The 70,000-nt window shown below is 38.5% G+C and overlaps 3 protein-coding genes across 8 annotated transcripts in view; 1 reads left to right on the top strand and 2 right to left on the bottom strand.

Moving 5' to 3' along the window:
• LOC123509391 (glycerol-3-phosphate acyltransferase 3-like) overlaps positions 1–6,812 on the top strand; it is an 8,449-nt gene extending 1,637 nt beyond the window's left edge. Inside the window, exons 2-10 of one of the 4 annotated variants that reach the window (XM_045263679.1) lie at positions 2,206–2,495; positions 2,588–2,758; positions 2,935–3,183; positions 3,408–3,510; positions 4,072–4,187; positions 5,014–5,122; positions 5,614–5,801; positions 6,290–6,511; positions 6,550–6,812. In XM_045263679.1, the coding sequence (XP_045119614.1) occupies positions 2,212–2,495; positions 2,588–2,758; positions 2,935–3,183; positions 3,408–3,510; positions 4,072–4,187; positions 5,014–5,122; positions 5,614–5,801; positions 6,290–6,473 (1,404 nt within the window). In that variant the 5' untranslated portion in view covers positions 2,206–2,211 and the 3' untranslated portion in view covers positions 6,474–6,511; positions 6,550–6,812. Of the gene's footprint in view, positions 116–2,205; positions 2,496–2,587; positions 2,759–2,934; positions 3,184–3,407; positions 3,511–4,071; positions 4,188–5,013; positions 5,123–5,613; positions 5,802–6,289 lie in introns of all 4 variants that reach the window. The other 3 variants (XM_045263678.1, XM_045263680.1, XM_045263681.1) reach the window with 3 other exon arrangements.
• Positions 6,753–19,934, bottom strand: LOC123509390. 3 transcript variants are annotated; one of them, XR_006676188.1, is made up of 10 exons: positions 19,756–19,920; positions 15,834–16,034; positions 12,499–12,737; positions 11,953–12,030; positions 11,076–11,208; positions 9,906–10,056; positions 8,665–8,813; positions 8,139–8,243; positions 7,358–7,509; positions 6,753–6,888 (listed from the first exon to the last, which is right to left on the bottom strand). XR_006676188.1 is itself a non-coding variant. In XM_045263677.1 (9 exons), the coding sequence occupies exons 2-9, from the start codon at positions 15,898–15,900 to the stop codon at positions 7,412–7,414; spliced, it is 1,020 nt and encodes a 339-aa protein (XP_045119612.1). In that variant the 5' UTR covers positions 15,901–16,034; positions 19,756–19,920; the 3' UTR covers positions 6,949–7,411. The 3 variants fall into 3 exon arrangements, 2 of the variants coding, with proteins under 2 accessions (XP_045119612.1, XP_045119610.1); XM_045263677.1 differs by lacking the exon at positions 6,753–6,888 and having other exon boundaries at positions 6,949–7,509; XM_045263675.1 differs by lacking the exons at positions 6,753–6,888; positions 7,358–7,509; positions 8,139–8,243; ... (4 more) ...; positions 12,499–12,737; positions 15,834–16,034 and adding an exon at positions 16,719–19,547 and having other exon boundaries at positions 19,756–19,934.
• Positions 19,935–29,690: 9,756 nt separating this feature from the next.
• On the bottom strand, positions 29,691–53,864 carry LOC123509392 (calmodulin-lysine N-methyltransferase-like). The gene is made up of 8 exons (XM_045263683.1): positions 53,716–53,864; positions 51,157–51,305; positions 50,297–50,358; positions 44,473–44,588; positions 43,677–43,792; positions 41,702–41,776; positions 36,087–36,279; positions 29,691–33,684 (listed from the first exon to the last, which is right to left on the bottom strand). Exons 1-8 carry the CDS (start codon positions 53,800–53,802, stop codon positions 33,607–33,609), a joined length of 876 nt encoding a protein of 291 aa, XP_045119618.1. The 5' UTR covers positions 53,803–53,864; the 3' UTR covers positions 29,691–33,606.
• Positions 53,865–70,000: the final 16,136 nt, after the last annotated feature.

The following is a 70,000-nucleotide window of genomic DNA, read 5'->3' as shown; positions in this document are numbered from 1 at the left end:
TGAGTGTGGGCGTAACACACTACTGAGCTCACCTGTAAGCCTCCAAGGGCGACGGCACGGGGCTTAGTATAGGACCCACCTGACGCCGACACTCTCCCTCCAAAACCTTGCGCACGTGAGTGACAAGCAGGAGAATCAAATTTGCGTATAAGTAACTCAACGGTTCCTTTCACGCTGGCTCATGAAATTCCACGTTACTTTTCAATGCAGCTCTCACACGGGCATTGCTTACCCCTAGGTAGCTGCCAATCCCTTCAGCAGCAGGCTTTCAGGTGGACATCTGTCACGCACGTCCCGCCACAGAGCGCGCAACACCTGCATCTGCTCCAATAGCCAAACAGTAATTCAATCCAGCAGATCTTGAGCTGAGTCACGTTTTCATGAGCCATGACTTATTTGATATTGACAGATTTATTATTGAGAAGAAAAAACACATCCAGCTATATGGCACACAAAATCCAGTGTCTGATATCCTTTTTTCTGCTTCTTTCCCACTTAGTGAAGCTGACATATACAGGGAAGAAAGTTAAGAAAGTACGGGCACACATTGCAGCCACTCACTTGAGGAAACACACAACTAACAGGAAAGAGAATCTACGTCCTTGCTGCCTTTCTTTTTGTACATCATTATCTACGTTCCTTTCTTCCTTCTTCCTGTACTTTTAATTGTACCTTAATATTTATCTCTCCTATTGTTGTGGTCTTTCTATTATTCTGTGGTGCAGCTCACAAAACACCCTACAATATGGACACACACACCCTCGGACTCTGCGCCTCGTCGTTGCCAGGCACTCGCAGCACGTGATCTGTAACACAATAACATCGTCCCTCCCACCACCTGTGATATGAACACACCTAATCTCTCTCACTGACACTTCTTGACCCTCGCGCGACGTTCCGCCCTAGCCACACTGGCGTTTTCTTATCGTGCACACGCTTCAGGCTCTTGGAGAAACAGGGGCGGGCAAGATTAGTAAAAGAGAGCGTAATGTCACGTATATTAATCAGCCTTTCCTCCACATCTTCCCCCCCCCCCACCTTCCTCGCTCTGCCCGGTCTCCTTTATCATCTGTTGATCAAGATAGGAGTGACATGACTAACAAGAGGCAAAGTTGTCCTAACGAGTGTTTCTTTTCTGTCTGAATAAAAAATGTAGGTCAGAAAGTAAGCGATTTTCACCACGGGTCTTTTTATCCTCTTCCCTACCTACGTGCTCTTTTCCTCTCATTTCATTCACTCAAACGGCTGAGTAAGGACTAAAAGACCACCGGGTGTTCCCATTAAGAACTCGTAAACCTGAGAGAGACCCCACTACACTTTTACATTCAGTGGAAGGATCAAGCTGACGGTAAAGGAAAGTTGCGATCTCGTGCTGACTTTTAACCTGCGCCGCCTCGCCTGAATCACTCTGCATAGGATGTCTGAATTCCTCAAATATTTTTCGCTACAGAGTTTGAATGCTTTACGAAGAGAAGGAAAAAAAAAAGTGGAGAAGAATATTAAAAGGTTAATAGACATCACGAAATGAGTGATTAAAGGAAAGGATTGAAAAAAAATGAAGTGATAGATAAAAGGAAAAAAAAAAGAAAAGAGCACGTATTAAAAATATATATCATGAAATAAGTGATAAAAATAAAAGGACACTTATCTTGTTCATGATAAATGCTAAGCGTAAACATAGTGGGGAAAATAAATGAATAAATATCAACAATACCCTTTCATACAACAATCTGTCTCAGGCTGCAACAGTCACACCTGCATACAAACATTATTATTCGAACTGTCCAAACGTCATGACAACAAGACCCATGATATCTAATGGCCAGACTGCAGCGCCCCATCGCTTCATCATTTCCTTACTTCTGGAGTTACCTTGCGTTATCTCTTATCTCTTGCCACTCTCAACATGTAAACACGGAGTGGATTCCTACTCAAGCATGTGTCGCTTCATGCTCCCCCCATACGGCTGTGTCATCCCCCACCCGGCCATGGTAACACACCACGCCTGTCCACCGCACCTCTGAGAGACGCTATATATATATATATATATATATATATATATATATATATATATATATATATATATATATATATATATATATATATATATATATATATATATATATATATATATAGACAGGAAAGTATTGGTGTGCTTTGCATCACTTCTCCGCAGGCAAGCTGTCACGTTCATGCTCTCCACAGGTGAGGATGGAGTCAAATTTGCTGAACATATTGTGGAGACCGGTGGAGGAGGTGGCGGCCTTCCTCAACACACTGGAGGTGTGGGAGGCGGTGCGTCCCTTCGTGTTGTGGGGACAGTTGCTGGTGTTTGTGTACTTCCTGCTGGTGGCCACTATCGGGCGGCGCCTCAAGCTCCGCAGGAAGTACGTGGAGCTGCTCGATGGCGTGTTTAACTTTGCCGCGTTCAAGCTGTCAGACGACACCAACGAAGAGGAAGAGGACGACGAGGTGACGACGAGCAGTGACGAGGAGTAAGTGGCATACTTATAGCCTGTCCGTATTGTCAATAAGGTACTCATTTGCAGTGCAACCTTCTTAAAATACTTCTTTGTTGTTTTATCAGGGTGGTAATTTGTCCCGAGTCACCGCGGGCGGTGCCGGGGTCAGCCGAGGGTTCATTCAGGTTCCAGGATCCGCTGCCGTACCTGTCGGCGGGCATGCGGGCCGTGGTGTCAGACTGCGTCACCAAGAGCTTCACCTCAGCTGAGTTGCGCACCTGGAACATGCTCTCCAGGTCTTTAATAGCAAAAGTCGCTACATTTGGTACTCTACATTTTAATCAATATTTAGCGCATACAACTCAGTGCAACACATAGTCATGGTGTCAATTAGTAGGCGAAGGATCGCGCCTCAACCCCTTCTCCCCCACTAACGATCCATCCTGCGCATGCACCACCTCCGCCCCTACAGGACAAAGCGGCAGCAGTACCTGCGCAAGAGTCCTTCCCTGACGGTGTTCTGGGCGGTGGGATTCGTGCTACGGTGGGTTTTTCTGATGCCTGTGCGGGTGTTGCTACTGGTGATCAGCCTCACCACGCTCATCGTGTTGTGTGCCGCCGTGGGCCTCCTGCCTCCCTCGGCCTTCAAGCGGCGCCTCAACAAACGGGTGGTCATGTGGTGCTTCGATTTCGTGGCTGGCTCTCTTTCCATCGTGGCCAGGTGAGTATGCCGCACCTGTGTCATGTCCTTGCTCACACACACCTACACCGCGCCACAGTACCATGGTACCATGGTACCATGATGTGGCGTGTGCAATGTCACATTCTTATCCCAAGATCTGTAATAATAAGCTATGAGCTAGCACTGAGAGGCTCCGCTCATGATCAGGCCTTGATAAACACACACACACACACACTACCTACTACTTCTCTCTTCGCCGCCAGGTTCCATAATCCTGAGAACAGACCCAGTCATGGGATCGCTGTCGCCAACCACACGTCTCCCATTGACTCCATGGTGCTGGCGACGGACCAGTGCTACGACATGGTGAGTGTGGCATGGTCAGGGAGGGAGAAGGTAATGGACTAACACGACAGCAAGATTGGGTATGGAACTGTGGTATGGGGGAGGAGTGAACTCATCTGAGAATAAGAACCATATTCTAAAACACTTCCGCTCCGCACTCCCACTTCTTTCAGAACTCTGCAGAAATTGAAGTGACACGAATCTTAAAGGTGTTTTTTTTTATGTTCTAGTGATAGAGTAACAATATTTCAATGTTATTAACACACATCATACCTTGCCACCCCCACCCCCCCACACACACATAAACCAAAGCAAAATCAAATTTTCAGCTACAAGTACATGAATAACAAAATAGTAGTAGTAGTAGTAGTAGTAGTAGTAGTAGTAGTAGTAGTAGTAGTAGCAGTAGTAGTACTCGTACTTATTGTTGTTTCGTTACCAACTTCGCATTTTCAATATTTCAGTGGCACTTTTTTATTATTTGTTACATCCGAATGAATTCATAATTAAAATTTAAGAATGAGAGTCAAGATAAGCAGAGGGAGGTCACGTGACACTCCCACGCCTCTTCTTTACCTGCAGGTAGGGCAGAGGACACGGGGACTGCTTGGCTTGTTTATGGGCGCGCTGTCCCGGTCATCCTACCACATCTGGTTTGAACGCAGCGAGAGCAAAGAAAGGTCAAAAGTCATTCAAGTGTAAGTTCATTGTCTTGCATGTGTGCTTTTCAATATGATGCGTGTGAATTAATGGATCGCGCCTGTCCGCAATTTTTCCTGGATTTTGCTCGTGTCCTTTTTTTTCATTTCTCTTTTATGTTTGAGAGGAAGAGTACTTTTTCTTCTTTATTCGTGTTGTTTGTCAATCATCTTATTTGTACCGTATTCATTTAACGCTTAGCTCTCTCATCTCTTATCAGTGTCTCATATCAACCTTGAGTGTCTTCAGATAGCAGCTAAGACGCATCACTAAAACCCTGCCGTCAGTACTCAACATGCTTGTTTTCACCGGTTTTTTCCAGTATTCTTTGTTTCCTTACTTGATAGGAGGCAAAAGTAAGAACCCTTCTTAATCCTCCAAGCACAATTTAAGGAAACGGTGTTCTGACAAAAATTACATGTCGTTGTCGTATCAACATTGCGTGTATCTATATTATGTCTTAGTCACTTGATACGACAGCCACACGCACTCGGCTGCAGCGTCTCACTTGGGACTTCAAACATACTGACTAATTCATCTGAAGGCGAGATAAATCCTCCGCCATGAGAGGTCTTGGCCGACAGGGGAATCGAATCTCGGACACGGAGAGCAGGACAGCGTCTCGTACATTATGGTCACTGGTATAATTTCTATAGCGTTGATGAATATTGAAATAAACTTGCCGACTTTAATTGGCGGAGAGGACGGAAGAGGCGGAGTAGTCGAGCTTTGGCCATGGCACTATGCAAGTCATCTCCATCTCCGTCAATACTTAAGTGTCCCTGTTTTCTTTCCTCACTGCCTTGTTTTCTTTTGTTGTGGCAGGATCCAGCAGCACGCTCAGGATCCTGAGAAGCCACCCATCCTCATTTTCCCTGAAGGCATCTGTCTCAACAACACCGCCGTCGTGCAGTTTAAGAAGGGAGCCTTTGAGGTACTACGCGGAACACTCACCCTCCTATACGAGTATATCAGTAGTACCTTAGCCTTGTCCCATGTGACAGAACAGTCCCAGATAAATAAGTATACTGGAAAACTTGCCTTCGTTTACGAGAGTACGTTGAAATTTAGGCCATAAGTACCAACATCTGATCGCCAGCATCACGAAATTTCCTGCACGACGCCATTCACCTACCCAACACCACCACCACCACCACTAACCACCACCACATCAACATATTACCACACTACCATCATGCAGCCATTGCCATTACCACCACAATCTAACCTCCACCACTTTTCATAACACCACCACTCACCACCACGTGTATCATCACCATTACCCTACCAACACTCTATTATCATTCCTACACTGCTATTACTTTCACAACAGACGTTAACCATCATTCCCTGCACCGCCACCCTCACCACCACCACCGCCACCAGTGTTCCTACTACTATTACTTACTACTATGCCTTCAACAGGTGGACAGCGCTATCTATCCTATCGCCATTCGCTTTGACTTGCGATATGGTGACCCGTATTGGTACCAGAACACCTTCACTGGTTACGTCTTCTCCATGATGACCTCCTGGGCCATCGTGTGTGATGTGTGGTACCTGCCGCCTACACGTAGGGCTCCTAATGAATCCGCAGCAGCATTCGCAAACAGGTGAGAATGATTGGTTGGTGCAATAACAACAACGAGGCTATAACAGGGTCTTGTAGATAGGTGAAATGATCTGCAAGGTGCGTTACGTAGCTTATGTTGCGTAACTATGTACCTTTTTTGAAGTACTCCCCCTCATTCCTGTTAAAACTTTTATTTCCTCTGTGTTTAAACTTTAGGTCACATGATTATCAGTTAAAGTAAGGTATTCATTAGTCAGAAATTGTGATTCATTAACAATCATGGTTCCCCTCTCGCTATCTGACCTTCCGTATCCCATGACCAGTCTCCTTCATAAAAAAATAAATAAATGAATGAATAGATAAATTAGAACAGACAAATACATGGAATAAAAATAGGGAAAAAAATAAGTGACGCAGTACAAACCTATGTAGTAGATGAATGAAGTAGACTGTAATCGGATTGATGGTGCTGAATCAGAATCATCTAATTTTTTGCTCTAATGACTTGCCTTTCCCGCCGTGCCACAGGGTGAAGGCCCAGATTGCCCACCGGGGAGGCTTCGTGCAGCTGGCCTGGGACGGCTTCGTGAAATTCGGCCAGCAACAGAGCGAGGCGTGGCAACGAAAGCGAGGCGAGTGGCGGCAGCGACAACAGGATGCCTTCGCGCGGCGCCTCAGCTTAAACGAGGCAGAGGAGCGGAAGCGAGAATAGCAGCGTTAAACGGGAACTCTGTGTGCGCGCGCGCGCGCGCGCGCGCGTGTGTGTGTGTGTGTGTGTGTGTGTGTGTGTGTGTGTGTGTGTGTGTGTGTGTGTGAACTATTAACTATTCAAAGCGGCATTTCTATAATGGGAATATGAAAGTGGGAAGGGAAAGAGAAGCGGACTGTAGAGAGCCACATGTAACGGTGGCGGGCACGCAAACTTCACTCCACATAGGAACAATCAAAGCCAGTCATGATTTATTCTCTATTTTTTTTTTTTTTATATGGGAAAGGAAAGAAGACTTTTCAAACCTTATGCAATAAATGGACAGTTTCGTGATTCTCATCATCTTTTATGTGTCTTGTTTGCCTCTTGCTTGGCTTGCGTCCCTTTACCAACACTGGAACAGCAACACTGGGTAACACTGTAATGAAGTATATATGACAGTCTCTCTTCACCATTGAGCCTTAGGTGATAAAGAAAATGGGCAAATTTTAAATTAAACCTATCGCTGAGACACAAGAACCTCTCACTGCAAACTGTACAAGAGGAAGAAAACTAATACCCCACGTGATGAAACCTGTCCGACTCTTGGTGACCTTGACAGCTGGAACGCTGCCTAACATCTTGCAGTACAGGACTGACTGACTCATTGCTTCAAGGCACAGCACGAGTGTAATATAACGCCATACAGCACTGAAGGAGGAAGACAAGCCTGCCCTGCTCTGAAGAATTCGAGGCATCATCTTCACATCACCAAATACAAATTCAAATATCAAGTACACTTCTCCAGCAGACACACAAAAGTTTCAGCTTCCGAAAATAAAAACAATGAATATGAAAAAAAACACCAGTCCGTTACTAGCTACTCGACGGCCAAATTGGGTTCTTACCTGATGATTGGCAATGAAAAATAAAGTCCAGCGCCAAGTCACAAGTCACGTCGATTACACTGCAATGATGAAATAATAGAGTACTGATAATGAGAGCGATGACAGAGGGCTCCACTCCAAAAGCCATCTGCCGGGGCCATCTCCGCGTCTGCCTGGAGATGAGAGCAAAAGAGGAAATAGGCCATTATTGAAAATAGAAAAAAAAAATCTAGAAAAAAATAACTCCGAGTTGAGGGAGAAAAGTGATTCCATAGCACTTGTGAATGTTAAGGAAGAAAAGAAAGCCTGAGAATAATGCTTCATTGGATTGGGATTAACCAAAGCATGTACTGTGAAACTGTGTTTTAAGTACTTATTCGCATGCTCAACATTTCATCACACGAGGGAGGAGGAAGAGGAGGTGGAGGAGGAGGAGGTGGAGGAGGAGGAGGTGGAGGAGGAGGAGGAGGAGGAGGAGGAGGAGGAGGAGGAGGAGGAGGAGGAAGAGCAGGAGGAGGAGGAGAAAACAAAATAAAGGAGGTGCATAAAGACGAAAAGAGAGAAGACAGAAAAGCAGTAAGAGAAAGAACTAAATAATAATCCAATAATAACAAAGACAATGACAATTATAAGAAGAAGAAGAAGAAGAAGAAGAAGAAGAAGAAGAAGAAGAAGAAGAAGAAGAAGAAGAAGAAGAAGAAGAAGAAGAAGAAGAAGGAAGCAAAGTAAACTCTCAATACGAACGAAGAGGAAGAAAACCAAGCTGTAGGAGTGGCAGCAGCAGTCTACGGTAATAACTCACCAGGTATTGTGGCGCGGCTCACCAACATCCCAGGGACGCCAGCACCTAGGGAACCGTTGTGCATCGTGGAGGACCCTGACGTGTGCACCGCCGCCGGCTCATCCCCTGTGTGGGTCAAATTAAGGTACAAATGAAGAACTCATACATGTACAAAAAGACTCCTATGGCATTCTCAAAGTTATCTCCCTACTGTCTATTTAACTTTTTAGGACCGGCACCTCAGTGGACCTTTTTTTAATCAATTTATTTTCTACTGCCCTTGGCCGGATTTCCCTCTTACGTAAAACACACACACACACACACACACACACACACACACACACACACACACACACACACACACACACACACATACACAAAGAACATTAAAATGATGCAAACTAAATAAATATCTGTCACACAGCTAAGAAATCACTCATGGGGACACACACACACACACACACACACACACACACACACACACACACACACACACACACACACACACACACACACACACACACACACACACACAGTACCGACCCACCGTTGACCACGAGGACCTGAACGGAGGTGGAATCAGCGAAATGCGGCATACAAGTATAATTTCCCACGTCCTTCTTGGTGGCTCGAGTGATGAACAGTTTGGAGGTGGTGTAGAATGGGGTCTTCTCGATCTCCACGCTCACGCCGCCCCTGCAGGAGGAACACCGCCGTAAAGAATGAGAGGATCAAGGATTTGTAGAAGGGCAGTGCGTTGAGGATAGGAAGGAATAGACGATAGGAAAGGCAGAGAGATGGATGGATGGATGGATAAAGAACTCGGCGAATACTGTGCTGAGCAGGGAATGGAGAGAGAGAGAGAGAGAGAGAGAGAGAGAGAGAGAGAGAGAGAGAGAGAGAGAGAGAGAGAGAGAGAGAGAGAGAGAGAGAGAGAGAGAGAGAGAGAGAGAGAGAGAGAGAGAGAGAGTGGGGGGGGGGAGGAATTAGGAGAAGCAAAGACGAATAGGAAGCAAGGAAGTAAGGTACGAAGCATATCTACGAAAAAAAAGGAAGGGGAGGAGAGAGGCGAGAGACGTAAGGAGAGCAGATGGAGGAGGGAAGTGATGAGGAGAGTGAAAGAGTCGATGAGGTATAGACTCAGAAACACACGATATTGTTTCTGTGCGCCGCTTATACACTGGTTCCCGGGCCTTCACTATTACGCCGCCTGAGTGCACCAATTCGCAAGGGAGATAATAATAATAATCCGCCGAGCCAAGGGAGTGGAATCCGGAGAGAGAGAGAGAGAGAGAGAGAGAGAGAGAGAGAGAGAGAGAGAGAGAGAGAGAGAGAGAGAGAGAGAGAGAGAGAGAGATGAGAGACAGCAAGGAGAAGCTTTGCACGCTGAAGTGAAGCCAAGACGACGCCACACAAATTGGAAAGCAGAGAAAAGGAAAAGTGATAATAATAATCATGAAGAAGATGATGATGATGATGATGATGATGATGATGATGATGATGATGATGATAAAAATAATAATAATGATAATAATAGTATCAATAATAATAATAATAATAATAATAATAATAATAATAATAATAATAATAATAACAACAACAACAAAAATAATAACAATAATACCATTAACGAAAAAAAGAAAAAAGATAGAGCAAAACGAAACTGGTTGAAAATACATCTTAAGCACGGACGCACGCACGTGCACGCGCGCGCACACACACACACACACACACACACACACACACACACACACACACACACACACACACACACACACACACACACACCTGGGCGAGTCGTAATCAAGGGGTTGGGCGTCGTGGAACCAGGTGACGCCGCCGACATGGTCCGAATGCGTATTAAGAGTACAGGTGAGGCGAATGGTGGAACCTCTCTGCACGTACACCTCCGTCGGGCCGTTAATCCTCGCCTGCTGGACTTATGGGACGAAAAAAAAAAAAAAATTATCCTTGAGAACATAATATCTTTTAGCTACTTGAGAACATGGCAAGGATTCAAACGCATTATAGTGTATACATACCTTACAGCTTATCAGTGGACACCGAGAGGACAAACAGTAAATGTGAGCCATCCTAGCAGGAGATAGAATCTGATAGGCAATGATCAGAACACTGTGTTACATCTCAAGATATGTCGAGAAGTGAAGCAAGAGAGATTTCAACCCCTTCAGTACTGAGACACATCTTTACCTTGAGATTTGGATATGATTAGACGATTTTATTGACATTAGGAAGGGTCCATGGAGGTCAGAAGATTAATAGCCACAGTCTTCATTATTCTAATCCCCCACATTAGTTTCTGAAGCTGTGTAAAATCATAAAATAGTAAGCAGAATGAATATGAAAACGCGTCATAGTACTCAAGGGGTCAAACGTAGAAGAGCAAGTGCGCCATAACAGAATAGTAAGATATCAGATCAAGTTTGCTGATATTAACAGATATCGGAAGAAATGGAAGTAAGGAAATGAAGTGAAAGGCATGAATGGTTAACTTTGATTGTAAGACTTCACATCATTGTCCTGTTTAAGTTCAGAAGGCGACTTTGAAGATTACTCTCTCTCCAAAAGATATTATCAAGTATTTAGTAGTTTTTTTCTGGTGTTACTATGATTGAAACTACAAGGCACCAGAAATTCACGTCCTGCAGTGCAATTAAAGCCACTGATGACGATAACTGATTGCGTAACAAGCTCACCAGTCTACATTACGTACAACACAGCACGGAAAACCGGAAAACATCATACAACGCCTACAGGCCAACTACACCTCGTTAACCACCAACACGGGACACACATCCAGCCACATGACGGTTTTTTTTTTTTTTTAAATAGGGCACATTGTTGACTAGCTAAGAGGTGATCAACATTAAATTCATTCCTCTCTCTCTCTCTCTCTCTCTCTCTCTCTCTCTCTCTCTCTCTCTCTCTCTCTCTCACCTTCCACTATTAAGTTATACAGGAGGTACTTCTTGTCCTTGCCTGAAGCTTGACACTCATAAACGCCAGAATCTCTCAAGGTCACAGGATTAATTACCAGCGACCACTGATCGCTCTCCTCGGCGTGCAGAGCCTGCGGGAGGACGGTTGGAGAAGGATTGGCAAGATGAGTGAAGTAAAGGCAGAAGAAGGTCGGGGATACAGAGAAAAGAAGCGGAGGGAGTGAAAGAAGAGAGGGTGAATATATGTTAAAGAGAGAGAGAGAGAGAGAGAGAGAGAGAGAGAGAGAGAGAGAGAGAGAGAGAGAGAGAGAGAGAGAGAGAGAGAGAGAGAGAGAGAGAGAGAGAGAGAGAGAGAGAGAGAGAGAATAAAGAAGGAGATAAACATGTAGACAAGCAAGAAAAACACAACAAAAGAAAAGAGGAAAAGAAGGAGAAAGGAGGAGCAAAGGAAGGATGGAAGATTAAGTGATGGAGAGGGTGACAGAAGGAAGGAAAGAAGGAATGAATGAAGGAAGGAAAGAAGAGAGGGAGGAAGGAAGGAAGGAAGGAAGGAGAGGAGCCGATGATGTGAGCGGCGAGGTTCAGCGCAAGTAGAAAAGCGAGAGGTGAAAAGAAGACAAATGAGAGGGAATCTGAATCATTTCCAAAATACTCACGAAAAATCTCCCTCTATAAAATTAAAGTTAAAGACAATTTCAACTTTATTTAACCATTCTCTCTCTCTCTCTCTCTCTCTCTCTCTCTCTCTCTCTCTCTCTCTCTGTGTGTGTGTGTGTGTGTGTGTGTGTGTGTGTGTGTGTGTGTGTGTGTGTGTGTGTGTGTGTGTGTGTGTGTGTGTGTGTGTGTGTGTGTGTGTGTGTGTGTGTGTGTCTTACCTGGAAGCGGTCATCGTTGGTAAATGTATACACGCCCACAGTCAACACGTGGAGGTCCCTTCTTCGAATCCAAGACACCTGCAGCATAACAGTACTGTAAAGACATCTAAACCACTTCCTCCTTCATTACACAATGCACCAAGACCTTGGATTCCTCTACGAGCTTAACCTGTATCGTGTTTTTTTTTTTTTTTTCACACTGCACCACGTCTAATTCATACGTGTTTCTCAGCCAGACAGGGTATTTAAAGTGACCTGTGTTTATGTGCATTTCACCATCATGTATTGTAAAATATAGTTATGTATGCAAGTTGTGCATCTCTCCATCCCTATGTAAGGTTTGTTTCCTAGATTCATCTCATCTTTATATGAGTTATATTTTTGTCCCTATAAAATGTACATTTCTATCTATCTCTCTCTATATATTTTTTACATCTCAACACACACCAATAAAAGTTAAATTTGTAGTTACACATCTAGTGTCACATCTCTGTACGATTAATAATCACAACAATGACAGCAGCACCTCTCGCGCTGATCACCTACCACATGCTTGCCAAGGTGCTTCACCACGCACGTAAGCACAACTTTCTGTCCCACCACGGCCGTCAAGTTCCTGCCTTCCAGAGCCTCCTCGAAGTGTGCTTCGTCCTCAGTGTTGGCGCGACCCCACGTAATACGAGGCACTGATGCAGTCTCTCCTCTTCTATCTCCTCCTCCTCCTCCTCTCTTGTTTCCCTTTTGTGGCTGCTGTTGTATTTTTTGGTCTCTACTGCCGTCACCACCTGTAGGTAGAAAACGTAGTGTAATAGTAGTAGTAGTAGTAGTAGTAGTAGTAGTAGTAGTAGTAGTAGTAGTAGTAGTAGTTGCTGTAGTGGTGGTGGTGGTAGTAGTAGTTGTTGTTGTTGTTGTTGTTGTTGTTGTTGTTGTTGTTTTGTTGTTGTTGTTGTTGTTGTTGTTGTTGTTGTTGTTGTTGTTGTTGTTGTTGTTGTTGTTGTTGTTGTTGTTGTCGTTGTTGTTGTTGTTGTCGTAGTTGTTGTTGTTTCCTTGAAATCACTCTCTCTCTCTCTCTCTCTCTCTCTCTCTCTCTCTCTCTCTCTCTCTCTCTCTCTCTCTCTCTCTGGCGCATGGGGATGGTTAATATGCACAGGGCGAGGAAGGAAGACCAAGATGAAAGGCGTGATTGTTCATGAATTAAGGAATAGAGGATACGAAATATACATTGAAGAGACCAAGATATAATAACCACAAATAAAAGAAAAAAAGTTATTTCCTGAGTGAAATTAGTAAAAGTAAATCCTCAGGGAGAGAGAGAGAGAGAGAGAGAGAGAGAGAGAGAGAGAGAGAGAGAGAGAGAGAGAGAGAGCAATCAAGTCGCGCCAATCATATCACCAAAGCCATGCCCTGCCAATAAGTGCATCAAGCTTTCACCAATCACACACGAGCTATGAAAATTCACCAGGACATGTATCAGCTCACGCCACTCACTCGCTCTTTCCACAAGCAATCCTCTCGCTCCTCTCACTCATCCCAATAAGCATCTCCTCTCCCGCAGATTACATTTCCCCAATCACGATTGGTTCGATCTCTCATTTCTAAACTTGAGGTTAAGCTTTAATCCCTTCAGTACAAGGAAGCATTTTTACCTTGAGTTTTGGGTATGATTTAGACAATTTTGTTTACTTTAAGATGGTCTATGGAAGTCAAAAGATCAATGGCCACAGTTTTCACTATTTTAATCTCCGCATAAATTTCTGAAGCTGTAAAGAATCGCCAAATAGTAAGCAGAATGAGTAAGAAAACGCGTCACGATACTGAAGGGGTTAAACCCAAGTTGTGGAAGAACCAAGGAATACTTCATGATTTCCTCTCTTTGTAGTATGAATCGCCAATCAAGAAGAGGAGACGAGTATTGATTGGGATTTGCAAGATTAGACTTATTAGCATGTTTATCCAAAGGGGAGTTCATACTTCAGTAAGTTGAATGAGGTATTGTATTGTGGTGATGGTGTGGTGGGTTATAGGTATCACAGACACACACACACACACACACACACACACACACACACACACACACACACACACACACACACACACACACACACACACACACACACACACACACGAGACCGTAACGCTACCATGCCTAAACAAGTTAACGGGACAATGACAACACTAACAGAATTTCCCCTCCACCTGCACCCTCTTCCTCTTCAGTCCTCTTTTACCTCTTCCTCCTCCTCTCCCTTTTCTATCTTTGCCCTCTCGCCATGCACATTCCTCTCTCCCCTCTTGCCTTTCATTCATGACTAGCCGTCGACCCACCATCTTCCCTTTCTTTCCTCTTCCTTTTATTACCCATTTTTACTTTATTCTCCCTTCCTCCCCAATCTATCAGACCAACACGTGGCAGTCCTTGTATGACGCTTATTGATCTATTTTCACTCATTATCCACTCATTAATGTGCTTACGGTGGCTTCTTTTAGAACTCCCTAAGGACGCAGCACCGACAATCTCCGGAAGACGAGGAGGATATGTGGAGGAGGAGGAGGAAGGGGAGAGGAGGAAGATGAGGAAGGAAATGTATGGGACTTTTAGGTCTTTTATTATATTAGTACATTAAAATCTTCCTCCATCTTTCTTTCTTTTTCTGAAAAACACACACACACACACACACACACACACACACACGCCCGGTAGCTCAGTGGTTAGAGCGCTGGCTTCACAAGCCAGAAGACCGGGGTTCGATTCCCCGGCCGGGTGGAGATATTTGGGTGTGTCTCCTTTCACGTGTAGCCCCTGTTCACCTAGCAGTGAGTAGGTACGGGATGTAAATCGAGGAGTTGTGACCTTGTTGTCCCGGTGTGTGGTGTGTGCCTGGTCTCAGGCCTATCCGAAGATCGGAAATAATGAGCTCTGAGCTCGTTCCGTAGGGTAACGTCTGGCTGTCTCGTCAGAGACTGCAGCAGATCAAACAGTGAAACACAGAAAGGGATGGTGTCTGAGACATGTTAAAAAATATAGTTTCCCGCAGTGATGTATTGAAACGTGGAACAGTTTAAATGAAGAAGTAGTGTCTGCAACGAGTGAGCATACTTTTAAAGTAAGATTAGATAAGTGTAGATATGGAGACGGGGCCACACGAGAATAAAAATGGCCCTGTAAAACTACAACTAGGTAAATATATATATATATATATATATATATATATATATATATATATATATATATATATATATATATATATATATATATATATATATATATATATATATATATATATATATATATATATATATATATATATATATATATATATATATATATATATATATATATATATATATATATATATATATATATATATATATATATATATATATATATATATATATATATATATATATATATATATATATATATATATATATATATATATATATATATATATATATATATATATATATATATATATATATATAACCTATTCAGTGTTTCTTCTTCCATTTTCGTCTTTATTTTATTGCACTTTATCTATTTCCTCCCTTTTCCCTACCCATTCATTTATATTCCCTGCCTCTTCCCTCTCCTTTTTTTTGTCTACATTCTCCATAGAGAGGCTTTCAGCCTGAGAAAGATGGAGGGAAAAAAAAGAGAGGAAAAAAGGAAGGAAGGGTGAATGGGAAGGGACAAAGAGATAATTATGAGTAGTAAAAGTTAGGATAATGCATATTAAAAAAATATTGAGGAGAGAGAGAGAGAGAGAGAGAGAGAGAGAGAGAGAGAGAGAGAGAGAGAGAGAGAGAGAGAGAGAGAGAGAGAGAGAGAGAGAGAGAGAGAGTTATAGGTACATAAGGAGAAAATAATACAAGTCACTCACCTGGCATGGCACTCGCACAGGTAAGCAGAAGGTAAAACAGAGCCAGGCAAGTTGAGATGCTCGTCATGTTAAAGTACACACACACACACACACACACAAGTTCTCCAGGTATAAGTAATTCAACCAGCAATCTTGCCGCCACTCGTCCCAACAGGAATGAATCAGTGTCTCCTCTCAATCACAAACACGCGCATAACGAAGCTAAAAAAAAAAAAAAAAACGTGAACGTTTCGTAAACAACACACTGACGCGCGTATTAACACAATATATTGATAGAAAACAAATAATAAAACACACACACACACACACACACACACACACACACACACACACACACAAATAAAGCTGGCGAACAATTAATACACACACAAATCAGTACACACCACGTCAGTTTTCTAGATCAGCGAGCTATTTGTCATTGCAAAAATGCATAACTGAGAGAGGCAGTCAACGCTTAGAACACAAAAAAAATACGAGATGAGCGCAAGAACAACCGGCAATGCATCCTTTCCACCCGGCGTATCTCTCACCCAGCAGACCAGCCGATGCGCGCGACCTCCACCCTTGGCGTCTAAAGGGAAACTGAAACGGTCCAGTGCTGCCAGTCACAGGGTTGCCTGACATTACACATGAAAAAAGGACAGACCTGCTTTAAAAAAAGAACATTTGCCTCCAAAAAAGGACAGCACAACATAAAGTGTGTGTATTATATATATATATATATATATATATATATATATATATATATATATATATATATATATATATATATATATGTGTGTGTGTGTGTGTGTGTGTGTGTGTGTGTGTGTGTGTGTGTGTGTGTGTTTAAGGTATGTGTTTAAAAGTGTATAACAGCAGAGAGAGAGAGAGAGAGAGAGAGAGAGAGAGAGAGAGAGAGAGAGAGAGAGAGAGAGAGAGAGAGAGAGAGAGAACTTGCAGGGTTATATGAAATTTAACAACATTTAGGCTAGACTGGGAGGCTGGGAGTGGGAGCGCTTTTTTAAGGGAGTTGCCGGTTGCTTATTATAGTTACCAGTCTGCGATCCCACAGAAAAATCATAAGTTTATAATATGCTCGATTTATTTTCATATAACACAAGAACAAATATGATAAAACAATAAAAGATAGGAAGTTGCAGAAACAAATTTATTGACTGCGTGTTTGAAGGTTTGACCGGATCCGTGGTTCACAATGAATAAACAAATAAATAAATAAATTTTGCTGAAAAAAGGACAGAAAAGGACAGATTTTGACTGTCCTTTTTTACAAGAAAACTTAAGGACAAACAGGCTAAAAAAAGGACAGACTGTCCTTAAAAGGACAAACATGGCAACCCTGCTGCCAGATGCAATGACTCACATTTCCCCAAATCCGAGTACCAAAATTCCCCATTTTGGAGAAAATTTTCCCATTTCAAAAAGTTTGGTTTTAATTGAGTTTTATTTGAGTTATAGCTAAAAAAAAAATACCAATTTCTTTCTACTTTTAGTATGGACAATAGGATACTGGCATAGTTAACTAAAAGATCCAATTATATTTATGCTGAACACACTTTTAATCTGAAAACTTAAGTACAATAATGAAAAACATAGGTAGTACACTTCTCAAAACTTTAAACTAAAATGTTGCATTGATTAGTTAACCTTAATCCTATATCATATACATGAATCACTCTGAATCATACATATCAGAGGTCATGCGTTGAAGAAGGGTGCTGCTTACAGGAAACTAAAACAAAAATCCTCTTTCAAGATATCGCCTAGTATGGAGCAATCCAACCAATGTTTTAGTGGAAAGTGCATTTCTCTGCTTGGTCTTCATGTTGTTAACTAGTGAAAATATTCTCTCAGCAGCTGCACTTGAATGTGGAAGGCAAAATACAGAAGAAACGAAATAAGACAACTGAGGGAACATTTGTGATCCATCTCCTTTTTTCATCTCCGCAATGGTTTGCCAGAGTCTTTCTGTGTCAATACTTGCATCTACTTCAAGATCTGTATTCCTAAGTAGTCTCCATTCATTATCTATCTCATTCAACTTATTTTCTTCAATGATTCCTGGAAGTAAGCTGACTAGTGGGGCAATGGATGGTTCACTTTTTTTCAGCACTACTTTGGAATCAATGAGCCTCAGGTGTTTAAACACTGCATTTCTGAAGGGAAACCTTTTAAAAATTTGACTCACACTCTCAACCAGAAAGTTTAAACAATGTTTTTGAAACTCCTCTAGATTTGGGCGAGACAAGCCATGAGTGTTTTGTGCAATAGCTGCTGTTACTTTACCTCCCAAGTAAATCTCATTTAGAGGTAGAAAGTGTGAGGGATTTCTGTACTGAACATTTTGAACTGCAGTGTTCTGTAGATGATCCCTTTTTATGTAACAATCCATAATGGTCCTACACACAACAGACACTGAGTCATACATCAAGTGAATCTTTGGCCTCTCAGACTGCATCATCTTGTTTAGGTCAGTAAAAAAAGGCAAAATGAATTCTAGAAACTGAAGATACAACTTATTTGTAGGGTCTTTCAAGTAATGCAAGATCTTTTCTGCTGCCATAATTCTCTCTGAGAATGCAGCATCAGTGAAATAAAGTATTAATGCATCATACTGTTCTAGAACCCGACACACTACAGCCTGAAGGGACAGCCAGCGAGTCTGACTGGGATGCAACAATTTGTGCGGCTTAACCTTCACAAAATCTTGGAATTCCTTCAGCTCTGATAACCTCTTAGGGCTTGACATAAAATAATTATATACATCTCTTGTCAGCTGCTCAACTGCCCTTGGAAGACTCATGCAAGCATATGAGGCACACAAATGGAATGAGTGACAGATGCATTTCATAATGAACAGATTAGGGACATCAGTCACAAGGCGAGAAGACAGGGAATTATGAGCACCCATCATAGCGTTAGCACCATCTGATGCAAAACCTATCATATTCTCTTTGTAGGGAATCCCATTATCTACAAATACTTTAACAATGCTGTCATACAAGCTTTGAGCACTTCCTTCCTGTACAGGGACTAAATCAAGAAAAACATCATTAGCTTCACCGCCATGTATCAGACGTGCAAGTAGGCACAGGTGTTTAGTGCAACCTTTGTCGGTTGACTCATCAACTATAATTGAAAACTTTTGAGTCTTTACATTGTTGATCAGCTCTTCCTTGCTAGTTGCACCAATTACATTCTTGAGTATTGCAGTAGTCTTCGTCCTACTGCATGCAATATGTTTAGCAATCTGAGAGTCACTACATACACATTTTATTAGTTGGGGTAAATGTGTCATGATACTCATAGGTAGGTTATGTTCTGCAACAAAAGCTGCTAGTCTTATTTCACCTTCTTTTACCTCCTTATCCAGTGATGAATGTCCTCTAGCAAATGACATTGACAATAGGGTAGGTTGTTTGGCAGCACTACTGGCATTAGTTTTGTGTTTTTGTCCACCTGCATGTTTCTCTAGCTCGGATTTCTTTGCATTAAGTTCACAATCACAGGCTTTGCAATAAGCTCTATTTTTACTCTTTACACTCGGTTGCAGCCATCCCTTGAACAACGGAAGTGATTCCCAGTTAGGTGAATATTTCTGAGAATATTTCACTTTCTTTACTGCCCTTGGGGGAGTGCCTGGATCATCGCATCCATCATCGCCCTCATCCGCCATGACTCGACTCGGGTATACCTCGACTCACTCTCACACAACTGTACCAAATGAAAAAGAAATAAGAAAAATGTTAGGCTGATTTTACCGGAGCTCTTTCGTAAGTTAATAATTTGTCTCAAGGAATATTTCTTCCAAATAACACTGATTTACGACACATTTCGTTAGTACTCTCTCTCTTCTACTCCATAGGACAATATAACCTAACTCTATCGCAAATATCAGACTATTAGAAAGAAATAAACATACCACTGTAAGAAGTTAAAGTCGGTGTGTCGTGTGGCCCGTGGCGTAGGTGGCAGGGAGTAACTCAGTCACAGGCACAGCTGTCAGCCTATTACTACGTAATACGTATGTGTCGCAGACGCAAACTGGATATGTCCACCCACTTCCACTCTGTTATCACTTGTCCGTTTCCTACTAGTGACTACCTCTTCATCTTGAAATTATTATATTTCCATAGATACATCCGTTAAAGTTATTATGTATCATATTATTTATATTGATGTGTTGAAGAATTACCAAATTAAGAGAAAATGCTGCTCCACAATGAAAAATTCCATATGTTCTAGTAAATCCGAAGTCGCATATGAAAATTCCCCAAAAATGGGCATGAATTCCCCATTTCCCCATCAACATCATGATTTCCCCAAAATTAGGGAAAATTCCCTGAATCTGGCAGCACTGCTGAAACCGGAAGGTAAAGACCGTAGCGTAGACTAGAGCAAGTGAGTCAGCGCGTGAGCCTAGTCGAAGAGAACTAATAGGCTTGAAAGAGAAAGGGAAAGAGCAGAATAGGATGAAAGAGGTTGATAAAGAATTGAGTTGTCATAACACCAGAGAGTAATAGTTTTGGTACTAATGTGGTGATAGTGATGAGGAAAAAGGGTGGTGCAAGATGTGTGAGAACATGAGAGAGAGAGAGAGAGAGAGAGAGAGAGAGAGAGAGAGAGAGAGAGAACGATAATGGTATTTTCATAAGCAATTTATAATATCTAAGATAAAATAACACCCAGTAAAGAAATATATATTCTGGCCAATGCCATTGAGCTGAAGCTCTTTTATGAAACTTATTGCAGCAGCAGCAGCAGTAGTAGTAGTAGTAGTAGTAGTAGTAGTAGTAGTAGTAGTTGTTGTGGTGGTGGTGGTGGTAGTGGCAAGTCATTTACAGATGAAAAAATTGAGGAAAACTATCAAGATAAAAATAACAGTCAGCACAGAGGAGAGAGAAAAAAATCTGAGCAAAATAAAGCTGATAAGATTGAAAAGATGACACTCATCAAGAACATAAATTGGAAAAAAAAATGGAAATATAATAAAAAAAGGAGAACAGAAGCATTACATGTCCATATTAGTAATTCTAAAGACAACACTCACCCATGAAGACACTCCTCCCTCAGTCACCATGCAAGAACAAGGCCCATGGCTCCTCTCCCTTAACACCAATGTTGACCCCAGAACACAGGAGTGGGTGTAGGTAAGAAGTGGTGCCAGATTTATGGGAGCCAACTATTGTATGACAGGGGACTCCTGCTTCTGTCCCTCTCCCTCCCTCCCTCCCTTTGGTCCCTTGGCTTCATTGTCATGACTTCTGAGTGATGCTGAATTTTTAAGATAAAAAAAAAAAATATTAATGCTTTCCTCATCCTTCCCCATACTAATCTTTCCTTTCTCCCCTAGATCAAGACCACTTAATGCCCATACAGCTCTAACACAAAAATCCTTCTTTCAGTAAAAGCATTGACAGAAGACACTGTCCAGCCTTCCATTACCTTAATGCTTTTCATGCCATGCTACTGCCAGATACACACTTTGACATTATCTCATGAAAAGAAAATCTTGTGTAACTTGTTCTTTGAATTTGCCCATTACCATCTAAGTCATTGTAGTTACATAAACCACCATACTGTTCTCGTTTTTAAGAAGCTGCCGTTTTGTAACTTATCAACACATATAGCAGCTGGTAACTGTGTACATAAATCAATGTATTTCTTAATGGTGATTTGTCTTAATCAAATTGGAAAAGAGCATGACTGATGAAAACCACAAGTCATTCAACAGCAGTTCAAAAGATATAGATGAACAAGTACACCAAACTCCAAAATCATTTCATCCTGACAGCCCACAATGTGGAATGAAACAAATTAGGTACTCCTTTGCAAATATTTATTAAGATTAGGTCATATTGTCATTTTTGTTTAAATCTCCATTTCATTAGTCTAAATACATGGCAGGCAGCACCGCTATTGTCGTAGCAGGTGGCCAAGTAAACAACAATAATGGAGTCAATCAACAATGAATGAACTTTCCTCACCAAATATAATAAGAACGTCCTCTTAACTCAAATCTAAATTATCCTGATATTAGTGTCTTATAATTATTTGAGTTATTGGATTCAATCAGTGACATTACTAATATTATATTAATGAAAAGCTTTTGCATAATGCAATTCATATCCTTCAAAGCGATTCCCAAATGCTTTGAATAAACAGCCAAAAACATTAAGTTTATTTTGGAGATGTTCATGACAACAGCTCTCAAATTCAGTCACATAAATTTAGACCCACATGCAAAAACTACTAATGCAGATTTCAAAATACTCCATGAGAATAGCACATTTGACTAGATTTTTTTTTTTTTTTTTTTTTTTTACATTAAGGCCTATAGCGCCTGTAGGCACACTTGAAGAGTGTATGGGAAGCGCTGTTCAGCTTCCGCCCATTAGTGGCGCAGGCAATTTTATTTATAGTGGTACCCATATTAGGGCCCATATCACCCCCGAAGTTCATCTTGGGTGTAACCACCTAGAACCTGGGCATCATGGTGACATGTAGGTAACTTTAAACCACTCGACAAATGGCAAAGTATTTAAGGCTGTATGTGGTGGGATTCGAACCTATGCGTGGACGTCTGCCCGATCCCACGCTCATCACCTTATCCACTACGCCACCGCCTCCCTGAGACAAGACTAGAAACCCAAACAACCTTGTATGTCTCTATGAACACAAACCAACTATTCTACCTTTATACACTATACCCTAGGGCCTAGTACTAGAAGGTTCTACCCTCAGTTCACTCCAGCACAGAGAGACTGGGAAGGCCACGGCTGGCATAGAAAGGAGTGTAAAGCTTCCACCCTCTGCCAGCACACACCCTCAACCCTCAAGCAGCCACTCCCAAACTAAAAATACTAGATAAAACAAGTCCTCTTACAATACATACATATAATAATATACAGACATACTCTTTAACCATACAATGTTCATTTGTATTAGGAAAACTCATGCCCCAATCCCCATTGTTTTCTTTATGGTGTGGACGGATCCAATTTGTCATATGTCATGCAGGAATGGGAGAGTTATGGGAAGGGTACTGAAGAATGGATTAGGTTCCCTGAGAGAGAGAGAGAGAGAGAGAGAGAGAGAGAGAGAGAGAGAGAGAGAGAGAGAGAGAGAGAGAGAGAGAGAGGAGAGTGAGAGAGAGAGAGAGAGAGAGAGAGAGAGAGAGAGAGAGAGAGAGAGAGAGAGAGAGAGAGAGAGAGAGAGAGAGAGAGAGAGAGAGAGAGAGAGAAAAGAAAGTTAAATAAAGAAATGGGCTTGACCACTGGTTACCCAAATAACTGGAAAAAGAATGGGTTACTTATAGAATAAATCAACAAATAAGAGGCAGTTTTAACAACGTATAAGCAAATTATGAAATAAACAACTCACAATTCTACAGAGATTCAACTCATAAACTTTTTAAAAATAACACAATTTTGCTTTTTACTTTGATTTTTGCATGCAAAATTTATACAAATAAATAAATATCTACACTGATTGATAAAGAAATATCGATAAAAAAAAACAATTAGAAGCTAAGTTTTGGATATTTGATCGATGAATGTTTTTATTTTAGGGTCAGAAAATGTCATTTCTGTTAATAATGACTGATCTGTAGAGAGATTGGCAAAGAAGGGGATCCAAACCCAAATTGTATAATAAACCTGCAGTAGAGAATGGGTATAGTGATGGTTGACAAAACACAACACAAGGCATGACTATTCAGAAACAGATGAGTAGCAAGAGGTGAGAATATCAAGCTGATGCACACACACAAATGGAAAAAAAAAAAAAAAAAAAAAAAAAATGAATAAATAAAAAAATAATATCTATATCTATATCTATCTATCTATCTATCTATCTATCTATCTATATATATATATATATATATATATATATATATATATATATATATATATATATATATATATAATGAGCTAATTACTACAGGGAAAAGGTGTACATCACCATAAATAAGACAGTATTCATATTTCTTCAGAATGCAGTAACATCCTTTTCCAAAACTCCATGAGACAACAACAACAAATATAACAACCACACAGATGGCTAATGGAGACCCTCTACTGTCCCCAAGCCTTTACTCCATTACTAACAATGAGGCAACAACAAGGCAAATACTGATACAAAGGAAGCTTGCAGTGTTCCTAGGGGCACAGCACAACAAGAATGTGAAGTATGTATATAGTATTGTCAAATCCTATGGACTGTCAATCATTACCTTCGGTACATATGCAGGAGGAATGATGATAACAAATATCTGTTAACAAAGGAGGAAATAAAAGCTAATAAAAAGAGGAAAAAGTTTCAGTTTACATGACAACACTTGTATGAAAATTAATGTTAAAACATGGAGAGAATTTAAGTAATCATGAATTTTTCAAAAATAAATAAATAAAATAAATAAATAAATAAATAAACCACAAAATTTCAAAGAATAATTCAGTTTGTATTTTGGTAAACTGCTGGCATTCCTTGCTACTAACACTTCACTTGTGAAGGTTCCACCTATCATAATTAACCTCAACATGAGTACTAATTGCTTATGTCTATCTCAAAACAATATTTAATAAACTAGATGAAGATAACATGTAAAAAATAAATAAAAGGAGAGGTTATCAATCTTCTCTGAGGAGTTAAGCCACCTGAAATATCTCAATACCTTATTAACCACAGCAAAATCTCCTAAATGATGTAGTATCTTCTGAACCATCTTCAAAAAGACTATGACCAACATCACAAACTGCATCTTTGTCATGTAGTCTAACTCCTGTTGCAGAATATGCATGAATATTTTTATAGCGTCATAAATTACATGATCACGCCTGAAAGCAATAAAAAAAATACCACTACCATCACTCACCATGGTCTGTATTCCCAAATGCTTCAACAGCTTACCTTGGAAAAGCTGTCAGGCTTTAGAAGTTATTTTGCAGGAAGCTCTAGGGATGCTTTCATGATTCTAGTGATATTTCAACTAGGTCTTTGTAGCATCAGTGATTGAAAACACCAATGAAAACCTTTGAAAACAGCAAGTGAGAGAACAATGTTTCAGAATATAGACCCATGCGAGAAAATGTATCACTGTAGTGGCAAACATGATATTTCAGAAGCACAAAACCCTCAGGTTTGCTGAATAATGATATGAAAACCATGTTATTATCCCAGAGCTAATTGCCTATAAAGATAGTTTAAAGTGCATGAATATAGAATTTCCAGGCAATTTTTCATGTTTCTTAAAAGTTCTAAAAGAGCTTATTTCCTCAAAGAAAAATCAATTATGTACTTACATATTGTGAACACAGAATTTTGCAATATTTAGAAAACAGGTAATTGTATTATTATCAGTATGCAGCAATGAATCTCAGAAGCTTATCAAAGCAAACATTTCACTAACACATTCCAAATATCAGTTACATCACAATCAATCCCATGTAATGTGACCATAAACAACTTTGGAAAGGAAATTATTCAGGATTAACAAAGTAAGGACAAAGTCTCTACATAATTGCAACCATATATATATATATATATATATATATATATATATATATATATATATATATATATATATATATATATATATATATATATACAATGTACAATAAAAATATATCCTGCATGCTTAGTGTTCTAACCTGCAGCTCACCTCACCACTGTCCCATTCCTAATAGGTCCACCACACTAATAGTAGTGAGGCTGGAATGAAAGGGTTGCTTCATTATCAGTGGAGATAGTGATGCAGTTTCATTACCAACAACACTGAGTAGATTGATAATAAATGGAAAGAATATTGCATCAAACTGTTAAAGTGAACAAAGAAAAAATAAATAAATAAATAAAAAATACACACACACACACACTCCAAAGAAATAAAGCAGGACAATCAGAAAACTAAACCAGGAAAACTAAAAACATAAAAAAAAAGAATAAACACACAATACTAAGAAAATAAAGCAGAAAAAATCAAATTTCTAAGAATAGGTAAACAATCCAAATAAAAAAGAAATAAGAAAAGACAAAAGGATAAGCAAACAATCCACAAAAAAAATAAACAAAGAAATAAGAAAATAACATAATAAAATTCAAGATTATGCAAACATTCCAGAGAAAGATGGAAGAAGAAAACTATCAATACTGTAAACAAACTACTACTGAAGAACCTCAAACAAAATATACTTCAGTATAAACCAAACAAAAAGTGACCAAATGCAAACCCTTAAAGAAGTAATAATAAGTAGGTTGGTAATATAATATAGGGTATTATATCAAACTGAAATTAAAACATACATACCTATTACATCAAATTGAAATTCAAGTACAGGCCAAGCAAAAAATACATAAAAAATAATATTTCACTGATAAGAGAAAGGAGAAAATTCTGAAAATACATTAAATTGCACTCCATGAAGTTAAGTTCAAATTATCATATACAGTGCCAGCCATTGCATTAGTCTGGAGCAGTGGCAACTATTGCAATGATGCAAATCAGTTTAAGCCCCTAACACTGGCCAGCCAAAGCTGGCATGTGGAAGGAGACAGAGGAGGCTGGTTTCAAGTTCTTTTATGTAAGTAGAGGAAAACTGGCTGAGGGCAACAACAAAAAATTAATTAATAAATAAATAACTAAATAAATAATAATAATAAAATAAGAAGAAGAAAAGGCCCACTTACTTGCCAATCCCTTACAGATCAGGGGGAGGAGAATTCACCAGTTACTCTCCAGCAAAACTAAAGGCATGATTTGCAAATTTTTGCTCACCCAGCCTCATCGCTCGTCTCCCTCTGCACACAGTTCCTTTGTGCCGAACTGGCCTAGTGGCAACATGGGCAAGAGAAGGAACTTGAGCGAAGGAAATTTCACCCATAATAAACCTGTATAAAGCAGAAAAAAAACTATGAAGAACTATTGATGTGATTGAAAGAACTTGCAAACCCTTCCACTAGTTTAGCTGGAGGGTAACTGGTGGATTCTCCTCCTCACACATGCCACATACACAATACGTGCCTCTCCCTGCCCGCGCCACCCGAAACCAGAATCGCGTGACGCCCTTAAGAGCACCGAGCACTGACCGGTACCACCGTAGCGCGGTGCCCACTATGGTGCAAGCCATAAATAAACAAACCAATAAATCAATAAGTTAATTCTTGGTTAAGTTAGATTCATAGTTAGGTTAAGCATTTCATTGTTTTAATGTCCGCCCCCGTGTACATTTTCAGTGTAAACTTTTTGTTGCACTGCCAAATTAATAAATCATACATTATTATTATTATTATTATTACTATTATTATACACACCCAAGCTTGGACTGGCCAATGTTTGAGGGTGAAACTGATCTGCACCATTGCATTAGTTGGCAGTATGCTCCAGACTAATGCAATGGTTAGCACTGTATACTTAAAAACATGCATGATATGTTGAAAAAAGGGATGTAAAATATATCTGAGATCTTACTCATAATTAAAAAACAATCCATTCAAGCTTACACTTTTCAGTGCATAAAAAAAATACTCATAAATACATGTTTCACAATAAGAAAAAATATGATATTTCGTTATCTACGATTACTTACAGACAATCAAAATTAACAGTGCTGATGAAAAGGAAATTTTTTTCACATATACAGTATCTGATACTGCTCTGCCCAAACTATATTGTCAGCATCATGAACACCATCTCACCAACAGGGTTCACTACATCACTAATATGAACTTTGGACTGCCTATGTCATTTGTCGTTACATAGGAATACATGACAGTAATAAACAATATTGCACAATGACTAGAATTAATGACAGGGATGAATTAATGCTGAGATTATACACCAATAATGCCTGTATTGTTTCTGATGCTGCTGAAAACATACTATTATAATTAACAAAAGTTTGCAGTAATTCTGGATTACAAAACTGAGCTTTGTGTTTGCACATACACAAACTGCACCAGATCACGCATCTATGAATGAACAGAACTATTTTCTGTCAGGTGTGCATGCCATGCAGTGAATAACACCTGTTGCACCATTATAGAAGCTCAAATACAATGGCAATGTTATTGGAAGCTAACATGGAAATTCTTCCATACACACATTAATATTAACCTACACATTCTTACAAGGAAGGCTTGATAGCAGCGTTAAATATACACATTGGTATAAGAAGCATCATTAGTTGTTTGTCTTGAATGACTTCTTAACAATAACAGAGTTCAAGTTCCGATACTAGCTTTTATTACAACAACAACCATGGACGACTTGAGGCCATCGTTGCAACAGTAATCCATCATCTAAAGAGAAGCCATCATTTTACATGTGTGTGTGTGTGTGTGTGTGTGTGTGTGTGTGTGTGTGTGTGTGTGTGTGTGTGTGTGTGTGTGTGTGTGTGTGTGTGTGTGTGTGTGTGTGTGTGTGTGTGTGTGTGTGTATGTGTGTGTGTATGTGTGTGTGTGTGTGTGTGTGTGTGTGTGTGTGTGTGTGTGTGTGTATATATATATATATATATATATATATATATATATATATATATATATATATATATATATATATATATATATATATATATATATATATATATATATATATATATATATATATATATATATATATATATATATATATATATATATATATATATATATATATATATATATATATATATATATATATATATATATATATATATATATATATATATATATATATATATATATATATATATATATATATATATATATATATGTGTATATATATATGTGTGTGTGTGTGTGTGTGTGTATATATATGTATATATGTGTGTGTGTGTGTGTGTGTGTGTGTGTGTGTGTGTGTGTGTGTGTGTGTGTGTGTGTGTGTGTGTGTGTGTGTGTGTGTGTGTGTGTGTGTGTGTGTGTGTGTGTGTGTGTGTGTGTGTGTGTGTGTTGTATGTGTGTGTGATTTATATATATATATATATATATATATATATATATATATATATATATATATATATATATATATATATATATATATATATATATATATATACACAGTCACTGCAATTAAAATCAGACCCTTGTCTGTCCACAATGGAAAAAAGATGACATTACAAAATAACTAAAAATAAAATGGTATACTTCATATTCATATTTTCTATTTGGCTCATGAAATATGAGAACAGTTTCAAGTGGGAGCTCCAGTATATTTCCTTGTAGAAGATAAGTTTTCAACTGTTAATAATGGCATATTTTACCATTATGTTGGGCCTCCACATCCCCAAACTAAATATTTGGCTTTAAAGATGTCAATATTTGGCGGTACTCATGTTTGCAAACAACCCTTTTCAGCGACGGATTTGAATGAGGTTTGACTTGGATCTCCCATTTTACTGATGAACATCTCACCTCAACAATGAAGGTAGACACAATACTCAATTCTTAGTGCCAAACAGTGATACAATTGTATATGCCAAGAGGTACAAATCAAGCTAAATGATACATTGATTTCCTTTGCACCTTTGTTTTTCTGGATTACGTGTGAACACTAGTGTAGATTAAATTCACCTTTCTTTATTATCATCATCTTTATCATTATTGTAACACTTCCTTAATAAGTGGCATTGATCTGCTCAAAATAATCTGACATATACTCTGATGAAATGTGGCATGTTGTGGTAAATAAGTTTGACAACCCTGATTGATTGATATTTCAAATTTAGAATACTAATAATATTATCACTATTATTGAAAATTTTTATTTACTGATTATCAGTTATCAGGAAATAAATCTATCGCCAATAATCAAGCATTGGCTATAGCCGATAAGACTATTGTTATCAATTTATCTATTATCGTGGACTTTTTTCACTATTGTGACCATTTATGGTAATGCATTCCCTGAGTTGCCAGGTTTCACCAAAGAACAACTGACCCAACTTAAGCAGAACTCCCAAAAAATAGTCCAACTCCTAGTTTATGTGGCTTTTGAGCACAAGGGTCTGACTCCATTTGCAGTGACTCTGAAACTGGACTACACCTTGATTTTCATTGATTGTCACAGCCTAAATGATTTTTCTAAACTAGGAATATATTATTATACATAACTACAAAACTTTTACTCACTATCTGTGATAAGAACCAATACTCACTATTTGTCACTGCAATGTTATTCTTCAGATCAATCAAATTAAAAGATTTTTTTTAAAGCACATGGTTTTTCAGCATCAGGCCACTTGATAAGATGCACTTTGACTCCCTTACATTACATATTATCACCAAACTGACTGGCACACATTTATACAGAGACCACAACTATACGTTCATTTCACAACACTAAAGGCTCTATCACAGACACATAGACACGTGCATATGTGTGCAGCAGCCACTCAACCAGTGAGAAAAACAAAGATTGATTACCGCAACAAACTCAGGTCTGCAGAATGGAAGGGGCTTATCTAAAAATTCAGAATCACTTGCTATATTCTTTTTAGCCAATAGATCATCGTTAGTGTTAACTTATCATGTTATGCTACAGATCTCCCCTTAATTTCTCTTTTCCTTATCTTCTTATGCTAATAACTAAATAAGTTCACACTCCTTCCTTGATCAGTGAAGAAGCAGCACTTGAATATAATGAATTCTACATGCATTCAATAGACATGTTGCAGTAACTACAATATTAATCACATTAATTCCTTCTACAACTTAAAATTATGATTCTGCTAACTTCTATGACTAAATTTCACTAAACCATATGTGACTGAGTAACTGTTCATTAATAAATATACACTACCATTACTAAGCAGCTGCTTATTGATAAATATCCTATGGTTATTTTCACATGCATTCACTATTTACCATATGCCATACACAGCACAGCACCTTGCATTTCACAGAGCAACATATACTATTGTGTGTATGGCCAATTCACGACAAGACCAGGTGCCATCCTTACTTAGTTACTCCAAAGTCAAGGTACCACTGTATGTTGTTAGAGACTGCTATCAATATATTTTGGCTACGACACATCGTGAAGAACAGGATAATTCTAAACCAGTTCAATAAATTGTGCATTTGTGTGGAGAAATTCAGAGCACTTGTCCAGTGTCCATGAAACACTGAAGGATATTGGTAGTGATGATATCTTTTTCATGGAATGGAGACAAATGACACAGAGTCAAACCATGGTAGTATTGTGCCAGACATGTGTGAATGCATTAGCCAAATTCAACATAAAAAAAAAATGTTTTCACTGACACTAAAGCACCGAGCAGAAAAGGAACCAATATAGAATTGATTTGTGTGAGTGGGCCTTAAAGTGGATTTGCAGCTGAGTTTGGAAAGCAAAGCATCAACATGTCTGAACAAGTCCATAGAATGCAATGCACATTTCACATCATCCATAGCAATTCATCATGCCACTTTGAAAATGAAGAAATGGAGAACACAGCACTCATGACTTGGGTTCTGCCATCTATGACTAGGGTCATCACATGTAAAAGTGTCCATAGACATCCAAGGTTATTTGAAAGCAAGATGTCATGCTATGGAAGGAAGAGGGCAAAAGGCTGACACATGTGTAAGTGGCATAACATCACCAGCAGAAATAAATCACCTGTTTATTACAAACTGTTATGAACCTAACAACTACTGAAACAATTGTCCTCCATTGTCTCTGCACCATTACACATCTTAACAGGACACCTATGATCCTTGGTGTCCTTTTACAAGTAACACTTTATAAGAGCACTTGGATATAGGCTGGGATGGACAGAAATGACAATGACTGCATTGTCTTCAGTTGCTTCCAGTAATTAATTGTGGATGCTCAAGATCATCCAAACCATGCCAACACAAATAGTGATATTGATAGTACAAGTATATTGCTCAATAAACTATCCAGAATACAACCACCTGAATAAAATGTATCTTCAATAGTTTATGGTAGTTCATTGCCTTAGTCAGTCTTAGAGTAACATCTACTTGAGGAAAGTTATACAGAGACAAGCACTACAAAGCATATAACCCTGTACTAGAATTGAGATGCAGTCTGTGAGGTAGCTATCTCAGACACCATTGTCATGTGTCTACAGCCAGGTAATAGCTGATGAGAAGACAACATAATAAGAAATTGGGCAACAATAAATTTCACAAAGAAATGGTTCTATTCATAATGAATAGAGAGAAATGAGTGTTTACTGCACACACATACACACATGCTAACTCCTTCACTCTCTCACACATATATACATACATACATGTAAATAGTACACAACAATTGAGTAAATTGGCCAGCATACCAATGATACAAATTTCTGCAGATAATGAATACATAAAACAAGGCCCAGTTACCTATATTTTGATAACAAGAAAAGGCAGCAGACACCTGCCAAGACAATAATTACTCCCAGTGAGGCCTGAAACACTTGACTCAGGGGGCACTGTAATCTTATTATTAGCCCAACTGCAACCTCACTGAACATTTCCCTTTTGTGTCTCACTACACAAGGGAACAGTCATCTTATCAACTCTCCTCCTCTGACTGACTGTCTTCAGCCTCTTTTTTCACCATTACAATGTTGTATGCCTTGCTATCTTCACCACTATTTTCATACTAACAGCTCTTCTTATCTTGCTAACTGCATGCCTATCCTCCTACCGCAGCCTCATTGCACAAGGTTTTCTTCTTCCTCTCATACCTATTCTGTCCACCTTTTCAACTCAAGAATTAACCATTACTCTAAATTATTAATCTCTTTCTTAGATAAACTCAGAACTCCCTATCTGCTTCTGTATATTCATCCACCTATGACTTGAACTAATTTAAGAGGGAAGTTTCAAGATACATATCTATTTTTTTGGGGCTAACTCTCTTGACCTTGTTTGAGGACTAGCATCTCAGTGAACATTATTATTAATCATTTTTGTTGCCCTTGACCAGCTTTTCCATTTCACATAAAAAAAAAAAAAAAAAAAAAAAAAAAAAAAAGATAAAAAAATACATGCACCTAATTACACATACACCATTCACTCAGTATTGTGGGAACATAGCTGTTTATACCATCTATACCATAACATGATCCCCCATCAGTTTTTATTATTAATTGAACAATAAATATTAGTAATGATGACTAAATAATATCCTTATTTGATAGAATAATGGATTATCATAAATAACTACCTGGAGGGATATGATCGCTTTTTCCCAAACTCACCTTGCCCCGTGCAGCCTGCACATGTTGGGCCATTGACCGCAATGTTTTCCTATTTATCATGTTTCTTTTGTTTGGATACACTGTCTAACTGTTCCTAAAAGTAATAATATGTTAAAATAATTTTGATGAAAGAAAATTATATTGTGAACCCATTTTTTCCTATATATTTCAAGTTGATAATTGTGACCCTTAAGAGTCAGTGGAGTGACAGTGTGAAACCTGATGATAACTGTGTAGAATATGACCACTGGTATCAATTCTAGATGTCTTAATACCCTCTCGCCTTTTTCTCCATTAACCTCAATGGTCCTTTTTTATAACAATTGTGTTGCCCTTGGCTGGTACTCTTCTTACATAAAAAAAAAAGTAGTGTTAAACATCTTTTGATAGTAACTCTGATATTTATGTCTGCTCTGCACTCATCTTAGACACAACTTGTGAGTAGCTACACAGGATTCAACTAAAAAGTTCAAGACATTTAAAAAAAAAATACTAAAAGCCCTGTATCAGAGAGTACTGACCAAGACATTATCTATAGAACCCTCTATAGATTTCCGAATAGCTTTCTGGAGTATCTAATTGGTCCCTATCTTCTTCAGCACCATCAGGAGAGGGAAGTGAAGGTTGTGATTGTAGTGTGGGTCCAGTGCACTCTGAAGATACAGTGTGTTTGGTTAAAGCCTCCCTGGCCACACAGCAAGGGAGGGAATACATTACAGTGAAAACTCAATACTCAAAAGTCTTAAAAGTCAAACTTTTCAATACTCAAATGCAAAAGATCAATCTGGTACTCAACCGGTCGCACACATGGCTGTCCCTTTCTAATACAGATAGTACCGGAACCAAAGTACCAGTATAGTGTTCCCTCGCTATTTCGCGGTTCGGCTTTCGCAGCCTCACTGTTTCACAGGTTTTATACATACTCTTAGATACATTCTGAGGATTTTTCGCTATATCACAAGGGTCTGTGGCATCACTTACAAATGTACGTATGTACATCAAATACTGTACATGTATTGTTCATATACATATACAGTGTTCCCCCGCCACTTCGCAGTTCACGATAAAAAAAAAAAAAAAATACAGCCATATTGCAGAAAAACACATTGTTTCATGTTGATGCGTGAGAGAGAAGGTTTCCTAGCATGCCGCCAAACAAAGAGATGAATTGAGTCAGAGGCTTTGTACATGCCCACAAGCACTCATACAAGACGCATGATTGGTTCCCAGCGCAAGATCGACCAATGAGAGCACAATTGGATTTATCCCATGAGTTCATCATTGCAGCCTCACCCAACATCTTCCTTTGTTGTATCTCACCAGTCTAGTCCACGCTGTTGACTGTCTCGCATAATGTATCTTAGTGTTGTGTTCGCGATAATTTTTTTTTGTTTAAGTAGTGATTCATTAAGCCCTTACAATGCCGCCTAAGCGCTGTGCTCCTGCAAAAGCTTCCTCTAGTGTTCCCAAGAGGAAGAGGAAGATGATGACCATCACTGAAAAAGTAAAACTTTTGGATATGATCAAAGAGGGCAGAGGAGGGTGAGTGTTACGTATTGTAAGAGAGAGAGAGAGAGAGAGAGAGAGAGAGAGAGAGAGAGAGAGAGAGAGAGAGAGAGAGAGAGAGAGAGAGAGAGAGAGAGAGAGAGAGAGAGAGAGAGAGAGAGAGAGAGAGAGAGAGAGAGAGAGAGAGAGAGAGAGAGAGTAAATGTATAATTACTGTATAAGGTTTTACGATTAAATAGATTTAAGTAAAATACTGTATATATAAAGTATAAATACTGTTTACATATTCTAAACGTTCTAGTACCCCACATACATATACACAAACATTCCTAGATGGGGCAAATCCTACTTCACGATTTTTCACCTTTCACGGGGTGTTCTGGTATTCCTTAACTGCAATAAACGAGGGATCACTGTATTCCAGTGTACCAGGTACTGGTATACATCCCTAGTCCTACCACAGTCATGACAACAATAACATTCTCCTGTGTTCTGCCTATGGCTTACATTTAGAAACATACAATGGCACCAAAGAGGCTGATTTGTGGTGGAAATAAGGAATCTAATGAGAGTGCAAGTGTTAGTGAGTCACAGCCCTCCACTAATGAATCCACAGGAATCATACCAGAAGATGAGTTAGTTACCAGTTGTTTTATATGGATGGTGACTCATCCCTCCCTCCTCCTCCCCACCCATCTCTCCTTCCCTTCTATGTTACTTAGCCTTCACTTACAGAAAGTACAAACAAAAGTTATTAAAAAAATATTACACTGAAATTTTGTAAACTTAAGGTTTTCTTAAGGTTAGAACAAATTACTTGATTTATAGGTATTGGCAGTCAAGCTTTCTGATACCTGAACTGCCATTTGGAACGAATTAGGTTTGAGTATTGAGTCTCCACTGTATTACCAAATGAATTAAATCATGATAGCACATTTATGGTAGACAATCTCTTAAAAAAGCTATTATAGGATATTATAGACCAATGGCCAACTGCCTTGCATAAAGACAAATGGAAAACATAATAGGAAGATTGTGACCAAAACCAATCCCTCTATAATAAATATTTGTGTTGTAGTTATCGTCTACAACCAATAAGGATAAGACATCTCAATGTCCTAGAACCAAGGTGTTTAATTCCAATACTATCTGTCACCTCTCTGTAAGTTATTAGAAGAAATAAATGTTAATGAGAAATCCATCTTGTATAAAGATAACTCAAGAATCCAAACATTGTAGAGAACATAATAATTATGACTTGAGTAAGACTGGATTTTGAAAATTAATATAAAAAATATATTCCAAACCTATCATAGATCAGAGGTATTCCTTGATGGCATGTTATATAAATATAAAAATGTTTCCTATTCAATTTTCACAAGAAAAAAAAATATCATGACCATTAGACATGCATATATAATAAATTTAAGGAATTAAATATACCAAATTTTCATGATTAACCACCCTCACCACACATCCATCATATGTAACCCAAGATACCATAAAAATATACAAAACTAAATCACTCTGGTACACAAAATCAGCTTACCTTCTGTGCAAGGTGGTCCACCACATGGTCATACTTCTCCACAATAGCAACTCTAAAGTGAGGCCGGCACAAGGAGGCAAAGCTGTGGAAGGTGCCACTGCGCGCCGGGGCCACCACCAAAGCAATACCACCAGGCCGCAGGACAGCCAGGAGTGTGAGGAGGAGACTGTCCCGTTCATCGTCAAAAAACAGACTGCAGTGGCATAAGAAGCAGCAATTACATTGAAATTCTGGTAAGATTGTATACAAAATTCTCACTTGTACACTGAAACTATGCACAAAAGACTAGAGTTTACACCTTATTAGAAAGTCTTCAACAAAAGCCCTCTCTCTATCGATGAATATCAACTACATTTTGTTTCAGTTGAATGCTGAAGTAGTTACTATACATATCAATTGAAGACCTGAATACAGTTTTGATGTATTTTAAAAAGATAATAAACATCTCATATCAAAATAAATAGAACAATTCTTTATATAATATGTAATTTCAGTTATCCAATCCAGTTCGTCACTTTATTATGTTTTCTGCCCTCACTGCCCTACATCTTTGGAAGGCTTATGGAACTGATGGGGTCCCTCCTTCTGTTCTGAGACACTGTGCTTCCATGCTTGCACCTTGTCTAGTCAAGCTCTTTCAGCTGTCTGTCTGTCAATATCTACATTCCTTTCATGCTGAAAGTTTGTCTACATTCTCCCTGTTCCTAAACCTGCTTCCATAAGGATGACCAGTCTAATCCCTCAAACTGCCATCCTGCTGCCTCAATTTTCTGCCTATCTAAAGTTTTTAGCATATCCTCAACAGGAAGATTCTTGAACATCTATCACTTAACATTCTATATGATTACCAGTTTGGGTTTTGTCAAGATTGTTCCACTGGTGAGACTTGGCCATTCTCTTAAGAGATTTTTGCAAAACCTTTGCTGTTGTATTAGACATATTACAAGTTTTTGATGGATTCTGACACAAAGTCTTGATTCCTAAACTGTTCTTCTACAGCTTCTATTCTTCTTTCTGTAATTTTATCTCAGATTTCTTTTCTTACCATTTCATTGCTACTGTGGTAGACAGTGATTTCTATATCTATTAACAGTGGTGTTCCTCATGGTTCTATCATGTTACCCAGTCTCTTATTATTAGTCATCAATGATCATCTAAACTAGACTTCTTGTTGTATGCATCCCTACATAGATGATACTGCCCTGCATTCTTCCACATTTTTTCATCGACAAGCAACCCTCAGCAAGTAAATGCTTTAAGTAGGAGAACCACAGAACACCTAACCTTGGAACTCTCTCATATTTTGCACTGGGACAGAACAAAGCTAGTATACTTCAGTGCCTCAGAATCTCAATTCTTTCATCTATCAACTTGACATGACATACCTGACAGCTATCCCATATTCTTCACTGACAGTCAACTGTCATTAGATATACTATATACATTCACTATATATTCAAGATGTAAGCTTTGGTATATTGGAGAAATCAAAAGGGATCTAAGATATTTAGTCAGTGAGCATAAAGAAAAATACATATAAACAAAAACAGTTAGCTCATTTATCTTTTCCAGCTGTGATAACATATTTACACATACACAATCATCCTTATACACATATTACATAGAGTTGACCTACACACAGACATCACGACAGTTGAAGCCATACATAGCTAGCATCTCAAACTTGAACTTAATAATCAACTATCTTCAGCACAACTCTATCTTCTATGCACCTTATTTCAGAGCTCTGGTGCTACAGAACCATAACTAATCTCTCCCCACACTTTCACCTTCTCACCAGTTGTCATTCTCTCACCATAGATACCACTACACTTTATTTTCCCTATTATCATTATTATCATAGTATCTTATCTTTTTCAGTGCAATTTGTCTTTTTTTTTTTTTTTTTTTTTTTGTGTGTGTGTGTGTAATTCCCCACCACCATGGCCATCTGCTGGTCACCCAGCCAGTCTTCCTTATTACAGAGCAAGCTCAGACCTCATAGACGGATCTTTGGGTAGGACTGAGACCACAACATACTCCACACACCAGGAAAACGAGGCCACAACCCCTTAAGTTACATCCCGTACCTATTTACTGCTAGGTGAACAGGGGCTACACATTAAGAGGCTTGCCCATTTGCCTCGCCACACCTGGGACTTGAACCTGGGCCTTTTCGGTTGTGAGATGAGTGTGTGTGTGTGTGTGTGTGTGTGTGTGTGTGTGTGTGTGTGTGTGTGTGTGTGTGTGTGTGTGTGTGTGTAATTTACCACGGTTACCTGTTGGTCACCCAGCCAGTCTTCACCATTACAGAGTGAGCTCAGAGCTCATAGACCGATCTTCAGGTAGGACTCAGACCACAACACACACTCCACACACCAGGAAAGCGAGGCCACAACCCCTTGAGTTACATCTCGTACCTATTTACTGCTACGTGAACAGGGGCTATACATTAAGAGGCTTTCCCATTTGCCTCGCCATTTTCCGTGACTCGAACCCGGACCCTCTCAATTGTGAGTAACGAATGTTCGTCTAACGAATTTCCGGTTTAACGTACAGGCAACCCCCACTTAACAAAGGGGTTACATTCCTGAAAACCACTTCGTTAAGCGAAACTTCGTTAAGCGAACCAATTATAACATTTTTGACCCCTGACTTGAACTTCCATTGAGTAAACAAAGCGAGAGTGTGTGGAGTGTGTGTTGTGGTCTGAGTCCTACCTGAAGATCGGTCTATAAGCTCTGAGCTCACTCCATAATGGTGAAGACTGGCTGGGTGACCAGCAGGTAACCGTGGTAAATTACACACACACACACACACACACCTTTGTCGTAGCGAAATTTTGTTGTGTGAACCTTCGTTAAGCAAGGATTGCCTATATATAACTATATATATAATATATATATATATATATATATATATATATATATATATATATATATATATATATATATATATATATATATATATATATATATTAGTCATTCTAGTTAGGCTTGAACACATAAACCATCCTGATATAAATAAGTTATAGATGCAAGTATTGCAGTGCAACAATGAATCAACCAAGCTAGCAACATCCAAATGAATAACAAACAACTTTCCAACCTGTACTATATAGTAAGCCCAAAAGAACATGCAGACAGAAAAATTAAGGACACAATACCAATCCACACAGACCTAGTTTATTTTTTAATCAGTAAGTTTATGCTAAGTCACACAAAAGTATTACCACAAACATTAAAATATTTGCATATTGTACAATACTTATGCACTTCATTACACACATACACACACACACACAAAAATGGGCCAATTATTTAAGAAAGAGGAACAAATAAACAGAAATGGACAGCATTATAAAGGAAAAAATAATAATGTGTATAAAGATCTAGCAAAATTTTTTTTTCAAAGAAACTGAAAACAGTCAAAGAAAACACCAGTAGAGTAAAAGTCAGAGAAGAAGCAGAGATCCAAAAGAGATGGCTAAAGTGTTCTACAGATACTTTCACTCAGGGTCTACTAAGAAAATCATTTGAAGAAAGAAAGATAACTGAAAATGGGAGTTGTCTGAAAGAGGTTGTAACATCAACAGAGGTTAAACACATGTTGGAAGAGTTGGATGTTGGAATAGCACAGGGACCTGATGGCATATCAAGCTGAATCCTGATGGAGTGTAGCTCACAACTAGCCAAGGCGATACATGGCATAATCAATACCCTCCTAGTGGAAGGTAGAGTACCCAAAGACTGAACATGGGCACATATCCCAATTTACTAGGTTGTACAAAAGAAGAGCCTTTTAATTATAATCCAGTGTCACTGACAAGTATGGTATAAAAATTTGGGACAGGATAATCAAGAAAAGGTGAGTGAAATACCTGGAAGACCAAAACTTAGTAACAGAAAGACAACTTGGATTTTGAGAAGGAAGGTCTTGTGTAACAAATCTGATAAGCCTTTACTCCAGATTAATAGACAGAGTGAATGAGAGAGAATGACAGATACAGATGGATTGATTGCACATACTTGGAACTAAAAAAAAAATAAACAAACTCTTGATAAAGTATTTTTCCAATTATCTAAATGGAAAATGGAAAATACTGAAGAACTGGAAGGATCAATATCAGAACGAATACCTGGCTTTTTGACAAGTACCAGATATGTCTGCAATATATGTAAACAATATGACAAAGAGGCTAACAATATCAACATCAGAATGAATGCCTAGCTTTTTGACAAGTACCAGATGATGCTTGCAATATATGCAAACAATATGACGGAGAGGCTAACAAGTTACAAGTGTCTCTTTGCTGACAATGCTAAGATTACGAGAAAAGTAACAAATAAAGAAGACTTTGATTATGACAAATTATTGTTGAGGTGGAGCAAGGAATTCAATGCCAAGAAATGCAATATGGTAGAATTTAGGATGTTTTCAAGAAAAGAAAACTACTACTTGGGAACTTGAGAAATTAATAAAAGAACAGAAAAAAAAAAAAACCTGGGAGTAACCACCTTTAATACACTGTCACTTGAAAAGTCTCTAAACAAGATCACCTGGGAAAAAAGATGTACTGCAAAGGAACATCAAGATGACATTCACCTTTATTGATGAGGAAAAACAAATAACAATGTTACTGAGCAGCATTAATGTGGATTCCAAGTCTGAAAAAGGATATCAAGAAGCTGGAAAAAATCCAGTGCTGTAACTAAAATCTCCACAGCCTATAAATATGAAGAGATTGTGCCTGACTACACTGGGAAAAAAGGAGGAAAAGGTGATTTGATAGCACAATATAAGATATTAGAAAGGAAAGAGGCATTAGACATAGATGATCTGTGATACCAGATACAAGAAGTATCAGAGACCATGGAAAAAAATTGAGGAGTGTTTGCAGAGAAGTCAATAAATATAGCTTTCCTCACAAAAGTATAGCAGTGTGGAATGGGCCTATTGATGAACTGTGTTTAAAAAAATAAAAAATAAATAAATAAATAAAAAAATAACTAAAGTCAATACAGCAATAAGACAGCATGAGTCTAGTGTCTCTTTTCTAGTATCTTACAAATAGTGAAATACACACTAATTTTAAAAATATGCAGTGTACCACAGATAAAAGTATGAATTTTACCTAATGCTGAGAGAGAGAGAGAGAGAGAGAGAGAGAGAGAGAGAGAGAGAGAGAGAGAGAGAGAGAGAGAGAGAGAGAGAGAGAGAAAAATATATAGCAGAAAGAATAAATAAACAAATAAATACAAGCAACAAAATAGGATGTGCAATTTTTCAAACCGACAGATGTGGATCTTCCAAAAGAGCCACAACATCACAGCAGCATCACTGAAAGCAAGCCTTGCAGTGCTCTAGGTGAATGGATGGAAACAAAAACAATGGTTGCAGATAAGTATAAGGTGTTCAAACACACAAAAACAATGGTTAGTGCCAAGGATGTAGAGGAGAGGAAAAAAAAAAAAAAAAAAACAGAAATAACAATGTAATGGCCATTCCTAGCACACAGCAGCATAAGTAATTAATTGTAAGTATCCAGACTCAACCAGCACAGTGCTGTTAGTAAGCCATAAGACTAGCAGCTGCTTAAGAGGTGCAGCACCTACCAATCGGCACACATGGCCACATCAAACTTCCCTTGATGTGGAGATATCTCTTCTGCCACTCCCCAACGGAGCACTCTGGAAAAATATGTAACTTCTGCGCTACTGTCTCTTTGAGGCTATAACACCCATTGACTCTTTGCAACACTTTTCACCATCATTATTAATAAAGGACATCTTACCTTTTCCTCTAGATTTTATGACATGAAATACAACTTTAACTGTCTTTTAAATAAGGCAAGAATACACAAACAATACTTCTTTTTAAGTAAAACCTTTTTTTTATGAAAATACTTAACCATATGTAATTACATATACCTAAATTCCCCTATCCAACACAGTTAAATATCCTGAATTTCTTTAGAGCAACCTCCATGATAGAGCCTGAGTCAGCAGGAGCCTGCACCCCACTCACTCCTGGAAGAATCATCCTAGGGAGAGGGGCTGCATGCAGCCTTGCTCCCCAACACCAGCAAGTTCCATGAAGCCTCAGTCAACAGAAGCCTGCATTCTATTCACTCACAGAACCACAAGCCCCTGAAAACCTGAAAATAGCTATCAGGGGCAAGAGACTATAAAGCCACCAACAAAACTGGGCTAAGGTTGCTTTCATTAAATCCATATTGGATTAAGTAACAACAAACCTATGAGACCAGGAAACATCAGATGACAAACTATCCCAGTGAAGTTTCTTCTCAGTAGAGCCATCTGAGGAATTAAACCACTTCTTTTTGGAAACAAAATGCTTCTCAAAATCAACAACATAAACTTTGAACTGAGAAGTGGAGGGATGGCAACATTTATTGCACCTGTTGCCAATCAAGCAGATCTTTTGCAGGCAAGAAAAACACAGCAAATGCAACTCTAAATCCCCAACAGGTAGCTTTCTGCTGCACTTAAACACACTTGCTGTTGGACATGATAACCAACAAAGGCTACTGTACAACATGGGAAAGCAAGCAACAATATTAACAAAGAAAATAGTAGAAGGGCAGAAGTGCAGATGTTGAATGTGCAGAGCACAGAAATTAACTGAGAATCAGATGGTGGCCTTGTAGAGCAGATTACCTTGCACATGTGCACAGGGCAGAGGAATCTTTGTTTCCCCTGGTAGGAAGACAGTTCATGGAAACAATCTCTAAAGAGATATAGGTTATTTTACTGTGCTGAGTAGGGGAACTTAGGAATACTGAATTTCATATGGGTAGTAAGTATATGTATTAAGAAATAAAAAAAAATATATATATATATATATACATTAATTGCATTCAATGAAAAAATGCTTTGCAAATTAAAAAAAATAAATTATTATTAAAAAGAACATTTTCCCATAAAAAAAAAATATATATATATATATATATATATATATATATATATATATATATATATATATATATATATATATTAAAATTTCATGAGATAAAACTAAGGAAAAATAAAAAGCCTATTCAGTGTGTACTTGGGTACCTAACTATGTATGGGACAAAGTTAATCAAGTGATGACTCCTGCATTATGCTGTGAGATCCAGTACTCATTAGCCATGATGAAAATTCAAATCCAGATGTCATTAATGGACATTTTCCAAAACAATTAGATCTTGCAGAAATTATTATCATTATATGCTTTAAAAGAGCACACTTTATGCTACAGTAATTAATAAAGCTCTCAGCACAAAAAACATGAGCAGTGTACAGTAGAGTTGGCCCAGTGAGAATTGGACAATGTAATAAGTGTTTGAGACCCCTTTTACTGCATTCAAGATGTAATAATATTGAAAAATATAGGGAAATTTTTTTTTGAGTGACATGCATAGATGACAATTCATTGTTGCACATAAGAATCAGGGTACTAAAGAATGAGTAATAAACAAAACATACAAAATGCATAATAGGGGCACTAAAGATGATACACTAATCATGTTAAAATTTAATCTTATGAGAAAGGAAGTTCCATCACTAACTCCACACAATCCCTCACCTGGCAAAAGTCTCCACTGAAAGGTTGTTCTTCTGTAAGGACACTTTGACATTGGAGACTGAGAGTGCATTGCCATCAGTCAGCACCATCCTGGAGGCCACTCCACTGGCAGCAACCTGTATTGGTGAGCAACTGTGGTTCAGTGTGCATACTACAACACTCCACTTACACAACACCTTGCCAATTACGACAAAATAATCACAATGTCCTAATTGGAATTTAGTCAACTTTGATGCCTGTTATTTTTACGGAATGAGAAAAAAAATTGAAGACTATTTATTGTTAAATTGGTGATAACATAAAAGAATTAAGCTTTTGTTAAAAACATAACATGATCATATATTATTTCATAGTGGGCTTTAAGAATTATATTGCAGGGCATTGTGTTGATTAAGAAGTTTGGTTTAAACTATATATTATGATGACTTGAAATCAATTCAAAGCATATAAATGTAGGAAATGTAATGTAGGAAGTAATAAAAATAAAAAAAATAACAATAATAATAATGATAATAATAATAATAATAATAATAATAATAATAATAATAATAATAATAATAATAAACAAAAAACGGCTAACAATCTACCAATATACAAGACAAAGATCCACCGGAAAAGGAGTATACATCTGGGCTGTCCTTCCTGCCACTGAAGACTATGATGGTTAACACAATGCAATAGTCACAAGACAAAATCTCCATAATTTGTTAAGAATGGCTTGAAATAAAATGTTCAAATACTTCTGATGTTTCTGATTTTATCAAGCTTACGAGAATATTACATAATTTCTACTCACCAGCATCCCTGCCAAGCTAGTCATGCCACCACCCAGCTCTAGAACAGACTTTCCTGAAAAAATTTTCAGGTTGCTAAGGCAGTAGTATGTCAGAATCTCTTCAGAAGGCCAGATACCTGAGAAAAAGCAGAGATTGATGCTGTTAACAAATATATATGAAGTTTCCATATATAATATCTATCTACAGAATATCAGTTAACTGTTTGGCACTTTAAAGCACACACAAAATATTTTTACTTATTCATTTATTTTATTTAAGTATGGACAGGTGGCCAAGGGCACCATAAAGAGTGAAAAGAAAAAAAAAAAAAAAGAAAGGTCCATTTAGTTGCCAGTCCTCATGCAGGTCCGAGATAGTTAGAAAGAAAGGGATAAATGCCTTGAAATCTTTTTCTTAAATGAGATCAAGTCAAAGAAAGATGGAAATACAGAAGCAGGTAGCAAGTTCCAAAGTTACTAGACAAAGGTATGAATGATTGAGAGTACTGGTTAACTCTTACATTAAAGAAGTGGACATAATAGGAGTGAGAGTAAGAAGAAAGTTTTGTGCAGTGAAGCTGCAAAAGGAAGGGAGACATACAGTTAGCAAGATCAGAGGAGCAGTTGGCATGAAAACAAAGGTGGAAGATAGCAAGCGATGCAATATATAAATATATATATATATATATATATATATATATATATATATATATATATATATATATATATATATATATATAGTGGTATCTTGAGTTCTGAGTTTAATCTGTTTCATTAACGAGCTCATATCTCAAACAAAGTTTCCCTATTGAAATTAACTGAAATCCCATTAATCTGATCTAGTCTCAGAAGAAAACACAATTTTTCTTAATGTGCTTTTAGGTAAGAAAAGGGTATTCATAAAAAACATTGCATAAAAACATATTTTGGCATTACAAAAGAGAATATAAATAAGGAAACAGGTTTTATAAAGTATATGCCAATATCTCCCAGCTGATATAATACAACTGATGAAGGTGGAAGGTATTTTTAAGAATCTAGCTGAGAGCATCTTAGTGCAGTTCCCATCAGAAGCAGATTGGGTGCGTAACATGTCTTCAAGTCAAGTAACCCAAATTAAATTGAATAAATCGTGTTATTTAGTCGGTCGTGTCTCCTTATATATAAAATTGTGTTGAATCAAAATTGCATTATTAAAACTCGCATTAATTGAGAGTTGACTGTTTATTGTTATAAAATAAGAGAAAAAAATGTAAGAACATTTGGGTCATAAGATCAGTTGGTAAAAGTATAAACTTCAGACAGTGAAAATTCTTCTTGCTTCAGGGGAACACATTCAATCAGAAGTGTTTAGTGTCAACAAAAGAACAAGAAATATCTGAAGCAGATGAAAATATGAAAATTTAAAAAAAGAATGTACATTGATGTACTTTATTTTTTTTAAACTGCTGTACTTTGAGAAATTTTCCTTACAGACAAAATTAAAAACAAGAGATAATATTCAGTGCAAGAATATTCTGTGGTAACTACTTGTAGACCAAGATATGTGAGGCTGTGAATATCATGATGCATCCCTAAACAGAAGGAGGCTGCACACCAACACCACACTACTTCACTTAATATGTCTGTGCTTAACCATAAAAATCTATAATAATCCTATTTTTCTTTTCTTTTATTTTCAGACTTGATATAGGGGTATTTCCTTGTCATAATTGATAAACACTTGGGGAAAGCTGACCAAGGCTGGAAAAAAATAAATAAATAAATCTTGAAACTTCCCTCTTAAATGAAGTCAAGTCATAAGAAGTTGGATATACAGAAGCTTGTAGGAAGTTCCAGAGTTTTTCCAGAGTACTGGTTAATTCTTTCATTATAGAGGTGGACAGAATAGGAGGAAAAAAAAAAAAAAAAAAAAAAAATATATATATATATATATATATATATATATATATATATATATATATATATATATATATATACAGTCGGCGCCAAGGGTATTGGCGCGATGTTTTTTTCATCTGTAGCACTAAAACAAGTGCAATACTAACATGTATGTAGAACCTACCAGCCTCTAATACTTTGTGGGGAGTCCTTTCCTTTTCAGACAGCTCTCAAGGCGTCGAGGAACAGATTCAGCCAGTCTTTGGAGCATTGAGGGTTCTAAGTTGTCCCAAATGTCCTTAATCTCCTTCACAAGCTTTTCCACAGTTGCTGTGTTACGTCCTCGTAGTCTTCGTTTTATTAGTCCCCACACATTTTCAATTGGATTGAAATCTGGACTATTACCAGGCCAATCGTTTATGTAATCCACTCCTACAAATTCAAGCCATTCTTTGATTAGTTTTGCTGTGTGTGCAGGGCACCATCCTGCATGAACACCTCACTCTTACAGGCATCAAAGCAGTCCTCAAGATGGTCACATAACAGTTCCAAATATGATTCCTTGTTCACTGTTGTGTTTTTAGGTAATATAACCAGCTTGCCCACACCATAGTACCCAAATGCACTCCATACCATGACACTATCAGGGTGCTTGACTGTCCCCTGCGTGTACTTGGGATGGTACAGGTCCGCACCAAGACGGAGCCTAACCTTACCTCCTCGGTTCCCAGTAACATTAAATGTAGCCTCATCGGTCCACAAAACCTTCTTCCACTTTTCATTGTCCCAATTTAGATATTTCTTACAAAATTTCACACGATTGTGTTTCTGTTTCTCCATCAGAAGAGGTTTGCGTCGTGGTGCCCGATGCTCATAAGACAAATCGTCCTTGAGGCAGCGTTGTATTGTCCTAACAGACACATCTTGCAGGAGTTTTGGATTTTTTTCTTTCAATTCTTTAGCTGTTATCCTTGGTTCAGCTTCCACCTGTCTTTGGATAACCTTCAGAGTCCTTTTTGATGTCTTTTTAGCTGGTCCAGTCCTCTTGACTTGGAATGGGGGATAATCACCTCCCGCTGTCTTGCATTTCTTTGTCCATCTCTGGACACTGTGCAACGATACTCTGGTATGGATTGATATATCCTTGTTAGACTTTCCTGCCTTATAAAGTGAGCTTATTGCTGCAATTTTCTCCCTTGTGAGCTCTGGGCCTCGTGCCATTATTACAAAAATCCCACAAAAAACACAGCACGTCAGAGCGGAAAAAAAACAATTGATGCGGTCACGACTAATCACAAAAAGCAACTGAGTTATTCTATAGGCAACTGAGATCTTTATTGTCTGTACATGGATCTTAAGCTCAGCCTACTCTACCATGTGCTTTCGCGCCAATACCAGTGTCGGTTTTCTTAAGTGTAAAATGGGGGTCCTTAATAATTTGTCACGGGTATTGGCGCACATTTTTCGCGCCAATACCCGTGGCGCCGACTGTATATATATATATATATATATATATATATATATATATATATATATATATATATATATATATATATATATATATATATATATACAGCATAGACTCAATACTTGAACTTAATTAATTCAAAATGGCTGTTCAAGTATTAAAAAAGTTTGGCTACCGATATCTATAAATCAAGTAATTCATTCTAAGTGTTACAAGGCTGATCTATTCAATTCTAAAGGAATACTGATAATGGGTATTTGTGAAATCAGTGGTCTCCAGAGGTCACTGGAGAGCTTAGGAACACCCAAGCCAACCAAGATATCTACTATCTCAATTTTTCTGTACTTAACATTTTTCTGCACTCAACTATGAAGTTAAATGGCATCATATCATTATGCATAAGTGAAGTAATTTAATAGTGTCTCAGTAGCACACTGGAAATAGTTTACCATGATGTCTCTTGAAACCCAAGCTACAATATCTAACATCTGGCAATTATATTCACACTGTTCTTGCGATTATAAACAAGATTAAACTAATATTGTGCTGTCACCCACATAGTATAATCAGTGTGCACCATTCACCATGCATTTAGAGTGTATCAGTCTCTATTTTGACAAATATCAAAGTGAGGTAAATCTTGCCATTGAAGATGAGATGAGAGTATCCCTTATACAAGACTCACCACTGCCAGCAGGGTGGGCAGGGTGAAGGATAAAAGGTAAAGGGCAGGAAGATGGGAGCATAGGATCACACAGGGTGTGTGGAACTGAGGACACTGAAATATGAAGTGACCACTGGTCTATGTGAGTGGCAGCAGACAGCAACGTCACCAACATGAAGAAATCCTCGCATGATATCCAAACAAATATGAGTCATACCTGATCTCTGATAAGTCAGTCTCTGAGCTCGGGTATCCGCTTTTGAACTATTCAGTATTATTAGTATTAAATTTCTGCCAAAAAAGAAGTTGGCACTTAAAACAAATGCTTATTTTCCAAACTCTAATGTGAATTAAATATCTTGAAAGGCCTGACAGTGCTGATCTTACATTTGTATTGTTTATAAAAGCCGAAAAGACTGAGGAGAGTGCCAATTTTGCCAACTTTGTCTTTTTTTTTCATGGAAATACATTTAAGAATTTTTTTTTTTTTATGCTATAGTTTTATAGCTTTTTTTATGATCCAACTCAAGCACAAAATAACTTTGATACATAGTTGCTTTTATAACCGTAGATAAATCACAGTAAGGAGAAACTGATTTTTTGCTTGGCTCTCTCATAACTTGTAGCTATCTGGCAGCTGAGCTTCACTAATACCCCAGTCTCTATATTGATATAGTTGAAGTTGTAAGAATAGAAAAGAAGAAAAATAAGGCAGAGAGTCTTAGACCTTATCACTGAAAGAGAAGAAAGGATGAATATGGTGAGGCTGATGAAATGTAAAGCTTACAAATCCCTGATCTTGATGAAAATATTCTGTATTATCAATATAAGCAAGAGAACAGAAAAAAAAATTGGTACATTGATTCCTAAGATATATATATATATATATATATATATATATATATATATATATATATATATATATATATATATATATATATATATACTTGTATGTCTTGGCTATATATATATCAGTGATGCCTTCTGCCTGAAAATGTATATGGCATCTCACATGGACAAAGCATCTCTCAGTTTCATCTGGTGTCAAGTTTACCAAGCAGGATATTACTGATACTTTAAATATTAATAATAAACACAAGACTACTGCAAACTAATATGCTAACAGGAATTTTCCAAGCTCTCAGAGTGAAAATCAAGATTTGCATGGTCTTATGTATATAATGGCTTTCACCATATTAATAACTAGCAAATTCAGTTTAAGAAAAACTTGGTAATATTTTCCCAGATTCAACTATTCTCCATTATTACAAGTTTCATGTCATACTATTTTCACAAACAATTCTCTCATATATATAGATTTTTTAGATCTTCATAAATTCATGAGCAGTGACAGCAGGCAACTTTGATGAGCAGTGACTGCAGACAACTTTTATGAGCAGCAATTGCAGGCAAACTTGCAGGATTTTATATCTCAAATTCTAATTTGAGCTTTCCACGTCAAAAGTGAAACAAATTTAATCTAGATGAAAGTTATTACATGCATCTCTGTAGTGTTTATTTTCCTTTCAAATGTCCATGATGCTTCTACAACATTACACTAATACTCAGTACACAACTTTGTTTCAACTTTAAACATCAATCCTGATTTGCCCTCATTATAGAAATCATTTTTTTGCACAAATACATATGTGTTTGAAAAATTTCACTTGACACTAGTGCAAACAGTTCACTGGGTTACCTATTTCCCACTGGCCTAGACAAAGTTCAATATGCATTGAGCATTATAATATTAGCATTCAAAATCACACAGTTGAACATAGAGTGAAGGGAGAAAATGAGTATCAGGTTACAAAAGAAGATTCCCAACTTACAAACGTTGCCCGTATTGTTGAAGCCCGTAAGCTGACTGGGGCTGAAGTCTCGTCGCAATAGCCTAGAGACATGCACAGGGATGAGTTAGCATGCTGGCAGCAATCCATTAATGGAAAAAGTAGCAAATGCTTAGGCTCAAGCCATCACTTCAAAATATGCCCATTTGTTAATCTAGTATTATGAGTTAGAAAAGTTGAAACTGAACTGAAATTAGGTATAACTAAAGAAGGGCTCTGTGATACATTTTAAGATGTAAATTACATAATATGTACTATTAGGAAAAGTATAATATAATAAATAATTTTAACATAGTAATTACTCTTAAATAACCCAGCAAAGTATATACATCATAAACCAAATCTGAAAAAAATAGTCCCCTGTATATCATCTGACATGCTTAAGAGAAAACCATAACATTCATATATGAGCTAATACATCAAATACTTCCAAATGTACATATGTATAAATTACATGTGCAAGATTACAATAATGTGCATTAAGTAAAAAAATGAAGCAGGAATCATTCAGCACTAAAAGAATACATATATACCATATATATCACAATAAAATAATAATAAGAATACTGTACTGAACTCTGCACTGAATTCTGGAAACCTTAATAAATGAGATATACAAAATAAATATCAATAAAGTAACAAAATATCATGAATACATACTCTGAAAATTATGCTCTACAGGTTATGTGCATTAGCCATAATTACTGCATGGCTGCAGTAGGTCTGCAGAGTAAAAAGAACACTTTTCACAAGCACAATACAAAATCATTATATCTTAATAGCAATAATGCTATTGTAGTTAGCTGAGGAAACAAACTCAGACCATCTAAAGAATTTCTTACCTCACAATGACTTTCAAATCTGAGTTGATGCATCTGACTGAGTAAAACTCCTGCCCCAGTTCTTCAAACAGCAGAAGGCCAAAGGACTGGAACTTTCGTGTGGAGACACTGTCAGGCGAGGCATCCCTGTTGCTGGACCGCTGCAATGCCTGAAAAATTAGGCATAACAACCACAAGAAACAGTTGAAAACCTTGCATATCTAGATATGTAGTATTACTGGATGAGCACCTGTAATCTACACTTAACTTGCAACATGAAAAAAAATAATAATAAACAAAAGTGTAAAATTACAGCTTTAAAGTATAATAAAAAAAAATGGAAAGGAGTTTAAAAACAAAACAAAGGTAACATCATCTTGATGTGGCCACACAGTTAATATATCCACTCTCCTTTTCACTTTGAACATTGTCAATCTGAACCAGATAGGTTAGAAGCAGTTCTTGGCAAACCTGTTTATACAAAGATATTGTGTGCTCTATAAGAACACAAGCCTTTGTCTAAAACAGGTTCAAGAAAATAATATATTTCTCTTACAATACATAATAATTTACTTTCATATTTAACTAGTATTTGTACTTCATGTTAATTCTCAACAGTAGAACCATCATGATCAGCAACAGCTCCAAAACAGGAAAAAAACACAATTTTCAATTTAATCTAATTAATCTAACCTGACATAACTTGAAATAACTTTGTAAATCTGTGAACCTAGTCTCTAACAAACCATAAAAAACAAGTTACTCCTTAGCCACAGTATTACTTTCTGCAGGTAATTTTCTAAATCCATATTACCTATAAATATATTACAATATCAACATAGGCATATCTGTGTACATTACTAATTGCTCTTCAAATAAATAATGAAAGTTATCTCATACCAGGATGAATATATCAATAAATATGGTTCTATTGTTATTTAACTAAAATATCCGAGGTGCTTCGATCATGCTTAAGTTGTGGGTGACATAATTTGAAATATTTCTTATAGCTAAACCATGTGGCACAGATATTATAACTCCCAAACAAATTATCAAAAGTGATCTCAATTTCTTCTCAATGCAGTGATGACTCAGTCAATAGCATGCATGTTCATTATGTTGGTTTACGGTAAGGTAAGAAAGAGACTTGCTCATTTATATCTCCTTGATATAGCAAATGAAAGTTAAATTAGGCTTTCCTCATCCCAAAACCGACTTTCTCAGCAGGTCTTCAACCTTGTTGGGAAAAGGGAAGGGAAAAAAATGAGGAAGTTTTGTGCTGCAATGCCATTTTACCAGAAACTTAAGTAGAGTGCTACTCCAGCCTAGACAGGGGCACAGCTTCCCCTAGCTAGGCTATATCTGGTTAAAAACATTACCTAGTAATATCAAATGAAATTCCCATACACTTTTAAACACCCATATTTTGCCGATTTCTTATCCCCCACTCCAAAACCCCCATTCCCTACATGTCCTTGGGTTGTTTGGGTGGTGAAAGGGAATATATACATATTATATGTTTAAGTAGTGTTCTTAATGTACTATAAGTCTGTGAAAGTTTTAATCCATGGAAGTTTAATGTTTACCCAGGACAGCACTCTGAAATGTGAAGACTCTCAAAGTGTAACCCACACAGTACCACCACTCAGGAGACACCCACCCCTGGCACTGCACTCTCCACCAACCAAGATGCCCACTCAAGGCACTGAACTCTCTACATTCCAAGACACCCACCCCTGGCACTGCACTCTCCACCAACCAAGATGCCCACCCCCGGCACTGCACTCTCTACATTCCAAGACAACCACCCCTGGCACTGCACTCTCCACCACCCATGAGGCACCCATCCCTGGCACTGCACTCTCCACCACCCAGGAGGCACTCTTTTCAGAATGTTATCACTTTTAATGCATCTCTATCCAAACATCTTGGTGATACTCTCTTCCAAAACTACTAACCTTTGAGTTATCTGATTAACAACTCAACCATCTTTCTTTGCCTGTTTTTTTTTTTTTGCCCTCTCCAGCCTAGTACTTTAGCATGATCTTTCTGTTTTTTTACTTATTGCTTGGGGCTGGCACATCAGCAGGATGTCACTTCCCTTCCTTAGGTGGGAGGCTCAACAGGTGAGAATGCCCTAGCAATATGTATGTGTTGATAAATATCAGTACTATTCCAGTAGTCTGTAACATTCTATTATGGATATGTGACTGATCAAGAGGGGAACCTCTCCCTCCTGCTTGGTTAGTTTAGGTAAGTAATGTTAGGTTTGGTTTAGATTTGATTTTATCACCATTTTAGTGTTTTCTTATGAACTTCTCGAAATTTCGCCTTTATTTATTAATTTATTATTGTTTATCTATTAATTTATTATTTTTTTTAAGGATTTCTCCACCTAGAATCCTGGTTTTCCATCAGGTCCCAAAGTTTGTTGATGATGGGGAGGGAGCTGGTGGCGAGATGGAAGAAAGCCTATTCTGCATCTTTACCTTACCCATATTTTGAGTCGAATACGAGATAAGAGCAATGGCCATGAAACAGTGAACTCAGCGGAGGATCACCAAATCATTATCAGCTCACCTCCGCCAAGATCCTCCAGCGGCGGCGGGCCACGGTACCCCGCCTCTCGCCTTCCCTCTCACTGCTCGCCGTGTTGGCACCCGTCATGCTCGCAGTCCACTGGGGATGGACACTTAGGTAATACCTGCCAGGTCTAAATGATGACGGGAAAGAAATATATTTAAATATATATATATATATATATATATATATATATATATATATATATATATATATATATATATATATATATATATATATAAAGCGACAAAGAAAGGACAGTTCGTAAAAACGGTAGGAGCAGCAAGTGGCGGAGTGTATCCCATACGGGGGACAATGGACACTGGACAGTCTTCCGCGACGAACTGGCCCTGACACTATTGCAGCATTGCTAATTGCCATGCAGTATTACCAAGGAAGTAACAGAAGGCGGCATGACGTCACAAAAGTGAAGTCAGAGAGAGTTAATCAATGGGATATCAGAACATGGAAGAGAGAGAGAGTAATGAGAGAGAATATGATAATAAGAGAGAGAGAGAGAGAGAGAGGGGGAGAATATGGTAACGAATAAGGCAGCGTTTCTCAACCTTTTTACCCTTGCGTAAGTAACACTTAAAAATCAGAGTTGCCACTCCTTGTTTTTTCCTACTAGATCTAGTATTTTTATCTTCGACCTTGTAGTCTTGTAGTTTTTTCCTAAAAATCCAACAAATCTTGTAGTTTTCAATCAAAGGAAAAAATGCGATAATGTTTCATGTTTTTTGCTTACTAATTACGTCTACCTAAGTATACCCTTATATGAATCTCATACTCCTCGTTTTTTCTAATGAAGAACAGTGAGACGCGTCTCATTCGCGTTCAGTAGTCAGTATGTGAGTCCATCGTAGCAAGTACCGGGCGAGAGCTGAACTGGGTTCTTATTCCAACTTCCCTCAGTTTGGTGAAGATCGTGGTCTTAAACAGGCATAGTGATAAGTGACAACAATGAGTGAGTCTCCTACAGCAAGCTCCAGTGGAGATAAAACTCCGCCGAAAAAGAAACCGAAGTTGTGGTACAGCCAGTCATTTAATCAGGACTGGTTAACTGACCCTGAATTAAAAAAAAGACTGGATCAAGCTAGACCCCAAAGATAAGAATGTTGTTCATTGTGTAGTCTGTGAATCCAAGCTAAGGAATCCTAACAAAGCTGGTTTGTTAAGCCACAAAGTTACCTCAAAGCGTATAAAAAACTATGAATCAAAGAAAAAGTGTGTGAATATTCAGCATTTCTTAAAGAAATCAGTGGAAGACCCGAAAGATAAAGTTAACAATGCAGAATTATTGTTGTGGATATATGGCAGAACATGGAATAGCATTTTCCCAGGCAGACCATTTGGTTGAGTTAATGAAAAAGATGTTTCCTGACTGTGAAACTGCCAAGAAAATGACTATGAAAAAAACAAAAGCCTCATATATCATGCAGTATGGATTAGTGTGGGAAGAACGGGAAGAAGTTATGGAGATCTAGTTGTTTTTCAGTCAATCTAGTCTTTTTCAGAGGGACAATCTTGTGTTTTCTGAAAATCTAGAGTGGCAACACTGTTAAAAATGTCTCAAGGAACCCGTGCGTAAAAACAAAATTATACACTATATATTTCTCATTTTATTTTCATCGTTTTTCACGTGACAAATATCATCATCAGAGAGAGAATATAATAACGAGAGAGAGAGAGAGAGAGAGAGAGAGAGAGAGAGAGAGAAAAAAAAACTTTGCTGTCTCCTGATAGCAGACAGTATTGGTGTGTGTGTGTGTGTGTGTGATCACTTTTACGTCGCGAGACAGCAGACATTCATGTTTACTAATATTATTATTTTTTTTTTAATTTCTTTATTCATTTACTTATTTTATTTATTTATTTTTTTTGTGTGTGAGATCACTTTTATGTCGCGAGACAAGTTTTTCCTTTATCACTCTCTCTCTCTCTCTCTCTCTCTCTCTCTCTCTCTGACCAATAGCGTGGCTTCATATATGTGACGTCAAATCAGCTGGGTGGAGGAGCTGCGAAGGGGGAGCCGGGAATGGAGGCGAGCATGTGGGACGACTTCTCGGGGACAGTGCCGAATTTTATCCCAAAACAGTCAAAACACCATGTAACACCTTAAAATACCGAAAATACGCGCAAAGCTCACTAGAAACACCCTCACACACACACTCAACACAACCAAACCACTTTAAAACACTCAATTTTATACCAAAACACACCCAAAACACCATGTAACACCTCAAAATGCCCCAAACATACACAAAGACACATTTCAACATCTCATTCTGGATATAAAGAAAGAAAGAAAATGGTTAAGGAATTAAAGATGTTTGTGTCAACACTGGTTATTCTGTTTCTACTGAAGGATTTTCTGTCATAGCAATAAATGGACAATAGATCAATGCATTCCTGTGTATGCTGTGTGGCAGAGAGTGAGTGGACACAACCTGGGTGTGTTTCTAGTCTGCTTTGTGAGTGTTTTGGGGAATTTTGAGGTGTTACATGGTGTTTTGAATGTTTTAAGTGGTTTGGGTGTGTTTAGTGTGTGTGAGGGTGTTTCTAGTGAGCTTTGTGTGTGCTTTGGATATTTTGAGTTTTAAGTGGTGTGTGTGTGGGGAGTGTGTACATGTAGGAGGGCATTTTGAAACATTATTAACCCAAACACCACCACCAATTGCCTCATTTTTACCCTGAGATTTGTGTACCATTAGACCATTTTATTGACATTAGGAAGGGTGTATGGAGGGCAGAAAATTAATGGCCACAGTCTTCACTATTTTAACCCCTTCAGTACTGGGACACATTTTTACCTTGAGTTTTGTGCACCATTAGACCGTTTTATTGACATTAGGAAGGGTGTTTGGAGGGCAGAAGATTAATGGTCACAGTCTTCACTATTTTAATCCCTTCAGTACTGGGACACATTTTTACCTTGAGATTTGTGCACCATTAGGCCATTTTACTGACATTAGGAATGGTGTATGGAGGGCAGATGGTTAATGGCCACAGTCTTCACTATTTTAACCCCTTCAGTACTGGAACACATTTTTACCTTAAGATGTGTGCACCATTAGACCATTTCATTGTGTGTATTTACCTAATTTATCTAATTGTAACATACGGGAAAAGAGCTATGCTCGTACTGTCCCGTCTCCATATCTACTAATGTCCAGCTTTTTCTTAAAATCATGAATATTCCTTGTGTTGACCACTTCCACGTCTAAACTATTCCATGCTTCCACCCTTCTATGAGGGAAGCTATATTTTTTCACATCTCTCCTATAAGTGGCCATTTTTAGTTTTTTCCCATGCCCTCTCGACATTCTTTCATTCCACATACACAGATCTTCCCTATCCATTTTTCCATGCCAATCATCACTCTGTATATTGCTATCAGGTCTCCCCTTTCTCTTCTGTTTTCCAGGGTCGGAAGTTGCATTCTGTTCAGTCTGTCTTCATAAGTCAAATCTCTTAAGTCAGGCACCATTTTTGTTGCAGCCCTCTGTACTTTCTCTAGTTTCCTTATGTGTTTCTTTAAGTTCAGAGCCCACTGTATTGTTGCATATTCAAGCCTTGGTCTTATCATTGCAGTAATTATTTTCTTCATCATTTCTTCATCTAAATATACGAACGCCACTCTTATGTTCCTCAATAAGTTCAATACTTCTCCAATTATTTTGTTTATATGTCTCTCTGGCGATAGGTCATTGGTAATTGTCACCCCAAGGTCTTTTTCTTCATGACTGGTTTTATGTCTTCATTTCCTATCTTGTACATACTCCTGATTCTTCTTTCACTCTTGCCAAACTCTAATTTCTTGCATTTTGTCGTGTTGAACTCCATTTGCCATGTACAGCTCCATTTCCATATTCTGTCCAAGTCTTCCTGGAGTAGTTCGCAATCTTTGTCACATCTCACTTTTCTTAACAATTTTGCATCGTCTGCAAATAGGCTCACATAACTGGACACCCCATCCAACATTTCATTTATGTAGACCGCAAAACATTACTGGTGCCAACACTGATCCCTGTGGAACTCCACTCTCCACCAAGCCCCATTCTGATGGTCTGTCCTTAATTATTGTTCTCATTTCTCTTCCTACCAAAAAGTCTTCCATCCATTTTAGTAAACTGCCATGCACTCCTCCTACCATTTCAAGTTTCCAGATCAGTCTCCGGTGTGGTACCTTATCAAAGGCCTTTTTTAAATCCAGATATATTCCATCAGCCCAACCATCTCTTTCCTGTATTACATCTATCACCCTCGAATAGTAACATATCAGGTTTGTCGTGCATGAACGCCCTTTTCTAAAACCAAATTGACACTCACAAAGTATGTCATTTTTCTCCAAGAAGTCTGTCCATCTATTCTTCACCACCCTCTCACACATCTTAGCTACCACACTTGTAAGTGACACTGGTCTATAGTTCAATGGGTCTCTCTTGTTACCTGATTTATAAATTGGGACAATGTTAGCTCTTTTCCAGTCTTGGGGCACTACACCTTCCCTTAATGAGGCATCAATTACTTCACAAACTTTTTCTGCCAGTTGCTCCCTGCATTCTCTTAAAATCCATCCTGATACCCCATCAGGTCCCACAGCTTTTCTCACTTCTAAACTCCCCATCATATTCTTGATCTCCTCCACAGTTACTTGAAACTCCTTCATAATCCCTTTCTGTTCCATTACCAGTGGTTTGTCAAAAGCAGTCTCCTTTGTGAATACCTTCCGAAAGCATCCATTCATAGCCTCTGCCATTTCCTGGGATCCTCACTGCATACTCCATTTACTTCTAAACTTTCAATACTTTCTCTATTTTTGATGTTGTTGTTCACATGTCTGTAAAAAGCCTTGGTTGGTCTTTACATTTATCAATTATATCCTTTTCTTGTTTCTTTCTTTCTTCTCTTCTAATCAACACATATTCATTTCTTGCTCTTTTGTAACTTTCCCACTGCTTAATCCGTCTTTTCCTTCTCCACCTCTTCCATGCATCCTCTTTTCTTGTTCTAGCCTTTTCACATCTATCGTTAAACCAGTCCTGCTTTCCAACTTCTCTATGTTGTCTTATTGGTACAAATTTTTCTCACCTTCTTTGTATATTTTTATAAATTCCTTCCACTTTTCATTTGCTCCTTAGCACTCTTGAATTTCATCCAATTTGTCTCTTGAAAGAATTTCTTTAGGTTTCCAAAATCTGTCTTGGCATAATTCCATCTTCCCACTTTATATTCTTCATTTCTTCTAGATTTCTCTTCATCTATCACCTTGAACTCCAAAACTGCATGATCACTCTTTGCTAAAGGGCACTCCACCCTCATCTCCTCAATGACCATTGGCTCTGTACTAAAGACCAAGTCCAGTCTTGACGATGCTCCTCTCCTCCAAACCTAGTATCTTCTTTGACCCACTGAGTTAACACATTTTCCATTGCCAGTGTCAATAGTGTATTTCCCCATGTTGTCTCTGATCCTTCCATTGACCAGTCCTCCCAACACACCTCTTTACAATTAAAATCTCCCATCATTATAGTTCGTTCACAGCCACCCAACATTTCTTCCAGACATGTTCCTGTATCTCTTATCATTTCTTCATATTCCTGTACTGACCATGCATTTGTCTTAGGTGGTACGTACACCACTATGTAGTGCCTCTTTTTCCTTCATTAGTTTCTGCTCTGATCTTTAGCACTTCTGCCTTTCCCATACCTTCTTTCACTTGATCCACCTTTATATCTTTTTAACCAGCAACATCACTCCTCCTCCCATCTTACCTACTCTATTTCTTTTCCAAACATTATATTTCCTTCTCCAACCATCATCAGGTCTTCTCCTCTCTCAGTTTTGTTTCAGTAAGACCCACAATATCTGGGTTCTTGTCCCTCAAGTAATCGTTGAGTTCTAAAATCCCGATATCACTCCATTTATGTTGGAATACATTACATTCCGCTCATACGTAAGTTTCTTTAGTCCTTTCTTGCTGTACTTTTCTGGGTTATGAACCACTTCCTCAGTCTCATATCCAAGATTCTCCAGAAAAACTCTTTCTTCTCCTCTTCTGTCCTCTCTTCATTTTTTTTCAAAGCCTCCTTTCTTAACTCATTTAACATTTCTCTTTCCTTTTGTGTGTGTGTGTGTGTGTGTGTGTGTGTGTGTGTGTGTTCACTGTTTGATCTGCTGCAGTCTCTGACGAGACAGCCAGACATTACCCTACAGAACGACCTCAGAGCTCATTATTTCCGATCTTCGGATAGGCCTGAGACCAGGCACACACCACACACCGGGACAACAAGGTCACAGCTCCTCAATTTACATCCCATACCTACTCACTGCTAGGTGAACAGTGAACAGGGGCTACACGTGAAAGGAGACACACCCAAATATCTCCACACGGCCGGGGAATCAAACCCCAGTCCTCTGGCTTGTGAAGCCAGCGCTCTAACCACTGAGCTACCGGGCGTGTGTGTGTGTGTGTATCATAGCAGTACACTAACCTAAGTATTACTGTTATTAGGTTAGAAAATTATCTTGGTAAAGGAGAGGGCAAATTAAAGGCACTGCCATAGTATAGACATCCCATCTCTCTCTCTCTAATATTAATCCAGTTTGATTTATTTCAGATCGTGTTAAGATATGGAAAAACACAGACCAAAGAGAAGAGGAGGAGGAAGAAAGAGATATGAGGAGGAAGAGAAGAAGGATGGAATGAAGAGGAAGAAGAAAAGGTAAGATAAGAAGAAATATTGTCATTTTATAAGGTTAAATCTCTCTCTCTCTCTCTCTCTCTCTCTCTCTCTCTCTCTCTCTCTCTCTCTCTCTCTCTCTCAAACTTTCAAAATTTGAATGATTTTTACACGAGAGAGAGAGAGAGAGAGAGAGAGAGAGAGAGAGAGAGAGAGAGAGAGAGAGAGAGAGAGAGAGAGAGAGAGAGAGAGAGAGAGAGAGAGAGAGAGGGAGGCAGGCAGTGAGTTATAGGGTGCAAAGCACCATGTCACACAGCTTTGTCATGCTGTTCATTACTGTTAGGTTACTTTAGGTTAGATTAAGTTAGGTTGGGATAGGTTAGGTTAGGTTGATTACTGTTATGCTTTTATCATTGTTAGCCAAAGCCTGGGAGCCTCACTTGGAAGTGGTGAATAGCTTGGCAGTCACCCACGGCCTGGGATATGTTGCAGATATGACTGATAGGTGACTGGGAGAGGCTGTGGGTGACTGATAAGTGACTAAGAGAGGCTGTGGGTGACTGATAGGTGACTGGGAAAGGCTGAGGGTGACTAATAGGTGACTGGGAAAGGCTGTGGGTGACTGATAGGTGACTGATAGGTGACTGGGAGAGGCTGCAGGTGACTGATATGTGACTGTGAGAGGCTGTGTTTGACTGATATGTGACTGGGAGAGGCTGTGGGTGACTGAGAGAGGCTGCAGGTGACTGATAGGTGACTGGGAGAGGCTGCAAGTGACTGGGAGAAGCTGTGGGTGACTGGGAGATACTGTGGGTGACTGGGAGATGGTATGGGTGATTGGGAGATGCTGTGGGTGACTGGGAGATGGTATGCTGTGACTAGATTATTATGAGATGCTGGTGAGATGGTATGGGTGACTGGGAGATGTTGTGGGTGACTGGGAGATGCTGTGGTTTGACTGGGAGAGGCTGTGGGTGACTGGGAAAGGCTGTGGGTGACTGGGAGAGGCTGTGGGTGACTGGTAGAGGCTGTGGTGTGCCTGGGAGAGGCTGTGGGTGACTGGTAGAGGCTGTGGGTGACTGGTAGAAGCTGTGGGTGATTGGTAGAGGCTATGGGTGATTGGTAGAGGCTATGGGTGACTGGAAGAGGCTATTGGGTGACTGGGAGAGGCTGTGGGTGACTGTAAAAGCCTGTGGGTGACTGGGAGAGGCTGTGGGTGACTGGGAGAGGCTGTGGGTGACTGGTAGAGGCTGTAGGTGACTGGTAGAAGCTGTGGGTGATTGGTAGAGGCTATGGGTGACTGGAAGAGGCTATGGGTGACTGGGAGAGGCTGTGGGTGACTGTAAGAGGCTAAGGGTGACTGGGAGAGGTTGTAGGTCACTGGGAGAGGCTGTGGGTGACTGGGAGAGATTGTGGGTGACTGGGAGAGGCTGTCTGTGACTGTAAGTCTGGGTGACTGGGAGAGGTGTGTGACTCTAAGAGGCTGTGGGTGACTGGGAGAGGCTGTGGGTGATTGGGAGAGGCTGTGGGTGACTGGGAGAGGCTGTGGGTTACTGTAAGAGGCTGTGGGTGTCTGGAGGAACACAATAAATCCTGTATTCTTTGTTTTACTGTGATGAACAATTATTGAATACAAGAAGCACAGGGAGTCAAACAGTGCACTACAGCAATACTAATAATCTAACTATGCCACCCATCAAACATGGACACCAAAAGAAACAAAGCCATCAAAATCCTTAACTGCTGGAATGTATTGGTGTATTTACCTAGTTGTATTTACCTAGTTGTAGTTTTACAGGGCCTGGGCTTTATGCTCGTGTGGCCCCGTCTCCATATCTACACTTATCCAATTTTTCTTTAAAACTATGTACACTCTTTGCTGACACCACTTCCTCACTAAAACTGTTCTAAGTCTCAAAACATCTTTGCAGGAAACTAAATTTTTTAACATCTCTCAGACATCTTCCCTTCCTCAGTTTCTTACTATGCGATCTTATGCTTCTAAAGTCATATTCTTCTCTCAGGATCAGTTTCTCATTATCCACTTCATCCATTCCATTAATAAATTTATAAACTTGTATCAGATCCCCTCTCTCTCTTCTCTGTTCCAGGGTTGGTAGATCCATAACTTTTAGTCTCTCCTCATGTCATCCCTTTAAAATCTGGAACCATTCTTGTAGCCATTTTTTGTAGTCTCTCCAATTTCCTTATGTGTTTCTTTTTATGGGGGATCCACACAACTCCTGCATATTCCAATCTAGGTCTTATTTTAGTACTTATAAATTTCTTCATCATTTCGATTCCCCGGCCGGGTGGAGATATTTGGGTGTGTCTCCTTTCACGTGTAGCCCCTGTTCACCTAGCAATGAGTAGGTTCAGGATGTAAATCGAGGAGTTGTGACCTTGTTATCCCGGTGTGTGGTGTGTGCCTGGTCTCAGGCCTATCCGAAGATCGGAAATAATGAGCTCTGAGCTCGTTCCGTAGGGTAACGTCTGGCTGTCTCGTCAGAGACTGCAGCAGATCAAACAGTGAAACACACATTAACCCTCATAGTAATAATAATAACACTGCTGCTCCTGCTACTACTACTACTTCTCCCTCACACATTTGCATTCCTCTTTTGTCCCTGCTATGCATTTGAGGCGGGCAGCAGCAGCAGCAGCAGGAAACACTGAGAATTGAAAGAAATGTTGAGGTAGCAAATGCATTCCAGAAGAAAGATGCTAGACATAAATTAGATAGGATAAACAGAGATAGTGAAAAGATTAGGAAATATTTCCAGGTGCAAATAGGAGAGAATAAGATTAGGATTCCAAATAAGGAGACAGCATCTAGGAAGGTAGCTGGACTTAAATGTTTTTATGTAAATGCCAGGAGTCTTAGGAACAAGAAGGACGAGTTATCTAGTTATATAGTTGAGGAGGACTTAGATGTTGTATGTGTCACAGAGGCATGGGTAAATGAGGACAAGTTTAGGGAAAATAGGAAAGAATATGAAGTAGATGGACACATTATGTATTTACACCAGAGTCTTTCCAATTCTAACTCCTCTCGAGATTTCTGGCATCTAGCCAATAATATCTCTAACAACTTTACTTCTTCGTCTTTCCCTCCTTTACTTCATCCAGATGGCTCTACAGCTGTCTCTTCTTTTTCTAAAGCTGAACTCTTCGCTCAAACCTTTGCTACCAACTCAACTTTGGATGATTCTGGGCATATTCCTCCTACTCCTCCACCCTCTGACTACTTCATCCCTAAAATTAAAATTCTTTATAAAGACGTTTTCCTGGCCCTCTCTGGCCTTGATTCTCGGAAGGCTTACGGTCCGGATGGAGTCCCTCCTGTTGTTCTCAAAACTGTGCTTCCGAACTCGCTCACTGCCTGGTCAAACTCTTTCATCTGTGTCTCTACTTCTATTTATCCTTCTTGCTGGAAGTTTGCTCACATTCAACCTGTCCCTAAAAAGGTGACCACTCCAATCCTTCTAACTACCGCCCTATAGCTTTGATTTCCTGCCTTTCTAAAGCCTTTGAGTCTATCCTTAATAGGAAGATAATGAGGCATCTATCAGCTCACAACCTTCTCTCTGATTGCCAGTATGGTTTCCGTAAAGGCAGATCTACTGGTGATCTTCTTACTTTCCTAACTGAATCTTGGTCATCCTCTTTAGGGACTTCGGTGAAACCTTTGCTGTCGGCCTTGACATATCGAAAGCCTTCGATAGAGTCTGGCACAAATCTTTAATTTCTAAACTACCCTCCTACGGATTCTATCCTTCTCTCTGTACCTTCATCTCCAGTTTCCTTTCCGATCGTTCTATTGCTGCTGTAGTAGACGGTCACTGTTCTTCCCTAAAACTATCAACAGTGGTGTTCCACAGGGTTCTGTCCTATCACCCACTCTCTTTCTATTATTCATCAATGATCTCCTAAATCTGACTCAATGCCCTATCCACTCCTATGCTGATGATACCACCTTGCATTATTCAACAGCGTTCAACAGACGCCCAACCCAACAACAATTAAATGACTCAAGGCGAGATGCTATAGGACGCCTAACTTCTGATCTTTCACTTGTTTCTGATTGGGGCAGAGAAAACCTGGTTTTGTTCAATGCCTCAAAACTCAATTTCTACAACTATCTACTCGACATAACCTTCCAGACAACTATCCTCTCTTCTTCAATAACACTCAACTTCCCCTCTCCTCTACATTAAACACACTCGGTCTATCCTTCACTAAAAATCTAAACTGAAATTTCACATCTCTACTCTTGCTAAATCAGCTTCCAAGAAGTTAGGTGTCCTGTGGCGTCTTCGTCCATTTTTCTCCCTCCCAGCTGCTTGCTATGTACAAAGGCCTCATCCGCCCATGTATGGAGTATGGCTCTCATGTCTGGGGATCCACACACAGCTTTACTAAACAAGGTGGAATCTAAAGCTTTTCGTCTTATCAACTCTTCTCCTCTAACTGACTGTCTTGATTCTTTAAGTCACCGCCGCAATGTTGCATCTTTATCTGTCTTCTACCGCTGTTTTCATGCTGTCTGCTCTTCTGAACTTGCTAACTGCTTGCCTTCCCCCCTCCTGCGGCCTCGCTGCACAAGACTCTCTACTTCTTCTCATCCCTATTCTGTCCATCTTCCTAATGCAAGAGTTAACCAGTATCTTCACTCCTTCATTCCCTACACTGGTAAACTCTGGAACTCTCTACCTGTGTCTGTATTTCCACCTGCCTATGACTTAAACTCTTTCAAAAGAGGAGTGTCAAGACACCTCTTACGTTAACTGGACCCTCCTTTTAGATTTTTTGTTTTTCTTTCTCCTACTTTCCTCTAAACAGGGCCTGGCAACCAGCGGATTTTTTTTTCCAACACTGTTTTCCCTTGGCCAGTGCCCTTGTAATGTAAAAAAAAAAAAAAAAAAGGCCACCTAACCAGTCAGCAGATGTAGACAACCCTATGGTAGATGAGATAAATAGGGGGTGTACTAGTCAGACAATTATCTTAGGGGATTTTAATCTTAAGTCAGTAAACTGGGAGAGGATGGTAGGAGATGCTAGTGAAAATAAGTTTATGGAAAGTTTTCAGGATAACTATTTAGTGCAGATGGTAAATAAACCTACTAGGGGGAGGAAGGTTTTAGACATAGTACTAACAAATATTGAGCATTGTTTAAAGGAAGTTGAGGTAGGAGAGACTTTAGCAAACAGTGACCATCATATAATTAGATTTATCATTAATTCCAGTAGGGATAATATAGTGAATAAGACTAGAGTCCCAAACTATCAGAAAGGCAATTATGGTAGGTTACGTCAGTTATTAGGAGAGGTAAACTGGGAAGATAGTTTTGGAAATAAACTGCACAGGAGATGTGGGATATTTCTAAGGTTGTAGTAAAGGGTATAGTGATGCAGTGTATCCCTTACAAAGATATAAGGCAGAGAAACAGGAAGCCATTATGGTGGACTCATGAGATAGGTAGCCAGATCAGAGAGAAGAAGAGGGCATACAGAGAGTTGCAGAAAAGTGGGGAAGATGTAGATTTGATTAGGTACAGACAGGTCAGAGATGATTTGAGTAAGGTTATAAAAAAAAAGTAAAAGGCAGGCAGAGATAAAACTAGCTAGAGCTGGGAGTAAAGATCCCAAAAAATTATATAGTTATTACAAGGCCAGTGATAAAAGAAATAAGGATAGGATTGGACCACTCAGAAAAGATGGTGTAGTAGTGGATCAAAATGAAGACATAGTAGAATTATTGAATGAACAATTTTCTTCAGTATTTACTAGGGAAAGAATAGGAAATCGTGTTACAAACAGTGCGACGAGTAGTTTAAGAGCTTTAGAAAATATTGATATAAAACCGGGAGTTATTAGGAAATTTATTCTTGAACTAGATGATAGGAAAGCTAGTGGTCCTGATGAGCTACATGCCAGAGCACTTAGGGAGGGTGTAGACAGTATTTCTGAAGCACTTAAGTTAATCTTTGAAAGATCACTTAGGTTTGCTGAGATACCTCAGGACTGGAAGTTAGCTAATGTTACACCAATATTTAAAAAAGGTAGGAAGGATGATGCGAATAATTATAGACCGATCAGTTTAACTAGTATAGTATGTAAGATACTAGAGAAAATCATTAAGGGTAGTATTTGGGAGCATTTAAATGAGAATAGATTAATTAGAGATACCCAACATGGCTTTAGATCAGGGAGGTCCTGTCTTACAAATTTGCTCGATATCTTAGAATATATTACCAAGGAGTTAGATGATGGAAATAGCATAGATGTTATATATCTAGATTTTAGCAAGGCGTTTGATAAGGTACCGCATAGGAGGCTAGTGTACTAATTGAGACTACATGGGATAGGCGGGTAGGTTAGTTGATTGGATTAGTGAATGGCTTTCTGATAGGAAACAGAGTAGTATTAAATGGGGCAATGTCTGAGTGGAAGGAAGTGGTTAGTGGGGTACCCCAAGGATCAGTGCTAGGACCTCTTCTTTTCTTGGTGTACATTAACGATTTAGATATAGGAATTAGTAGCAAAGTATCAAAGTTTGCAGATGATACTAAGATAGCATGTGCAGTACAGGGTGAAAAGGACAATTACAGAATACAACGAGATCTGGACAGGCTGATAGCATGGGCAGACAGGTGGCAGATGGAGTTTAATTCTAAAAAGTGTCAGGTTATGCATTTAGGTAAAGACAACACAAACTTTAACTATGAGATGGAGGGATGTTGGCTAGAGGTAGTAGAGGAAGGAAAGGATTTAGGAGTAGTGATAGACAGTACTATGAAATTTTCAAAGCAATGTTTAGAAGCAAGAAATAGGGCAAATAGGATCCTGGGTTTTATAAATAGAAATGTTAGTTATAAAAGTAAGGAAGTGGTGCGTAGCTTATATAATTCCTATGTTAGGCCCATTTAGAGTATTGCATACAGGCCTGGTCACCCCACTATAGGCAGGATATCAACATGTTAGAAGCAGTTCAGAGAAGAGCAACTAGGATGATACCAGCTTTGAAGCACCTGGAGTATAGAGATAGATTAAAGGAATTAAACATGTTTTCATTTGAGAGGAGATGTATAAGAGGGGATATGATAGAGTTATTTAAAATGTTCTCAGATACAAACTACATAGATGTGAGATCTTTCTTTACCTTAGAGGAGGGAAGTAGGGCTAGAAATCATGGCAGGAAGATTAGAAAGCAAGGCTGCAGGTTAGATAGAAGAAAATATTTCTTTAGTCATAGGGTGGTAGACTTCTGGAATGCATTGCCAGAGACGGTTGTAAATAGCACTAGTTTGACAATGTTTAAAAACAGATTAGATAAGCACTTAAATTTATTAGATTTATAATTATGTATAGCGCTGCATGATAGTTTTTATAAGAAATTTACTACAGTTAAACAAGACATGATCCCCATGTATGGGGACCACAAATTGTAGAGGATTTCGCTGCAGGACTTAGCCCTGTTAATGGGCCAAATATTTAGAATTAGTATATAATGTATTGTGTACTTGTAAGTGTATCTTTAAGTACTGATGACGAGGTCGCTGTGCGACTGATACAGGATAACCTAGATGGGCCCTGGTGGCCCTTTGTTATCCTATTATTTATGTTATGTTATGTTATGTGTGGGTTATGTAGTCAGGAGGTGGAGGACAGGGATAATGGCCTGCAATGCCACCTGTGCCAAATGTGGCTACATGCCCAATGCGAAAAGGTGGGAGTTGGGCTGTATAGGGAACTACAGAAGGAAGAGGAGATGCCTTGGGTGTCCACTAGGTGCATTGCCCAGGCGAAAAAATATGCGGAGACGGTGAGGAGAATGCGGGAGGAGAGAGACTGTATAACATAACATAAATAATAGGATAACATATATATATATATATATATATATATATATATATATATATATATATATATATATATATATATATATATATATATATATATATATATATATATATATATATATATATATATATATATATATATATATATATATATATATATATATATATATATATATATATATATATATATATATTGTATTGTTATACACATATTACATATATAATTCATCTCTTGATTTGCTGGGGCCTCTGTTAAACAGCCCGACGTTACCCTACGAAATAAGCTTAGAGCTCGTTATTCCCAATCTGAGACCACATGCAGTCACCCTCACCGCACACACCACACACCGAGACAGCAAGGTGAAAACTCCTCGACTTCCATTCCGCAACTACTCACTGCTAGGTGAACAGGAGCTACACGTGAGAGAAGACACATCCAAATGATTGCCGCCTGACTGGGGAATCGAACCCAGGTCCTCTAGTTTGTGGAGCCAATGCACTACCACTGAGCTATTGGGCCGTGTGTGCGTGACCTAGTACATAAAAACAGATAAACAAGCACACACACACACACACACACACACACACACACACACACACACACACACACACACACACACACACACACACAAGCATGGAGAATCCTAAGAAAGACAAGGAATCATTTCAAGAAGTATTTCAAGAACAGTTAAAAGAAAGAGATGAAAATATGACAAGCAAAATGATAGGAGTCCTCAAGAAAAAAGAAAATTTAGTAAGAGAAATTGCGGAAAAAAAGAAGAGTGTAATTATTTTTGGACTGAAAGAAAAAAATGTTAAATATAGACCAAGAAGGGAAAAAGACGAAATGAAATCAGTAAAAGACCTACTAAAACATCTGAATGACGAGGATAGACAGAACTTAGAAGAGGAAGTAGAAGAAATCCATAGAATGGGACCATATCAAGAAGGAACAGTGAGACCAATTAAGATATTACTAAAATCACAAGCAGCAGCAGAAGAAGTACTATATAGAAAAACGAAACTCAGAGAAACAGAAGGTTGCAAAGATATATATATATATATATATATATATATATATATATATATATATATATATATATATATATATATATATATATATATAAAGAAAAATAGAAACGAGGAGGAAAGGAAGAGACACAATGAACTGGTGGCAGAAGCAAGAGAAAAAATAATGAAAGGTCAGAGGAGGAGAAGAAGGCATTTTTTTGGAGAATTATAGGAGACAGGATAAGGAAATGGTATATAAAAGAGAAAGAAGAGAAAAGAATGGAGCAAGTTTAACTAAAAATGATAAGAACAAGAGATTAAAAATGATGTATACAAGCATAGATGGGATTTTATCTAGTAAATTAGAATTAAGAGATTACATAAAGAAAGAAGAACCAGATATTGTATGCCTGGTGGAAACAAAGTTAAATGAGGCAATAAAAATAGACATAGATAAAAGGTATAATATATGGAGGAGAGAGAGTGGGTAAAGGAGGAGGAGGAGTCATGATGATGTTAAGGAAGGAGATAGTGGTAAATCAAGTGGGGTTTGGGGAAGGAAAATCAGAAATACTGTATGTTAAGATGCATATTAACAAAAAGGAGTTAAAAATCACTGGAACATATGTGCCACCAAAAACAAACTCATGGACTAACCAAGAATATAGAGACATGATAGATGACACAATAAGGAGTCTTACAAGAATCATTAAGGAAAGGAGAAAA

Source organism: Portunus trituberculatus, chromosome 27 (genome assembly GCF_017591435.1).
Source record: "Portunus trituberculatus isolate SZX2019 chromosome 27, ASM1759143v1, whole genome shotgun sequence".
In the NCBI taxonomy this organism is placed as follows: domain Eukaryota; kingdom Metazoa; phylum Arthropoda; class Malacostraca; order Decapoda; family Portunidae; genus Portunus; species Portunus trituberculatus.
Note: the sequence above shows the minus strand (reverse complement) of the source record. Positions and strands in the feature narration are given on the sequence as shown.

Bases quoted from the DNA above. Each gene is read 5' to 3' on its own strand.
- LOC123509390 (XM_045263675.1), bottom strand. From the start codon at position 19,509: ATGGCGGATGAGGGCGATGATGGATGCGATGATCCAGGCACTCCCCCA.
- LOC123509392 (XM_045263683.1), bottom strand. From the start codon at position 53,802: ATGACGGGTGCCAACACGGCGAGCAGTGAGAGGGAAGGCGAGAGGCGG. The intron at 50,359-51,156 runs GTAAGAAATTCT...GCATGTCTCTAG, and splicing joins GATTTGAAAGTCATTGTGAG to GCTATTGCGACGAGACTTCA. The intron at 36,280-41,701 runs GTAGGTGCTGCA...ATGCCACTGCAG, and splicing joins GTGGCCATGTGTGCCGATTG to TCTGTTTTTTGACGATGAAC.